Genomic DNA, 72,089 nt, shown 5'->3' with positions numbered 1-72,089 from the left:
GGAAGATTGTGCATCTTATGTCATTCTCTAGAAATATGTTCATCTTTGGGCTTTTCGTTCAGATTTTTATTTTTTCATATTCATAAAAAATAAAATAAAATAGAAATCATAGCTGGCTGCATTTTGTTTCCGTTTAAATGTCTTATATTCTTGATCTGATCATTTTAGATGCTACAATCAACTCTACTCACTTTCACTTCGAAATTCCTCACAATAAATCAGAAGAAGCGCGCGGCTTGTAAAGCTTCATTACATTGCTAGAAATCCACACAGCAGACTTCCACTGACGTTCTATAAATCCCGCAGTCCTCAAGACGAAAGTAAAGAAGTTGAAGTGAAAGGGTCCAGGATCAGAAGTGACTTTCCATTTGCAGATGTTGGTACGCGTCTGGAGGGGGAGGGGTGCGTCTGTGGCACCAGGCGCTGCGCTCTGATCCGCACCGCTCCGGAGAGACTGTTAAGTGTCTCCGCTGGTTCCTCCATTGGCTGAGGATGCCGATGACAGAGGAGTCTACCGCCCATAGTATGACGCCAGCTGCACACCAGAAAGGGGGTGTTTAAGCCAGAGGTGGGGGGTGTTTCCCACTAACATGTCAGTATTATCCAGCTGAGATTTTTTTCATCATTAACCCCAGAACCTTCAACAGGTACAATGTTTTATTTATTTATTTTTTCTGTTATACATAGGCCTGTCCAGTAAAATATGTAGCCTGTTTTCTTAGTCTGCGTCATTTCTGCAGTACAAAAATTAGGTCCCTCTCAACAAACTCCAGGTTTGAAGTTTGATATCATCACTGGGCCATTTCTGTTTAATATTTTTTTTTTTTTTTGACAATTTTCTGACTGTTGCAACCACTACATCCACCAGGGATTTTTTTAGCATCCCAAATGAGAACATTTGAAAACACAGCCTCGTGAAGTGACGAAAAGGGGCATCCTACTTTCTTAAATGATCTCATGACCATATCTGTTGTGACTCTTGAATAAAAACTGAATGCATGTGATCTTCAGGCATCATTGTATTAACATTAAATTCTTTTGTTGTGGAAATCACTGTGGGGCAGAGCAACACTTCTGAAAACCACTCCCAATGAGCACAGTTGATTGCTCCTTCCAGAAATGTAAGTTAAAACCATGCAAAATATATGAACATGCCTCAAGATCCAGAACCTTCTCCAAGGCCATGCTCCTTTAAGATGGACTGAGTGGAAAACTGTTCTGTGATTTGATGGTTCAAAATATGAAATTCTTTTACAAAATGATTAGTGCTGTGTCCTCCAGGCGAAAGAGGAGAGAGACCACCTGGCTTGTTATTAGAACACAGATCAAAACCCAGCATCTGTGACGGTATGGGGGTGTAATAGTACATATGTCACAGGCAACTTGTACATCTGTGAGGGCACCATTAAAGATACATAACAACAAGTATTAACAGGCCTCACAGGTTTTTATTCAGACTGATGAAAACAGCATTTAGCATCTATCAGGAGATAAATGTATAATGTCTCAGATATAAATGATCATTTAGGTTGCTTGTGCTAGATTCATAGAAATGTCTCCATTTATGCTTTACTTATACAATTAAATATTTACATTTCTACTTAAACAACATGCACACCTTCAAATGAAAACTTGAGGATCTTTTTTGTTTTTCTGTTTTCTTTTGGGGAAACTAAAAATTCCTTTCCATCCTTTTACCCGCAGTATAGCCCTGCTCTGAGCTGTGAACGGTCAGATGTTGACTGGCAATCACTGCAGTAATGCCTGCAGCATTGTAGAATAAAGACCTGAGGGCTCCTTCTTAGCGCTGAAACTCACTCAGCTGATTTGATATGGTGTGTGTGTGGTTTCATGAGCAGTGGGGGTTGTGCTGTTGCCTGCACCAGGGACATTGCAGTGTGCAAAGTTGTGTGGTATTTGCACATTAAATGAGGCACTGTGTACACAGTGCAGGCCTTATGGGGTTGTTGTATGCTGGTTCCCTTAAAGATTCATAAACGTAAGAATTCATGATATGAACTATGGGCAAGCAGGCCCATGTGAATGTTAATGGTATGAATAAACATCTGCACATTATTTAAAAAAACAAATACATCAGCTGCCCACCACAGAACCAGTGAAACGTTTGGAAACACACATTAGATTTAGTGGGTTAGTGTGTCCAAATGTTTGACATTTAGTAGTGTATTTCTTTCATTTTCTGCTTTGATTTAAGCATCACAGCTGCTTGTTTGAGATTATGCAGCACACATTGGTTACTGCTCTCAGTAAAGTATGAGAAATAGCTTGAGCTCAATATTTTAAATAACATAAACAACTACACAAAAACTTTCAGAAACTTTAAGAGTTTTATCTACACATGAAGATCATGTGTAACAGTTTGTGAATGGTATATTACAACATATAATAATAGAAATAAAAATAAAAAACTCACATATTCAGGTTTTAGATTATATTGTTGGTATATTTATCAATTAAAGATATAAATATATAAATAAACAATGCTGTGTGGAAAGAGAATTGAACCAGATTAAAAAAGGGCATAGATTTTAAACTAATTTGCAGCTACAATCCTAAAATTTCTTTAAAACAAGGTGGATACCCATATCCACTATCCACTATCCACTCTCACTCCAGCAGTCACTCAGTCCAGCCAGACACCATCTCTACCTGCTTCTATTTTATATGTGGGGCTTTTTTCTTCTGATTCTCAGAAAAAAACCCTTTAATCTTCTGCTTTTCAGGAAGCCATAGAAACCCTCTGACTTGGTAGTGTCATCTGAGGAGAAGTAAACAGCACCTGATAGTTGCTGTGGGATCATTTCTCTGCAGCTTCACAGTCTTGCAGTGGACACAACATAATAAAGTGTAATCCCACGTTTTTTCTGTGTGTGATGAGTAATCCCTAATCCAGGAGTCATAGTGGGTGGCTTCAGATCAATGCTAAAATCACAATGATAGTTGCTTGTTTCAGTAGCTTCATTTAGCTGAACACCAGCATGGAACCTACTTTATTTTAATATAACTTTACTAGTCCCAAGTGGTGGTTTTCTTTTGTAGGAAGACACCATTTTAGACTATAATCACATCCTCATCCTCCCTCTATGCTGACTTTCCTCCTCTCTTCTACTGCTTTTTAATCATCAGGCTTAGGACCTGAGAACTGAAGGGCCACCATCATTAAGAACGTCCCAGTCCCTTGGAAACACATAAAACAAGTAGAAGTCTGATACAACACTCACACTTGTAGTATTTGTTATTCTTCATGTTCCTACATATGTTTCATCAACACACTTCATCATCCATGCAAATGTGACAGCTGTACAATATGCTGAGATGATTTGTTAAAACAAGTAAAAAGGATCAAAGCTGCATCATAGATGCAAATCAGTGACAACCCACACACTCAGGAGCTAAGAGGAGCAATACAGTCAAGATGCCCTTAAATTTATATCAGATGACACAATCTTATTCTTATTACTCCCCATTACTTAATACCCATATTTAATCAATCCTTATTTAATTTCTAACAGTATTATTGATAATGAATCCAACATTTAATAGACTTCAGCTTAATATCTGGTGATTATTGTCAGCTCTGAAACCTGCAAACAGAAACTGACAGAAGGGAATTGTGAGATAATTCAGCACTAAATAGCACTTCAAAATGTCATCAGAAAAAAGCATGCACACACCGGGGGTTAAATACACTGTGTGTGGCATTTTTCTCATGTGAAACACATTTGCTCAGTTCAGCTACAAACATTTAAGTATGTGTGTGTGGTACTGAGCAGATCTTTAGAGAGAAGAGCAACAGATGTATCTATAACTGAAGTTTCATTAGCTGGAAAGAAGAGCACTTACAACTGCAATGTGATTTACATTTATTCATGACATACATGTGTGTAAAATCTTTAAAAAGGAAATATACATTAAATATATCTTAGTTGCATCTTCGGTAATTGTATTCTTTAGTTCATAGTCAGGGAAGTTTGTCTGAAAAACAACTTTTTCCAAGTAATAAAACATATTACCATGAAGTAAAAGAGCAACTTAAAAGAATAATATAAAGTCCAAATTATGCAAATAATTAGCTTTAAATTCAGTCAATTAATAGTTTATTGTTTGTGTTGGTTAATAAATGCATGAGGAGAAATTGTATGTAAATTATTTAGTCTTTGAATTTTTTTTGTTTCTTTTTGCAACATTAAAATGTTTAATCTGTAAAGTCACACTCACACAACAGGGAGAATACATCAGATATCTTACTTTTAACTGTAATATTTCCACGTTTTGACAGCTGGAATGCTGTGTGTTATGTTATCATGATCTGTTGCTTCATTAAAATGATGCTGTTGTTAATAAGTACTGTTTGCTGATTTGGTAAATAAATTCCACCTTCCTGACGGACTTGAGGAGACAGTTAGTGAAATGGAAAGGATCCCACACTGTTCACCTCCTAGTGACCTATGACTCAGGGTCACATTTCCAAAACATCCAAACGGGATGCTGCCATCTGTCTTTTTTCAGAGGAAAATTAATAAATAATGGAATTCAAAGTAACTCACTGCCATGGTTTGACTTTTTAGTTATTTTAAAACTTTTCCATTCTTTTTCTTTTCTTTTCAGTCAGTTTTAAATGAGCTTCCTGTCCTGTTTTAAACTTACTCTGCACCTGTACCGTGTTTAGTTGGTTAGATTACTGGTCTGTTTCTGCCAACTTCGCAGCTTTTTTCTTTTGTGTCTTCTTATCCTATATCTTCCTATTCTGGTATTGTTCCTGGCAACATAAAATGTTTAATTAGTGGTGGATTTTGAAGAAAATCTTACTGTGTACCACAGGGCTGCATGAGCCTTTATGTGGTCCCCCACCTTGACCATCTCAGCACCACCAGCGCATACCCTTTACTTGACCTTTTCATAGCCTGTAAATGAAACACATACATTAATTTGCATTATTTCTGTGTGGCTTACATCCTATTGGTGCCACTTTGGTTGTGATTTTTAACCTTAATGGGATAGTACATTTTAAAAAATGGTCTAGTATTGATTTGAAAATTTTAATATGCAGTTTGGTGTATGTGTGGCATCCTGAATTTGTATTTGAGAGAAAAAGAAAACATCAGCACACAAGACACATTTAGAGCTGTCATAGTTGATGGGTTTTTGATTAAGTAGTTTTTGTTTGGTTTGGTTTTTTGTGATGTTAGTTTTATTTGTTATTAAAATCTTTTTTCCGCATCCATCTGCCGCCTGCCTCATCTGCCGGGATTTAGGGTCTCATCCCCGCCTCACAACCCTGACACAAACAAGTTAACCAGTTTAATGACTGGTTTTTAACATTTGGAAAAGAGGTGCAAAAGTGTGCAAAATTGCAATCTTTCTCTACAAAATAGCTTGAAACTGTAGCCAGTTTGTCCTTGGTTAGTTCTGTTAGTGAACCTCAAGGATTCTAGAGCACTCTGTTGCACATGAACCTGTTCATGCACCATACAACAGAGGCAGCAAGAGTTGATTAAACTAGTATTATTTGACTAAATAGTATAAACTCATATTTGTGTGTATCACCTTTTTTAAATTATTCAATTATAATTTATATATTTATGTTTTGTATTTATTTTTAATCAAGATATCTTGACATTTCAAGCACAAAGAACTGCTTAGTTCACTTTTGCCTTATGCAGACTCAGGTGTGGCAGCAAGTTTGAAAAACAAATGAGCTAGCATGCTCTTCATTTTTACATTAAAACTGATCACTGCCTTATTGACTGGTATGACAACAGGGTTATTAGGTAGCATATATTTCAAATTGATGGGTAACTACCGTATCTAGCTCTGTGACATCCAGTTTGTATTTGTAATAATTTGTATATTTATATCATGTGTTTCAGCAAACCAAAGACCTCCCTTATTTCTTGCAGTGCATTATTACTGCCACCGAGGCAGAGGTCATGTATTTGGCAGCATTGGTTTGTCTGCCTGTTAGCAACATAATTAAAAAAGTTATAGACAAATTTCAATGAAATTTTTAGGATATCCTATTAATGGAATAAGGAAAATGTAATTACATTTTGGGGGATCCGGATCACCACCTGGATTCAGGAATCTTTAAAAAATATACTTCACTATGGGGAGATAAGGATAATTTTGCCATTAGAGTGTTGTGGAAATTTCATACTTACTAAAAGATAATGCTCACAATCATTGGCATATAATATGTCTATATATATATATATATATATATATATATATATATATATATATATGTATATATATATACACTACCGTTCAAAAGTTTGGGGTCACTTTGCCATGGGATTCAATAGGGAAGTGACCCCAAACTTTTGAATGGTAGTGTATATATATATATATATATATATATATATATATATTATATATATATATATATATATATATATATATATACAGAGGTCTACAGTCTCTGCTTGAAGTTGGTCCTATTTTTGTTTTAAATTGCAGAATGGTTAACAGTAGAGACAAGTGCTACGATACTTAATGAAACAGCACCCCGTCATTTTAGTTTTATGAATAAATGTCGAAACGGGGGGAAAGGCGAGGAGAAGCTGCCTTATTTAAAGATTCATTCCAAGAGATTTCATTTGGTTATTTTACTTCTTTTGAATATCTTAATTTTATTTTAAGGGGCATTCCTAAAATCCTATTTCTAGTAGTATACAGACGTCCAGGACACTGTGTAAATTTTATTGATAAATTTTCTGAATTATTGTCGGTTATCTCTACTGATTTTAACCATTTCATCATGTCAAGGAATCTTCTTCCATGGACATGTTTGGTTTGTGGCAACATGTAAAAGAACCGACCCACATTCGAGGTCACATTCTAGACCTGGTTATTTCAAAGGGAGTTGATATTTCTTCTGTTGCGATCACTGACTTGGCCTTGTCTGACCATTTTTGTATTTTGTTTGATTTACTGATCACTCAGAATGTCCAACCAACCTGCTCCTCGGTTAGGAAGAAGTACATTAATGAAAGAACAAGTGCTAAGTTTGTGGAGGCCATAGCTATGTTACCAACAATCAGTGCAGAGTCAGTTGATGGACTCCTGGATCATTTCAATCTGAAAATCTTCAATGTAATGGATGCTGTTGCACAGATAAGAATCAAGAGCATCTTGAGCAAACAGAAAACACCATGGAGAAACACCACTGTGGTTACTAACCTAAAAAGAAAATGCAGAAAAACTGAGTGGAAATGGCGGAAAAATAAACTTCAAATTCACTATGAGCTGTACAAACAAAGCCTGCGTAACTATAACAATGAGCTGTGCAAGGCCAGAGAGCTGCATTTATCTGAAATGATTAACAGGAACGTCAACAATTTTCACACTTTTTGCTATGATTGAAAAACTTACAAATCCTCCTACACAGATAAGCCCAGAGCTCCTTTCCACTGAGAAATGCAACCAATTTACCAACTTTTTTAGCCAAAAAATTAAAACAATTAGGCAAAATATTAATTTCACACAGTTATACAAGAAAACTAGCCTGTGTCTTAAACCCGAAAATAATTCTGATGTTATGTCGCCATTTGTCGCCAATGATTGATTTAAAATCCTACAAGAAACAGTTCGGCATTTGAAATCAACAACATGCACTCCAGACATGATACCATCCGACTTTTTATAAACAGTAGAAAGTGATCTCTTGCTTATAGTTAACAGCTCACTGGCATCAGGCATTTTTTCCAAGTCACTAAAGATAGCTGCTATTAAGCCACTCCTAAAGAAAAGGACTCTAGACGCCTCTATAATGAACAACTATAGACCTGTCTCTAGCCTTTCTTTTATTTCCAAGATTATTGAGAAAGTTGTATTTTACCAGCTTAATGACTTTTTAAATGAAAGTGGAAATCTTGAAACAGCTCTGGTCAAAGTGTTAAATTACATTAGGTTGAATACTGATTCTGGTCAAGTATCAGTCCTGGTTCTGCTGGATCTCAGTGCTGCGTTTGATACTGTAGATCACAGAATCCTGTTGCACATGCTGGAAAACTGGGCTGGACTTTCTGGAGCAGTTCTTAACTGGTTCAGGTCCTAGTTAGAAGGCTGGAGTTATTTTGTTATGATTGGCAGCTATGAATCCGAACGAGTGGCCATGACTTGTGGAGTCCCCCAGGGGTCAGTCCTTGGACCTCTTCTGTTCAACTTGTATATGCTCCCTTTGAGTCAAATATTACAGAACTATAGCATTAATTATCAAAGTTATGCAGATGATACACAACTTTATGTGTCTCTGTCTCACAAACAGCATCAAATAGTTGTGAAACTTGAAATAAAAAATTTTAAGTGATGTTACTTTGAAATATCCATATTACTGTGATGCAAAAGTCATTTGGTAACCTTTTTCCAAAGCATTGTGACACCTTATTTCTCAGTTAATTTCATGCCCGGTTGTACGGAAATGCTGCCGGCTTATTGGCGCCACCTGTGTCACCTTCTGTATGCAAATACCTGCTTGCTGTCAACTGGCTAAGAATGGAGCTGGAGATGTTGCACCTTTGACTTCATCGTCCTCATTGGATAATTGCTGGTACAATCCCTGCTCCTGCTGTCACCCAGGAAAAAGACTTCTGCTACTGCTTAGTCAGCAGCAGTAGCAGTTTGTCTTCAAGCTTGCTGGGACTTGCAAGCCCAGTTCTCCTTTTTTTTGTTGTGGCTCCTTAGCCTAGCAGAGTCGGATCACAACAGGAAAAAAAGGAGATTCTTTCTGTGGATATAAAGCAATATTATGTTTTCAAAACTGTTTCACATTTTCCTTTGAGACTCTTTGACATGTAGTTGAAAAAGGGCAGGCACATTCAAAAATACTTAATATGAGATTTGATGTTGTATGTACGGAGGCAGCTGGTTGAGTCAAATTATTTGTGAAATCATCTTTCAAGAAATAAACATCTGATATGACTAAACATTCCTCTCATTGCCGTTTTTGGCTAATCTTACTCTGCTGTACAAACTTTAGTAAAAAATTTAAACTAAAGCCTTGAGAAATACAGTTTCTCTCTTTTAAGACAAGAAGATATTAACTTACAAGGATTTAAATTATAGCATTTCAATGAGTTTGTGTCAGTGTTTCACACAGTGTATATAATCTCATATAATGACACATCATTGCTCTACAATCTCAAACAATTGTACTTCCAGTCGACACTCATATTAAAAATACACAAAAATAATTCATAAAGTTCAGTTCTCTTGAAAGATTAAAAGATCCTGGCTTGACAAACAGTCAAATTGTTTTCCATTTACCGTTTCTGCTTGTGTGACATCAAAACTGACATGTGCTATGATTGTTTCCCCCCATAAAATGCTCAGGGCAAATAAATTCTCCCTCTTTGCTCCATCACTATACATAGATGGAGGAATCCTGCTGTCAGTTTCTTAGACAATTCATTTAAAAGTCAAATAGGCAATAAATGTCAATAAAATAACAGCAGCCCTATTAATACTGGTGTTAGGCTGAAATGTTAGTTTGAATTTCATTAATGCAACCTCATAATGAACTGGTTATTATGTTTAGGGCATCACAGTTTCAGTATTACCAAGCTGTCCTCTGGCCTTATGCCTAAAAATCATGTCAAAGGGGGAATGTATGAATGAATGAATAAATGTGACATAAAAGGATACTAATTTAAATAAAAAAGAAAAACTACTTGCTTTCAGCAAATTTATTCAAATTATCAAGTCATAGTATCTATCCTGCATACATATGTAGAGTTATGTAGAGTTTACACGCAAACATTTAAAAATGCCAGCTCAATACATACATTTAAATTTATATGTACTATGAAATGAGAGGAGGCAACTTGGCTGCGTGTGACGCTTTTCCAGTGGCATTGCTCTAAAGCTCAATACAGTTAAATAGTTTCTTTTGACATTTTTGTGTATTTTCATATGAAAATGTGACGTTGTAAGCAAAAAAACATAGAAGTTCTATTTTAAAGCGTCCATCCATTCATCTATCATGGGGGTATTTTTCTATCTTTAATCAAGAACATAATTGTTTGCTTTATCATCTTGCTCTCTCCCAGAACTCTGGTCTCACACTCAGAAAGTCCCCTCATGCTTTTAAATATATTGTTCTTCCTTTCAAAACTCTGCGCTCAGACTTGGTCTCTTTCTCTCACACTCACACACATTCTGTGCTCTCTCAAAACTTCTGCTCTTGGATATTTTTTCCTCTCTCTTGGGCTGCTGAAAGAGCTGTCTGTCAAACCTCCTCCAGCCAATAGAATAAAAGATAAATCGAGCCACTAGTACTCGCCTTCTTCAGGGTGTTTTGGTTCTGCCATTTCTAAAACATGTTTTATATAACAATAATCTTTATACTGTGTTTGACTCTGATAATAATAATGATAGAATTTTCAAATTAATGTCATTAAATGATTTTTAAGCAGAAAGTTTAGATATCGGCAATACTTGCCCTGGATTTATTTGGTAACAGATCAATACCAAAATTTGCAGTATCGCCCAGCCCTGTTTGTTTCCTACACACACTTCATCCAGTGTAGAGCCATGGGGGCTCTGCAGCCTGTCCCAGCTCTAAACATTGTTTTCACTCTGTAACATGTTCAGCACCACAGTTTAAAAATAAATTAATAAATAAATTAAATAAAGCTGGAGAATCCATGATTATAATACGTTTTTAGTGGCAAGAGTGCACTCAAAACAAATATATATATATATATAGTAAAATTAGGTGGCATATAGAAAAAGTCTGAGAAATGGCATTTATATATGATCTGGAAGAGAAATTGTGATTCAAATAATTATTTTTATTCTTTATTTACATTTATTTACACAGGTAATGTTATTACGATATGAGGTCTCATTCTGAGGAGAAACCTGTCAATATTACAACAAATTAGTCACAGGCAGACTATTAGTTTATTGTATACAACAAGTGAAAGCAGAATGAAGTGCTATTAAAAAGTTAAGAAGGGCAGGGAGAGCTGCTGGGTTTGGGAAGTGTTCTTCATGTAGAACTGCAAAGAATTAAAACAACAACAATAACAAAAAAAAAACAAAAGAAAAAAAAGAAAAACTAGTGATATGCACACATATACACTAAAAAAGGGAAAAAGTGTTGTGCTGAATACAAAGCAAAATACAAAGACACATATACCAGCCTTCTCATTTGCAAGGAGTATTGTTTGTGTCATGGTCTGTGAGTTTTCATATTCTGGCTCTGACTGTTTCTTATTGGTTTCTTTTGAAGTTAATTTACCATCAACTTTCCTGTACAGTTTATGTATTCAGTTGTGCTTACCTCCTGTTCTTGTGTCACACCAGATTTTTCGGTTACACTCTCCTTGTTTGTAATAAGTATAATTGCTCCAGGTTTTCCTTTGCTCAGTGGCAGGTCCTTGTTGTAGCTCCCTGTGTCAACCAGCAGTGTGTGTGCGTGTGTGTGTGTGTGTGTGTGTGTGTGTGTGTTTTGTTTTTTGCCTCAACTCTGTTTTTGTTTGTTTTGCTTTCAACTACCTTGGCATTTCTATCACACCAGCTCAATTCTGTTAATTTTAACAAAGTCTTGAGTTCCAACATCTGTTTGTCTCCTTCCTATTAGTTCTGCCTTTTGGTCTTCTACTTTTGTTGTGGATTGTGACAGTTTTATATTTTATTAACCTATAATCAATGTATGATTATACTGATTCTACGGACATCTTATTAACTAAATGGACCTTTTCACAACCTCATCACACCCCACAACCTATTATGTTGTTTTGTATGTTTGTTATTTATTCTTTGCGGAGGTGGGGTTGAGAAAAGCTGCTTCTTGCTACTTGTGCAAAAAGTTTAAATTTCTGACCCTTGTCTCTTTGGACAGAGCTGCCAGATGTCAGTATTTTAGAGCCTCTCTGGGCTGTTTTTTACTATTTTTATGGAACAACGTAACCTGCCAGGAGCTGCCAAAGGCATCCCAATACCAACTGTTTATACAAATGCAATGAACTGTTTCAGAGGCAATGAACATTTGCATTTTAATTGTGTAACAATGCCATTTAATTTTTTAAATCTAGAACCATAGATGCAGTTATGGTAAAAAGTAAGAATTTTTCTTTAATGTTTCAAGATATTTCTGAATTCAAACAAAGCTTTAGATAAAAATCACAAGATTCAACTATTATCTAATGCTGAGGAAAAATTTCCATCCTAGTTTAACAGTACATTATAAAGTAGCTTGGCACTGTTTAGTGCTGTATACTGTAGTTAGGGGATGTTCATGAGGCAGACAAGAAGTTAGAAGTGATGTAGCAAAACTGAACATATCCTATTAATCCCTGAAAACGTGGTCTCCTACATGCAACTCTGACATTTTTCATTTACAGCCTCTATGCAAAGACAACTCCATTCAAAAGCTACACCTCTGCCCAGGTTTTTGACTACAAGGCTTTAGTTTTTAAGTTCACGACCAAGATAAAAGGCTGGGTCATAAACTTTATTCTTTCAACAATGCTATTCTGTTGAAGAAAACATTTACTTTCTCTGACTATATGTGAAATTTATGGGGTTTTTTTCTATTATTTGGGTGAAAGAAAATCTGAGAAAATCTGAAGACATTTATTGCTGAAATAAGGCGTAGATATTATAACACATTCTTCAAAGTGTATTACAGTGTTTCTCAAAATGATTCATATGCATGAAATCAATGTTGAGATGATGTCCTAAATTTCTATAAAAACAATGGTTTAAGAGGTATAAGTCAAAACAGCTCTCCGTGACTCACCTGCAACTTCATATCTATGTAATTCTTACAATGTTAAAAATATACTGGAATATTTTCTAAACATTGTATAGTGCATGAATGTATTCGACATTTCATCCAGGGATCTGGGGTATGTGGGTGATGATGGTGGTGGGTGGGGAGGGATGACTGTGCCCTGGTCCCTGTGGTTCCTGACAGGGGCATTGGAGTGGTTGCTGAGCCACGTTGGGTGGCCATCCAGGGGGGCCTTGAGTGTTTCTCAATCCTGGTCCTCGGGGAACCACTGCCCTGCATGTTTTAGAGGTCTCCATCTTTAACACACCTGACTCAAATGAATGGTGCGTTAGCAGGCTTGCAAAGAACTTGCCAAGCAGTTCAATTAATCTGAATCAGGTTTACTGGAGTTGAAAAGAACTAAAACATGCAGGGTAGTGGTCCTTGAGGACCAGGATTGAGAAACTCTGCTCTTAAACAATGGGCAGGACCTCTCCCTTGTCGGTAGTGGGGTCACTCTGGGGCTCCTATCCTATCCACATCTGGAGGCCCAGCGACTGGTGGGGCTGACACTTGGTGAGGCTGGCTGATGTCCCCTGGCCTTCTGGGGCCTGGGCACTCTGGCTGAGGTCTTCTTCCGCCATCTTCTAGGCAGATGTATGGTCGTCATGTAGTGGGCTGGCTGGGAGTTGTACTCTGGGATGACTACTGGTCTCCCTGGGTCCTGGGGTTCCCCTGGTCTGCCTGGTCTTTGCAGGGACCCAGTTGCATTTGCACACTATTCATGCCTGATATTTTGCCCTCACATTTATGAACCTGCATGCTGATACAGTCACTGTGTTATCCTGTGGGTTTAACCACCAGTTACTAGTGATGTTTGTTCTTTGTGCTGCTGATGTTTTTGTTGTTGTGATTCATGATTTCTTTCCAATTTGTCTGTCCTTTTATAGGTGCTCCTGATAATTGTCAGCTTTGTTTTTCTTGAAGACATTGCAGATGTTTTTCTCTTTCCTTACAGCTGTAGCAGCTGGTGGTTTTTCCTGTTTAGATTGAACAGGTGATGCTGTTACTTTCTATCTAGTGTATTTCCTTTTTTATCTGTTCGCTCTATTTTTCTTTTCTGTTTACTCTCTCCTTTCTTTTGCCAGATCTTTCTTGTCAGATCCACCATTAATTTGTAAATTCATCAACAGACAAATTTAAAAATAAATAATAATACTTAACAATCCATAAAGCAAATTTGTTTGGCACAACACAGCAGGCAGACATTCATTCTGCTTGCTGTGATGCTGGACAAGGCAAGTTAAAAATAAATTACATTACAAACTAATGAAAATAGTAATACGTTGCTATCTTCTTCTTACGACATAGCTGCTTGGAAAAGCTTGACTGTTGAATGTTGGAACAGGATTTGAGGAATAATTATATTTATAAAGCTTTGAAATTTGGATTTTGAACAATTAATAACCAGTTTACATATCTATCTATTATGTTCTGCTTATCTGCTTAGGCTTAGTTGCAGTGCAAACAGGCTAAGCAGGGTATTCCAGTATTCCCATCTGGCATTCCCTGGCCAGATGGGACAAGTAATCCCACTGGCAAATTCTAGATCTAACTTGAGGCATCCTTCTGGAAGGGCATACCCAGAAAACTTAGAAGAACCACACCTAGGAGGTTTCTTAATCAGAGGTTTCAGTGGACTCAGCAACTCTACGCTTAGCTCCCTCTAGATGTCTGAGCTCCTTATCTTGTCTCAAAGACCAATTTTAATCAACCTAAGGGAACAAGGACCAAGGGAAGCGGTACCTCCGATAAACTAAGTATGGGACCTTGACAAATGTTATGTAAAAGCTTAAATCTCTTGGTTCTCTGTGAAATATGAACTACTAAGTAAAAACAGACTGCCCTTATCTTTAACTTAAGTTCATATCAGCTTTTAAAAAGTCCAGTGTTCAAAGTAAATTTCCCGTTCATTTCATCCACTTCAAGACATGATGGTCAGCTGTGTGTAGGAGGCAACCAGAGACTGCTACTGTCCATCTAACTCTCTTTCTTTCTCTTAATCATTTACTATTATACGGAACCATTTATACTCTTAATATTTCACTGGAGGGTTTTTAAATGCCTTGTCTCATCTCACACTGTCACCTTTGACTTTTCTTTCTGCCCATGAAGGATAGCAAAGCAAAAACATAACCATAACATAGCATTATTTAAACTGTACACCACTTCACATTAGAGAGAAATATATGAACAGGATTTTCTTGTGAATCAACCACAAGTTATCCAACAACAGCAGAATTTTTGTGTTGTGACAAAATGGTTGCTTGCAGTGGTGCTGCATTCTTTGTAACAGAAACAGAAATACATATTTTTATTTACAACAAAAGCTCTTTTTAAACTTATTTTTGACTTTTAAAAGCTGCATGTCCTCCAATGGTGTTTTTATTGTGGCCTTCTCAGTGAACTGCATGTATCACATTCTCAGAGAAATACTTTATATAAATTAATTAAAGGAAAAACTAAGGCAACAAATGTATAATTAACCTCTTCTCACAAGTTAAGGCTGAAATTCTGAAAATTAATTATTGAATTCTAAGCTGAGGCTGTTTATGCTTTTCAAAGAAATAAAATGAGGGAGAAGATGTCTATGTAAACATGAAAAGCAGTTGTAAAGTAAACAAAACAAGCTATTAAGTTTGTACTAATATAATAAGCAACACCTAAAATAATTCCTTTGGGCATTAAAAGAGACATATGCACTTTTTTTCACAAGCGACACAGTAAGGGCTTACCCTTATATAAAGATAGCACATAAATTCTGCATTTGAAAGTCAAGCAGGCAGACTGAAATAACAGCAGCCTTGTTAATTCTGGTGTTGGGCTGAAACGTCTGTTTGAATTTCATTACTTCAGCCTCTAAATGAAGTGGTTATCAGGTTTAATTGGAGGGCATCACTGTTCCAGCATCATTCCAGCAAGTTGCCATCTGGCCTAAAGAATCGTGTCATGGAAGGAAAAATGCGACATGTGAGCATACCACTCTAGAGTTCCTATTCAAACCCTGGCTGGGGTCTTTTTGTGTGGACTGTAAAAACAGTAACCTAGGAGTGTGTGTGAGGGTGAATGGCTATTTGTCCCGTTTTTTCTGGTATGGACTAGTGACTTGTCCAGGGTCTACCCCACCTCTCATGGCAGCTTTGATTGGCTCCAACTCCACTGTGACCTTGGATGATATCATACTTAATGTATAAGGTATGGAAAATAGATAAATGGGTGGAAAGAAGTAGCTTTAGAGATAAATTTTCATACAGATTTTTGTGTCACTAAGTTGAGAGTTCTAAAAGCAATTTCATTCCATACAGTTATGATTTGGCCTATTTTATTTATTTTTGCTCAAAAGGAAATCTTTCTCTTTCTGTAATTGAGTGAAGAGAGATTTTTTGGCATATTGATGGATACTAACTTTCTTGGCTAATTCATTGTTTGGTTTAATACAAAGTGCTCAAAAAACAATACTCAGTAGTAATTAATCCTATCCAACAAACATGACTGAATATGATGAAAGGCTTTGGATCATTATATTTATTAATGTTGCTCGTGCCTTTGTTTGGCTTTGATAAGAAAAAAATGTGCAAACTAAATAAAGAGATGCTTTACTGCTGAACTTTTCCAGATATCAACTTTACGAGAAAAAAAAATCCATCTCCAGACTCTGAAAGTCTGTTTACAACCAGGTTGCTTTCTGCACAACTTCCATTCCACTGAGACAAGATGAGTTCAAGGTGCAGAAATGCAGTCCGACAAAGAAGGTATTTTTTTTTATTGTTGCCTAATTAATTCTGCACCTGTTTGTGACATTTTGTAGGATTCAGACGAAGTGAAACAGGTGGTTCCTTTGAATACCATACATTTGGTAGTATCTCGACTTGAGAGCTCAGGGTCTTTAGGGGTGATGGCTGAAGATTGAGCAGCTAGAATTGAGCACTGGAAGTTGCTATTGGTTTGGTCAAAATTAGATTTGCATTGATTCTCACTGGATGCATGACAACAGGAGTGGGGCCCAGCGGAGAAAGCTAAGTGGAACCAGGCTGGTTAAATTGTTTGTTCTGCAGAGGAGTAAATAAGACATAGTTGTAAAGACTGTTCTGCTTTCCATGCTGATGCTTGGCATAGTAAAAAAAAACAAAAACAAAAAAAAAAAAAACTTGTATCTCTACAATAATTATTTTACAGTAGTTTGCACACACATTTTTTCCAGTAAAAGGTCACGGAGAAGCTGGAGCCCAACCCAGCATTTTAGCAGGTGAGAGGCAGGGTACACCCTGGACAAGTCACCAGGGCGAACTAAATGATGTCAGCAATGAGAGTGTCTCAAATGCAAGTGTCATTAGTTACTGTAAAGCTTCACAGATTGAAGCCAGATAAGTGCTTTGTCTCAGTCAGGCCTCTCTCTTGGAAGTTATCCTACATTTACAGCTCAGCCAGACAATTGGCTTTTTTCCCCTTTTTCCCCTTACAAGCAGAAGGAGAGCAGATGCCATCCCCGTTTGCCCTGGTCGAGCTCTACATGTGTACATCAGGTCAACACATGCTCACACAGAAGGAAACTAACTTTTTGTGAGCATTTAAAGCGTCTGTGCTGACCTCTCTAAGACCAACACATCTCTTTGAATCATAGCTGTGATCCAGGAGGCATCTATGATTCAAAGAGTAGCAAAGCGTATCAGAGCTAAGTGAACTGCAGGTACGCCTCTTTGGCTTTGTATAATATCTGGTAAAGATCTACACAGCAGCAGTGGTTAACTTTTTGCACAGACTGAATGTAGCTTTGTCACTAACAGGCCAGCTGACTTCACTCCCAGTCTTGCACCTGGTCTGAGTTGCACTGTGTTTCCATTTGGTCTGCCCTGCCAACACAAGATTTGTATATAAATATTTGAAATATTAATTTTAAAATGATCTCCACTAGAATATTCTACAAATAGATAGTTAATTTGTGGAGCAGATGGTTCATTCTGGAGCAGTGTCACTTCTTTAGGAAGTGTCTCACGTAGTCCCTGTATCAGTGTCTCATTACTCTGAGAACCATAGTCATAATGTATTCTTCAGATTTTAATTGAGTTTTTTATTATTTTAATTGTGTTTTTTATTTTGTATATGGATTTAGGTATTGGCATCTTTTGCTTAGTTTTTCAGAAAGTCTGACTACAGTTCATAGTTTGACAATAAATGCATTTATTGAACTTATCAGCTTGCCCAGGGTGAGGGTTTTCTCAGTTACTGTATGACATTTAAACAAACAACGCTCTTACATCAATGTTGTTTTATAACATCATACAGATTAAATTGACCTTTAATATTAAAAATTTAGCTTTGAGATATTACCTTATATTTTTATATTAGAAAGTATATTTAGAATGCAGCTAATTTGATTCTGTTGGATAAAAGCTGGATTGAAAAGGACTGTCGAACTTTAGTACTGAACTTGTATGAAACTTTAGTTTCTCTTTAAAATCCCCCAAAGTTACCTTTTTTGTAAATCAGTGCTACATTAATAAAAATCATTTGAACTTTTTAAGGTAGCACTACATAACTTTCTGACCTTAAAAATATGTCTTTCAGGCTTGATTTTGTCACTGTGCACGTTGACATTAAGGTTGCCCAGCAGAGGCTGAGAGATCATGTCTCAGCTTTTGCTGTGACTAGTAACTAGTTACAGTTTCTTGTTACTTCATTAAAAAAATAATTCAGTTACTTTTTTGATTACTTACACCAATAAATAATGTGTTGCTGTTAAAAGTAACTTTTTAGTTACTTTTGTAAAAGAACATTTTTAAAAATTCTCCTATTAATTTCCTTATTACAGTTTTGTACAAAATATTAAACTCAAATACAAAGTAATTTTTCAACACAAATTTATTTAATGTAATCGATCTGATCGGAGATTCCTACTGACATATTTACATAACGCTTTTGACATGCGCAGTGCCTATTAGTTGGGAAGAGTTTTTGAGAATTTTGTTTTTGTTTGTTTGTTTGTTTTTTCCCCCTGAAACTCATTACGTTACATAACTCCACTCATGGTGAGCTGAAACAAAAGCACCATGCACTTACAGTAGAAGTCTTCAATTTCATTGTGTTAAAAACAGATACTAATGAATTTCTTAAAGCTTGAAAACTTTTCCAGTCTTGATCACTGGTTTTGACAAGTTAGTCCTACTCTGCATAGTCATAAGATTGCATCTAAGGAGATGCTAAAGCTGGGTGAAGAACTGCTTAATACATACATCATAGGAAGAAATGTTGCTGGGGAAATATCTTCAATATTTGTGAAATCAAATTGTTAAAAAAAATCAACAGTAGCACTCGGTGCTATGTTTCATAGTGAAAGTAAGAGTATTTCCACACACACAATGTAAAGGGAACTCAAAGGATTGGGACTGAACAGCTGTTAAAAAAACACTAATCTGTGAGGCTAACTGGAAAAAAGGCTTCAATGTGCTAGAAAATTTGGACTCTTGAGCAATTAAAGAAATTCATGTGATCTTATGAGTCCAGATTAACCTTGTTCCAGAACGATGAGATGGGTGGATCAGGGTAAGTAAAAAAAAAACTTTCTAGTTTGAAAATAAATAAATAAATAAAGCAGGTAGTACAGTTTTACATTTTTTTTTCTCTTTCTTTTTATATGAATTGAAAAGAACTGACAATCGATTATGTTGGCTTATTGCTAAAAAATGACTGCTAGTTTTGTGTTTTTCAATAGACAAACCATGCTGAATGATGGGAGGGCAAGAAGTCAACTGCCTGTACAGATAGAAGATAGAAATGTTATTTCATTCTTGTTTAGCCAGGATGAGTAAGAACACACTCTTATTCACAGTTAAACCCTGAAGGTGCAGAGTTACTCAAGAGTCCATACACACATCTGTGAGTTACTCTATTTGAAGCAAGGCCTCAATAAAAAGAATCAAGGCTTCCTGACAGTCTTTTATTTTTGCGCAACTTCCCCTCAAGCTCCAGCTCTGAAGCAAAAGATAGCAATTTAGGCTTTTTGGCAAAAATAAACACCAGTTCTCCCTCTGTGTGTCCACAGAATCAATAGGAAACCTATATAATCAGTTATATAACTGCTTCATGTGGCCTCCCATTCAGTGACAAATACATAGTTGAGTTCTCAATCAGAAAATATCTGTATGTATACTGTATCCATCCATCCATCCATCCATCCATCCATCCATCCATCCATCCATCCATCCATCCATCCCATTTCATCATAGAAAGCATTTTTCCCACTGTGAAAAAGCTGGAGAAGAAAACCTGTTAAATACCCAAATGACCCAGCTTTCAACCAGCACTTAAACACACCATCTATGCACAGTTGTGAGGCTCACAAAAGTATGAAAACCATGTCAAAACCCTCTGAGCACCTGATCTGTTGTGCATAAATGCAGTTTTGTCTGTTCATACTAGGTGATGCACACATATTTAATGATCTGTATGTATAGAAGCCTTTTTGAACACAAAGCTATTAAATTTATGAGGCGAAGGTAACATAATATGTGTGTAAAATCTTTATGTTTGGGTATTTTTATAATTTCTAAATGTGTACATTTTTTGAGTGTGTAATTTCTAGGTATCTGTGTGTGCATTTGAACATACATTTGCAAGAACCTAAAGGTACACACAATTACTTTACATAGTTTACAGATCATGTATTACACACACAATGAAATTGGATCAATATTCTTTCACAGTAACGGACTTTGCATAAGATTTATGAAGAATCATCAATAAAATGTGTGAGGACTTTATGGTTTAAGAGCAGACTCATACTTGCCTTATTTTTGTCTTTCTACAATACTTTGTCATGTAAGGTCATGCTCGTTTCCCTGCTCCAACACACCTGACTGAAATTAACGGGTCATTTTAAAGAACTTGACACTGTTGAATCCAGATGCTTTCAATCAGGTGTGTTGGAGTAGGGAAACAACAAAATCTTCAGGGAAGCAGCCCTCGAGGACCAGAGTTTGACACCCCTGCTCTAAACAAAGCAGTGATTCTGTCTGTGAACCCTCCTCTCTTGTGGTCCCTCGTTATTCCTGACAAAAACTTAACTTGTGCTGAAAGTTGTTTGGAGAATTCTGGTTGCGATTGATGCATGTTGACTTGATATTTAAAATCGCAGACGAGTATTGAACAAAAAAGGATTTTGACACCCTGCTCAAGCAAAGTTTTTTAATTTGGCATCATCTTTTGTGAAGTGAATACACTATTGGAAATCATGTTAAGATAATCCTATGACCAAGCTCAATTACAGCTCAAACAATAGTTTTATAATTGCGTCTCTAGCTTACTGCATGGGAGAGTGTGTCTCAGGTGCAATATGCTGTGTAGTAAAATGTCAGACCGTCTTAAGACTTAATACCTTTGTTTTCTTTTTTTTTTATTTGGCATAGGAACATTCATTATTAGACAAAGGACAGGATAAATAGACACAATGCATCCATGCATTTTGACACAGCATTAAAGAGTTTTATTTATTTATTCATTGTATCTAAGACAGCATATTATGGAGTCAACGGTAATCATGTCAGAAAATGCACCAACAAATAAAGAAAAAAATAAAATAAATAAATAAAAATAAGAAATCAATATACAAAAAGAAAATAAGTCTGCAGCCTTTTTCTAAACTGTTTTTTTTTTTTTTACTTTGTTGGTAAATGTCTTGAGGTTCTGAGATTAAAGGAAATATTTAAAGGTCCCATATTATACATTTCAACAATTTCATATGCGTGTCAGAGATCCACTAACATTGTTTTCAAAGAAGAACCTGACTATTGCAGCTACAAGGAATTATGGGATGCAATTGCTGCATTTCCTTCAAAATAGAAAAAAGTGCTGCTCAGCAAAGCAACAACAAAAATCTAAAAAAACATACTAAATTCACTAAAAGACATGAATGGGCCAGTGCTTTCTATGATCAAGGATAACAAATTAAGCACAGAAACATTTAGAGAATATTACCACATCTAATCACGGCTGTCACTTCTTCTGGGCCACTTTATCTAGTACAAAGGTAAGAGGGTAAGAGGGTAAGAAGCTGTAATGAGGAGATGGGAATGAGTTCATCATCTTCACCCACACAACTGAGAGGATCATGGGCATAATTTAAATCAGAAGAGAATAACACCTTTATTTATGCTTTATGTAACCTTTGAACAGCACTTGTTGCTAGTTTTTCTCATTGAACCTGAACCTCTTTACTCCTGCTCTGCACTTACTGCAATGATTTGAGTAAAAGATAAACATGTTTCCTTTTTCTTTTTGTGATGTTGGCAACATATTTGTTGTTTTACAGACATTTTAGTGACAGAAGAAGTCTGAAGAGTTCTCCAGAGTTAGACACAGGCCACAACAGCATGATGAGGTGGCTCCTGTTGCAATATATTTATCACACTGTGGTGGGAATTCTGAAAATATTTCATATAGTTTTCTCTTAGTAAAGTGGATTGTGCTTTACCTTAACTTTTATCAAAGTGTACATTCTCACAATGTGACACCACCACCCTCAGCAGTCAGAAACAATGCAAGCAGGCTGGATCGAGGCTTTCTATGTGACCCTACCACCTGAATGTCACAGCTGAAATCAGGGCACATCACACCAGGCAATGTTTTTTCCATCTTCTATTGTCCAATTTTGGTGAGTCTGTGTGAATTGCAGCCTCAGTTTCCTGTTCTTAGCTGACAGGAGGGGCACCTGCTGTTGTCTTGCTCTGCTGTAACTCAACTGCTTTAAGATTCGATTTGTGTTTTCAGAGACGGTGTTCTGTATACTTCGGTTGTAACCAGTCATTATTTGACTTCCTGTTGCCTTTCTATCATCTCCAAACAGTCTGCTCATTCTCTCCTGATCTCTGATATCAACAAGACATTTTCATCCCAACAGCTGTTGCTCACTGGATATTTTCTGTTTTTAGTTTTTTGCTTTTTTTTTTGTTTTTTTTGTTTTTTTTTGTGAATCATTCTCTGCAAACCCCCAAGATGGTTGTCTGTGAAAATCTCAGTAGATCAGTAGTTTCTAAAATAAAAAAGTGTACTGATGACTGTATAAGTAATCCTTTCGCACAAGTAATCCTCTGAAAACTATTCAACCAGATTTGCTTCATATTTGATGTTAATACATGTCCAAATCACAAGGCAACTGAGAGGATGCTCAAGTTTACTGATGTGTAAAACAAAATGTTCTTTGTATTTCATGATCATGCACATATGAATTCCCGACCAATTTGAAGATAATAATATTTTTCCATTATCATTTACATACACTGACAGACAGCACAACATGAATGTTTTTCTTCTATGAGACATATTATAACTTGAGGCTGACTGAGAATAATCTTTAACAAATTCTGAGGAATCTATACTCTGCATTTGGTTATTCAGTTAAATTCAGTTCATCTTTATTTGTATAGCAAGCATAACAAAGTCATCCCGAGGCACTTTTAAACATATAGTTCCATTAAATCCAATTCACCCAATGCATCACTTAAGTGTGAGTTCGTTTTGCAGGTGCTGAGAGCTAATCAGTGGGATAAGTTACACCTGGACCAGGTGTGCTCTGCTACCTAAGACCTGCACCTGCCTGCAGGGGTGTGTCTCCTAGCCTGGGCTCGGAGATCATCCCTGTATTGGCAGGCTCAGCATGTTTTCTTGTTTTGTGCACTACGAATACTCGCCCACTCACTGCTTACGTTACTGATAGTAACTTGTTCATGTCTTACGTTTTTGATCGTAAATTCCATTTTTGCTAGAACACTTCCTCATGCCTGCCTCCCTCTTTAGTTGCAGCTGTTGCACCAGGTAACAGCTGTAGTCCAATTAAGACAAATCCATTATTTGATCGACATGGGCCCATTTCACAATAACTGTGTTCATGTAAGCTAATTTAAAAAAAAAAAAAACAAGGAAACCATCAGACTGGATACAATCTTCTCTTCTTGTGTGCATGAGTTAGCACACAGCACTAAAAACAGGATTTAGTTTTTAATAAAAAGAGGAAGAGAAAGCTAACACCAAACTGTTTTGGTCAACGTGAGCTAACAGAGGTCTGTGAAACATTTTACACTTTACCTGCTTAAAGCTCTACAAGCAAGACACTATTTCATTTACAGGCATTTCTTTGTCACTGTGTCTAATAACAAAAAAAATTCAAATTAAGTAAAATGACTGGGATTTCTAGGCTCATGCAGTTCAATGTTTGTCATCTTATAGCGCTAAACTTGCTGAAACACAACTGAAAGTTTCTTTTTGTGAAAATGATTAATGCATTTTGTGATTACAGCATATTTCTATTTCACAGTGTTTCATATAATTAAAAATGGATGTAAAACTTTGCAAACAAATAAGTTTAATACTCGACTCATGAAAAAAAATCAGGTCAATCTAAAAATAGTTACTCATGTTACCAGAAAAACAACCAGCATATCATCCCTGAAGGCATCTAGACAATTTTTTCTTCTTTTTTTTCTCCTTCTTCTCCATCTTCTTTTTTTTCTCAACAAGGATCAGAGCTTTCAGTGGTCCTGGGACAAAAAAGGAATAATAAAAGAAAAGATAAAAGATAATATTCAGGTCCTGTGGCCTCCAGATGTGCAGAAAGTCCCCCTATGAACTTTAAGCAATGTATTTTCCTTTTTTTAAGCTCAACTCAAATGTTCATTCCTGAGAGACAATTACTTTATTGAGCATTTTCTGTCTATTCCTTGAAAGAAAAATTTTTTCTAATGAAAGCGAAGTGGTCATTTTTCTTTGACAAGTGAGTGCTTACAATTATATTAGGCCAGGTTACAACTCTGAACTAACTTTCCTTGTACAAATGGTAGCCTTAATCCAGTTTTCATAGAGATGGTTCAAAGAATAGAATAGAATAGAATAGAATAGAATAGAATAGCCTTTATTGTCATCATACATGGTACAATGAAATTTAAAGAGCAGCTCCATAATGTGCATGCACAATACTATAATAAAAAAACCTCAGTAATATATGTAAAAAATATATAGAAAATACAACAATTACAATAATAAAAACAACTGAGGTAGCTAAAAGGTGGTGCAATGGTCAGAGCAAATAATTTATGTACTACTGGCAGTACACTTTGATTTAGTGCAAGTTTGCGTTCAGTGTGACGACAGTCTTGGGAAAGAAACTGTCCCTGAGTCTGTTTTTTCTGGCCTTGATAGACGTAAAACGCCTGCCAGAAGCAACAGGTTGAAGAAATGAAAGCCAGGATGGATGGTGTCCTTTATGATGTTTCTGGCTCTGCTGAGACAGCGGGAATCGTATATGGTAATCTGCATGCTCCATATTTGTACTGCTTTCCATTCCTATTTTTCTGTTTACCTTTACAAAAATGGTAACCCCATGACTTCCTCTTAGTAATTGGGTCCAGAGAGCTGGCAGCTTGGTAGGTGTAAACTACCTCATTCCACATAAATATAGCTCACATCACCCACACACATAACTGGTCTTTTAACCAGGAAATGGATTTAACATACAAAGAAAAACAATAATTACACAATACCATTTTATGATAATTAATTTTCTATGTGCCACATATAATTCACAGAGCTCCAGAAAGCAGCAAAGCAAACAGTCAGGCAATTAATGAAACATGTTGTTATTTGTGCTTAAAACCACAAAGCTCACAATAAAGTGTGAAACCTTAATGTCTCTTTTCTGAATTTTAAAATAAGAACAAGAAGCTCAGCTGCTTCAAGAGGTGTAAATGGAACGTTTTTAGACGAGCTAACAGCATAGCTCGAGGGGTGTCTATCAGTCTGTTGTTTAGCTTGGACGCCACCTGGGTATGGATAAATATGTCAAGCTATTTAACGGATTGTCCATGAATATTGTTTTCATAGTTTCCAGATGGTGTACTTTATCAACCTATCCAACCCTCTGAATCTTTACAGCAACAGCATTTCTTTTAAACAAAACTAACTTACTTAAATTAATGAGAAATAAATAAAGGTTACAAAAAAAAAACTACTGCGCAGCAAGTCCTGGGCTACGAAACAGTTATGTGCATCTGTTTTTAAACTTTAGGGTTTGCATTATGCAAATCTACAACTTTAGATTTAAAGCAAAATTTTACATATTTACTTGAATTTATGTGGGCTCCTAAGTGAGGTATCAGTGGTTTTGAGACGTCACCTGGAGTATCTGTACTAAAACATCTCTCCTTTTGTTCTGCTTCACTTTGCCAGAATTGGCCTGTAGATAATGTTTACATATTGTACTATGATTTGATAGAGGTTCAGAGCTACAGCTGCATCATTCCAAAGAGATATTCAAAGGATATTCATCCTGAAAGTATTTGTGTTTTTCAAGCAAGCCTGAAACCTTTTTCATTTGTGCTTTTTCTTTTATTCTTCACCAGTAACACATACACTGATATCTTATCAAATCTCACGTGTTCTCTTTACTATGTATCTGAAATTATTCAAATAGACCTTGAACAGACATATACTCATTTCATTGTTGACATGCATTTTTCAAGCGGAGGATTAATGGGCACAGAGCTCAAAGGGTTGAACTCCATAGAGTACAGGGTCACAGTAATTTGTGAAATAGTCCCATTTTGAACTTAATTTTCAATATGCAAACAAGTTTGCATTTGGAAGCTTTGTCACTGTCACTGTTGAGCATTCACTTGCTGTTTTATCATATTTTACATTTTGTAAGCTATGTGGTTAAGATAATTTTAAAATATGATTGTTTTGGTTTGGAAAACATTTCAATTAATTCTGCCCTTCAATCAAATCAAATAGTCTTTTTAGGTATCAGGCTTCAGAGTTCTGCATGAAAGGTGCTGTGCAGGCAAATCATGCAACATATCAAAATAACTGGGATGGAAATGATAATGTAAACTAAAGACTAAAACTGAACCATTACATTTTTTTCAAGAACATAACATACCTACAGTCTCATTTGTAAAGTGACAATCACTTACGTTTTGTAGTATGTGAACTATGCAAACTACTACATGTTTAAAGATGCATATCAGGAAAAAGTAGGGGGCGTATTACGCTGTTGCAGCGTTACAAACATTTTCTAAAAAACCCCTGCAGACAACAAATGCTGCTTAAGATGTGATACTAACATGCTTCACTAGAGAAGGGAGGAGACGTGCAATTGAGCACTTTCTTCCTGTTTTTAAATTTGTGTTAAGGTCAAAGTCTCATCCTCAAAGGAGATCAAGATCAAAACCAATCCATTTCAAACGAGATATGAGATTGGTGTTTGTAGTTTGGAGATCTGCATTTCTCTGTCATCACAGGACTTCAAATAACTGTACAGAGGCAGAGCAGAAGAACAACTACAGAGGAGAGGAAACCACAGAGGGAAATTACAGAGTACAGAGAGATGGAGATCATTTCTGTGGAGTTGAGGAGGAGCAGTGGGGGAGGATGACAAAGCAGCCCGTGAGGCAAGGGCAGCCAATCTCTTGGTTGCATCCAGCACGCCACTGTAAGTTGGATTAATTCACTATGACTGTCATGTGCTCGCTTGTCTGTAGGGAAAGATAAGCACTATAACCCCATTCTACCCTCCTCCTCTCTACTTTATACCCTGACACCCCTCCTCATAGCTGACTCCCAGCACACCCTGAACTCCAAACCCCTGCTGTGTCAATCTCTGGAGTGCTGATGAAGCTCTGTTGGGGGTTGATGCTGTGGATTTCAGGCGACAGATGGGAGAGTTTGCAGGCAGCTGAGCTTCACAGCCCGCTGGGTCTGAGTCACGTTTGAGTGTGCAGTGATGTCATCTTTGTTTAGACTTGCATGTTCTAGTAAGCGGGTGTAGTCAAGAAGTAGGTTGCCTCAACTGCTGCTACAAGATTATTATAAAAGGGCACAGCTGGGCTTCAACAGATGTGTGCATGCTCCTCTTCAAAAGTTATGTAATAGTATTGGATTTAATGACAGACAATATATTTTACAGAAGGGGATCTAGTGATAGCTTGTCGGATTACATCATGAAAATATACAGCACAGCCAAAAGAATTGTTACTTGAGAAAAACTGACTTATTTTAGATACTTTTTCCAACACAGCTGAGATATATATATATATGTACAAGCTATACTTTTTAATCTGTGACATGTGAAAAATATTATTATCAGAATTATCAGATTTTCATATAAGTCCTGAAATGTAAATAAGAACTCAATTAAACGAATGAAGATAAAAATCTTGTATTTAGCAATTATATGTTGAGGAAAATCATCCAATATTAAAATTCTGTGGGTGGGAAAAGAATGCAAACCTTGAGGATAAGCTGTTATTTGAATGTAAAATTAGACTCAGATGCTTTTTGGTTGGATCGGATTAGACTGAGCCTCATGTCTTCTTTAGAGAGCAGGGATCTGGAGTGTAGACTTTGTACGTTACAGAGTATTAAGGTACAGACAAAAGACATTTCTGATGAATTGATACTGGTCATTATGGAAAATTTTAGGAAATTAGGATTTTACAAATCTACAGTCAGGCTTTTTGTACACAAATGGGTAATACTGAAAAGTATTCTTCCAAAGGTGTTACACCTTTCATTCAGTATGTCCAAGGTCCAGCAGGGTCCATTTTACATACATGTTGTCATTGGAGACTGTGTGCAAGGCTCTCTTTGGACTATTGTGCACCAGCCAATTTTACGTTACTGCTTGGATTAGTCAGCTGATTGGATCTAAAACACACCAATGCCTTTTATTCTGTAGATGCCACACTGTTGCAAAGCAGCTCAGGCAGACTGAGGCCAGTCACAGAGAAAAGACTTATTCTTATTTCATGATAATATTACAGAGTCTCTAATAATGCTTAAAGAGGAATAAAGTTCATGTTTTCAAAAGGCCAAGCCAAGCCCAGATGCTAATCTAATGGAAATGTTACGAATGGACTTGATAATGTGAGAAAATCCACTAACACTCCCGAGGGAAGCTGGAGGGAGGAACGCTGACATGCAAGGCTTATCAAGTGTAACTGACAACATTTAGGAATAGTTTTTGCTGCACTGGGTGTCCACACCAGGGTTAATTGATAAACTTTCCCACGAACAGTTACTTCACATTTGATCTTTTTCCATTTGATTCAGTTAAGTTTTTTTTTCTTAACTGACTGTTGGGACTTTTTGATAAACTGACAATGTGATCTGCATTAAAATTCATGTGTTAGTGGGAACAAGCTTCAAAAAAACAATAGTTTCTGCTTAAACTTGCTGAGACGCAATAAACAACACTGAAACACATCTCAGAGGAAACTTATCATCTAAAAAAAAAAAAAAAAGAAAAAGAAAGAAAGAAAAAAAGTCATAATTGAGAATGCAAGGTCTCTCACAGGATGTTATTTGGTACATTCACACAGGTGTTTGCTGCTGCGGAGCTGATTAGACCTGCTGAGATTCATGTAGAGCTGCACATGTGTAATTTCATCAATCAGAAAATTAAAGTTTAAGTTTGATCCTTAACAAAATTAGGTGAATTTGTGAAAATAGTGTTTTACTTTATACTTTTATTTATGTACTTTAGTAAAAGTAACAAAACTTTCCACTGCTGGGAAATATTAAAAATGTGGTTGAGATACTATGAGCTTTACTGTGCTGCTATGACAAATATCATACTTCTTGTTTCAAGCCTTTTCATGGGATTTAATCACAAATTCAGAATTATATCAGAATTAAATTTCTGCACACCTAAAATTGTGGCTGATTCAAGTGACAGCTAGTAATTTAAAATGTTATGTCCTCTGGTTCTGACACTAACTCATCCCTGCACATCACCTCTGGCTCCAAAAACCCATGACAGCCAAATGACAAACTCAAGGTTTCACAACAGTAGCACAAAAAAACAGTGGGTGATGCTGCAAAATAAATTATTCATATTGTGAATTCAGTATTTATCTGCAAAGATCATGTGGACAGCTTTGTGCACGCATGTGGCCATGCAGGGTAATGCAGCTTGTTTCATCTCAAAACTGAATCTGCAGCTGTGGCAATAGCAGGCATGTTCTTGATTAGAGGATATTGGTTATTTCTTAATAAACAATAATTATCCATCCATCTGGTGTTCCTGTGTTGCACAGAAAGCAAAACAAAACAGTAAAGCATCACGAAGAAACAGCTCCTGTAGTTCCCATTCTTTTTCTTTCTTTCTTTCTTTCTTTCTTTCTTTCTTTCTTTCTTTCTTTCTTTCTTTCTTTCTTTCTTTCTTTCTTTCTTTCTTTCTTTCTTTCTTTTACACCTTTCTCTTACACCTGAGGATTTTCCTCCGAATTATTACATGGAAACTTGAGCCATGAGTTCTGATTCAGACGGTGACGAAACAGTCCCAAACCAACATCAAGCAAAGGTATGCAGAGAAGACAGGAGGTTCACATCCTTTCTTACATATTCTGTAAAATAGATTTTCTAGCAAACTAAAAGATCTGCAGCTGAATCTTCTTTCCTTTCTCTGTTGACAGACTAAGGACAATGTTTGTTATGGTGTTATCACATTCTTTTCCACATTTTGGTCCAGAGTGACCAAGATTTACCAATACAAGCATCAGAAGTAACTTTCATTTCCAGCATCTTCCTGAAAAACTCATTGGACAGGAGTAGCTGGAGAGCAAAGAAGTCAGTCACAGCTCTACAACTTTAATTGGATTTTGTAGCTGCAGAGTATCAACTTGTAAAAAATGTGTTTCACATTTGCGCTGTTAATTCTGTCACAATAATTTGTGTTAAGGTCATACTTTAGAAAATTGCACTGAAACAAATTCATCCCAGCTTTTCATTAAGCTACTTTCTTTCTTTCTTTCCCTTTTTAATCAACCGACAGTTTAAACTTCTACAGTATGGATGTAAGAGGAAGGTCAAGCCCAAGAAGCTTTCCTTCAAATGTCCCATTCAGTAATGACGGGTAGTGACATGTTTTTCTCTGCGTAATTCAACCGTCACATAAGTAAACAGCAGTGGATGCATGTTTCCTCCGTCAAAGGCACACTTGGTCTTCCATCCGTCAGTCAAACAAATGACAGGTGCACTGATGCATCATGGGTCTGCAGAATCTGAGTCAGCTCAGATCTCTGATCTGACAACTACATTGACAGATAAAAGAAAGGAAACTGGAGCAGTTTTGTCCACCAACAATATATTCTTAGAGAAGCAAGGTCATAGGTTCTTTAGAGTCCCTTGGAAAACTTAAGTCTCAAAGTTTTTCAGAAGTGCTAATATAAGATAAAACTCATCTGAAAATACATGAAATAATATATACAATACATAAATAAACATTTGACATATTTTTATTACATCTGCCTTTAATGTAGCTTTAAATTTACGTAAAGGCTCATACACTCAATCCTGCTTTTTGAGAATCCCAAAGAATGCTCAAAATCCTTGTTCGCCCTGAATCTGGTTTTCCTTGGAGGTCCCTTCCATTTAAAAATGAGCTTTCCTTTTTATCACCTACCGATCCATGCATGCTCAGTGGAGGGGAGGATTGAATTAAAGAGAAACTTTGGTGGATCCCTCAGTTTCTTTAGCTCAGTGCCTTGTTTTATGAATTGGCTTTACATGAAAATGAGAACTTTGATTTAATAGAAGCTATAATTGGATTGAAGTGGATTGCATCTTTAAAAGATTAAGGCCTTGAGATTACTTTTGTAGTAAGTTGGCACTATATAAAAAACACAAAACAAAATCATTACATTTGCCCATCTGTGATTTTGATGTTCAGTGTGTATTTTTTGTGTTTCCATGGGCAAAAACTGGGAAGGGTGTCAGAACATCCAATCCGTCTTACTTGTTCAACCCTAGAGGATGAAGCTTGACTCACTGCAATCCATTCGTTGGCCAAAAGAATCTTCACTTCCATTGCAATTCAGCAAAAAAAATGAAATGGGAATAGCAACACGCTTAAATATACCATGGTTTTTTTTTAAGCTTCTTGCCAAGAAAAAGAACACAAACTGCTGGATGTCTGCTGTTCTTCTCCTTCATTTTTGTTACATTATTATAATTCAAGGAAGGTGTCACGTTATGCTATTACACGGCTGACGCATCTACCATTACCAGACTGGCTGCAACATCACAGAGATCATGAACCGCCACTGTCACCCTCCTCATGCTCAAGATGGGGCATTGAATCAAAGATAAGACTTGATGCAATCTGTTGGCTTTCCTTAGCTAGGCAGTCATATTTTATCAATTGGCTTGTATGAACACAGTTATAGCACTAATGTGGATTTGTTTTAATTGATCGCAATAAATTGGATTGAATTGGACTGAATTAAATTATGAGACACAAAGAAGAAGAAATGCAACAGAACAACAAAAAGATCAGACATCGATTAACAGACAACTGTGCTGGCAAAAAAATGCAAATAAATGAGCCAAATGTGTCTCTTTTCTTACAGAGGATGCTTTAGTTCTCATGAAAGTATGCCAGGTACATGAAAGACAGTATCAGCTACAGATCACTCTGAGTGTCACTGTAATCACACAGTGGTTGCTTCTAGTAATGATAGAGGAAGTAAAGAGCTGAGCTGCATCCAGACAGACACCTCCTGCTAGGAGCTGACACATCAACTGTAAGTATCCTCAGCGGGAGTTTATTTTCTGTAACTACGTGTTTGAATGTGACTTCAAAACCAGCTTTACGTCTAAAATCCCTCTCAAGTTTACAACCATACACACGGGAATATTCTACAAAGCTGAGTTACATCGAATTAATTTTTAAAATGTATTTATTTCGTGCTGCCATACCTCTAACTCTAGGTTTAACTTGCAGGATGTAAATAATTTCAAAATAATTTCAAATATAATGGAGAAATTATTAAAAAAGAAAAGTGATCCAAAATACTGAAAGGCTCAAAGTGTGTGTGTGTGTGTGTGTGTGTGTGTGTGTGTGTGTGTGTGTGTGTGTGTGTGTGTGTGTGTGTGTGTGTGTGTGTTTTGTTTTTTTTGTTTTTTTTTGTTTTCTTTTCTGTTTTTTTTGTTTTTTAGAAAAGTATTGAAATTGTCGTGGTCTGTGTGTTTTTGGTTTTGTCTTACTTAATGTGAATTTGTTGTCTTGTCTGGTTTCTTGTGTTATTTTGTAGTCCCTTCCCCGGTGTTTTGCATTCTTGTTTATGTTCTTGTTCATTAGTACACCTGGTTTGATTTGATCATTTGTTTCACCTGCTCCCTGTTAGTTCACCGCTATATTTATACCCCTTGGTTTCAGTTGTCCTTTGTCAGATCATCTGTCGTGTTTCCTCCATCCTGCAGTTTGAGTCCTCACATCCACTCTTCAGCCATGACAGAAATATTATTAAATCTCTTGTTGTTTTCAAGAACTCTAAACATGGACATAAGCAGGTTTCCAAGTATAGTAACAAGATTACAATATGTTACCAACCATTTCAACTCTTCATGAAGCTGTATAATGAACAAAACTAACACAAATAACTAATCAGCCAATCATTCGGTAACTCAACACATTTAGTCATGTAGACATGGTCAAGAAGATCAATAAAGTTCAAACGTAGCATCATAATGAAGAAGAAAGGAGATTTAAAAAACTTTGAACATTTCATGGATTTTTGTGCCATATGTAATTGTCTGTGTATTTCAGAAACTGTGAATCCACTGGGATTTTCACACACAACCATCTCTACGGTTTACAGAGAAAAGTCTGAAAATGAGAAGATCCAGCAAGTAGGAGTTGTCTGAATGTAAACCGCTTACTGATGCCAGAAAAAAATAGAATGGGCAGAAGTGTTGGAGATGATTTAAAAGACACAACAACTCAAATAGCAATTGGTTACAGTATGCAGAATATCAGATCAAATTTAACTCAAATGTAATTTATAGAATTCTTTTTATACATAAATGCAGGATAAAGTGCTTTACATGATAAAACACCAATGTTTACATATTAAAAACCCAACCTTCACACACATAAATAAAATATCAATTTAGAAACACACCCAACCACACACACACTACACACAAATACACCCTGACCCCATACTGCACAAACTCACACCCACTTACTATCTAACAGAATATAAATATTCATATATGGACAGAAATAAACATATAATGTCATACATGTCCAACCATGAAGCAGATGGGCTACACCGGGAGCTCTGTCTGTCAGGTAAGAACAGGATACTGAGGCTATAATTCACATAGCTCCTCCAAAACTCTGTAGCACGTATCATTACACGGACCCCTACCACTCACCCCATCACTCCCATTCAGCCGCTCTGCTCCCCACCTCTGGAACTCTCTTCCCCCTGATATTCGTACCATAGACTCTCTTTAACTCTTCAAATCACAACTCAAAGCACATTTGTTCAGACAGTCCTACGTCGTCTAATCACACACACACCATCTTAATGTTGTCCTCTGTTCTGTTTTGTTTGTTTTGTTTTGTATCTATTGTTTGTTCTTCTGTACAGTGTCCTTGGGTGTTTTGAAAGGCGATTTTTAAATAAAATGTATTATTATTTTTATTATTATTACAGACCCACCAAAACTGTACAACAAAAGACAGGAAGAGTCTAGTTAACCAATCGTTGCCTGGTCTGATGAGTCTTAAGTTTAGCTGTGACATTCAGAATTAAAAAAAATAAATAAATAAACAAAAGCATGAATACATCCTGTCTTGTATAAATGGTTTAGGTTGTTGGTGGTGTAATAGTGTGGGGGATATTTTTATGGCACACTTTGGGCCCCCAAGTATCAACTGAGCACCATTTAAATTCCACCGCCTAACTGGGTATTGTTGTTGACCATGTCCATTCCTTTTTTTCTGATGGCAACTTCCAGCAATATAATACACCATGTCACAAAGCTCAAATCAGCTCCAACTGGTTTCCTGAACATGACCGTGAGTTCAATGTACATTCATGGCCTCCACAGTCACCAGATCTCAATCCAACAGAACACCTTTGGGATGTGGTGGAAGAGCACATTCTCATCATGGATGCAGCTGACAAATCTACAGCAACTGTGTGATGATATAGGAATGTTTCCAACACTTAAATCTATGTCACAAAGAATTAAGGAAGTTCTGAAGGCAAAAGGGGTCCAACCTGGTACTAGCAAGTTGCACCTAATAAAAAGACCAGTGAGTGTAACTCAGTTTACTTTTCATCAGATTATCCTAATCTTGAAATAAAATACAAATAACAGAAAAAGCATCTAAATTGTTTTCAGGGTTTGTGACAAATTGTGAGCTATTTGAGAAGTAAACCCAAAAAGTTTCCATCTCAGTAACATCAGCGTAAACATGACTTCATCTGGCATCACCACAGATTTCAAAGACATGTGATGATAAATTAGAGCAATTTTCTCTGCACCCCACAGAGCCACTGTGGTGACCCAGTTATTTAAATTAAAGAACATCCTGCTCTTCGTTCCTACTTCACTGGAATTTAATTGGTATTTAGATGACATGACATTTGCAGGGGGATGAGTAGGACGGGAGTCTGTGCCCTGCTCAGGGACACATAACTGCTTGTGGACACTTGAACTGCTGTTGAGACTGAACTGTGACCTTTCTTTTACAACAAACACTTTTCAGCTCACCGGGCCATCCTGTCCCCAATTAAATCTGCCTACACAGAAGGCCACTATACTCATACTGTAGATCTTAACCAAGCATCTATGCAGTTTTCACTTCTGTGAAAATGTGTTTTTTGTCATACTTTTGCTGTCAAAAACAGCAAAAAATAAAAGGGGGGGTGGCAAGCGACACTTCACGGTGTTGGAGTGCAAAGAGGAAAGCTAGAGTTCCTTTGTAATGGTGGAATAGTTGAGCTGTTGTTGGTTAAACTTACAGGAAAAGCATTTCATGCAATGAACAGCTCCATCATTTCCTTCTTGTGGCAGGGCAGCATGAGCTCCCTCAGCACTTGCATCAACCTCCAGCTAGTAAGGTAGGGAGCCATCCATATGATGTCAAATGCATGTCAGAACTCAGGAGTCCAAACGAAATCTGCTTTTGGACTGAGTAGGCTGGTTAGTTGGAAAATAACAATGGATATGTGGTGGCAAAATTTTCTATAAAATAGCTAGCCATCCCAAGAAAGCAGCACAGAACCTTTCCAGTTGAAGCAAAAGTTGCCAACATCTCTGCATTACTTGTCCCTTCACCTAGAAATGCCCTGCACCACTTTGTTGGGAGCACATCCAGATAATCCTGCTGGATGTAGACTAATTCCTGCATGTACATGCACATGCATACTTAAATAGATGAGCAAAAAAAAAAAATGTCATTTAAAGCAACTGATTTCCAATAAAACTGCTCTCATTTGCATATTTTTCTTTTTCATTTGTTAGATGGTCAGAAACATCAGAAACTGTGTTTAAATCATATCCTACTAAGAATCTGTGTCAACACATGCTCACATAAAGAATTTCCAGACTCTTACTCTGCTCTAATTACATCTTGATTTATATAACATAAAGATAATGTATATACATGAATTTGACTATAATTGCATGTGGGTAAATCTCCCACAGAGAATGTTCGAGGCATTAGACATACTTCAGTCGATAAGTCAATTATACTGGTACAAAAATGGTGTTACGTTTCAGTCTCCAGCCTGAGCTTAAACTGTTGTTCAGTTCAGTTGTTTATGTGACTGCACTGAGAATTAACCCTGGCATCTAAAAATTACATTAATAAAACAGTGTGCTTTAATGTGATGCAAAGGAGTCCTGACAATGTGGTGGTACATGCTTTGGGATAACAGCATCCTTCAAACAAGAGGAATAATGGCATGGCTAAATGCTAAATTTAACTGCACAACAGCTAAATAAAAGAGACTATTAGATCACCAGTGTCTACTATCATCAAAATTAACCACAATGCAGATTTTTCTCCAGTAGCAGTCCTGTAAGTTAAAGTGCACACAGTGACTGTTAGATGCAGACCCAAACTTGACCAGCAGTATTCTCAAAGGTTACTCTGAAATTCAAGAACAGTATGGACACAGTATGCATAAACTTTCTAAAAAAATGTGTTACAAACAAAAATGCATTAAATGCAGCCCATAGTTGTAAGTGCAGCTTTTCAAAGGTAAGTCAGAATTAACTAGATCCAAAAAAGACAACACTGTGCTCATGACCCATACCTAGATCACAGCTTGTTCAAAAACAAATAAGGCCAAGAATATACTTGCTTTTTAAAACTTTTTTTGTGTGTAGAAACCTGGCTCCATTGTGAGCCTAATGGTTTACATACTTGCTTGAGTATTATGTTTGTTACCAGATGATTCTTCTGGGGGACACGTTAAAGAACTCGGATAAAGTAGAGTTGCCGAATTTGTAGGATAAGTGTAATTGCCGTCAATCCTCAGACCTTACATCTGCTCCAATATGTCTTCACACTGCCCCTAGCGGTTACTTGCATATTGCAGCTTGCAAAAGCATTGCATTCGTTTCTAAGAACATGAAGAACAATGCTTCAAATAAACTAAATACACATAACAGCCACAATAATCCCAAAATAACCACATGCAAATAAATGTAAATATATTTTTGACTTAAGACAAAAAATTTCTTGCAGTCCTACCACCCAGCTGTAATTTTATTTCAGGAAAATCTGATTTAAATCAACTTTTTTCCCAAGCATTTGTTACTGATGTCAGTATTCTTTTGCTGTTTTCCCTTTTTGCAGTCTCACTGCAATATCATTGCATCATTTCTGCCTTCCTTGACAGGACCTTCTGACAATTTGCCTTATTTTTCCCTAAATCAAGAGGGACAATTTCAATATAGAAACTTACTAACGAGTGAAGAAAGGGAGAAAAAATAATCCAACCCTGCCTTGTTATTTAGTAGAACACAGCAAGTTTGTTTGAAATGCACTTTGACTTTGATAGAAATTGTTGGAAAGTTGTGGTGATAGATTAGTTGGTGTGAAATTGTTTGAATTATGGAAATGATTAAAAGGGTGGTTTAGGGTTATGATGGATAAAGGTGAAATCCCTGTGGTGCGAAAAAAATCTTCTCTGTCTTTCTAATTTTATTAGAAACATTGATTTTCCCTGACTCTGAGTGGATTGAAAGCAGCTGTAGCTACAGTTCATCACCCCAGAAAACCAAATCAATTATGTTAGATAGTGTTAGCTTGCAGTCACTCACTCCCAGCACCAAGTTGAGGACAAATAAACGGCAATAGTTTGAGCTTGCATTGTAGCATGTCACCAGTAAAACAGGACATTGCTTTAAATAGTGCTCAAAATCTGTTTTAAGAGTGGATGGAATTCGCCTTTTGTGTTAATATTTAGTGCTGCTAAAGCTATGTTAGCAACCATTAGTCTAGAGGATCTGACCCTGGTTCAGACTGTTTCAAGCATGCTAAAAGCCATCATTTGCTTCCTCACAAATTATGCAAGACTGTATAATTTATTAAGGATATTTCCAGTCCCTGGAGATGAACCTTTAGGAACAGGCGGTTATAGGTGATCCAAATCTTTTTAAAATAGCTTATTAACAGCTTGGTGTAGCAGAGAGAGGAGTTGGGGTTGGATGCAACAGCTACTTTAGAGTAACTCAAACAACATGTGGCACTTAATTAGATGCAGGAAATAGTATTTGCAGGAAGGTGATAACAGTTTTGCAGGTGGTTGTTTTGAACAATTAATCTAAAGAGAAAAAAAGAAATCAACTCCTGACACTGTACTGTAACATTGATGGGTAGAAATATGTATCACTTTACTTTGTTTTTAACAGCTTTGTAAAATTTCAGTGTAGATTAGATGGAAAAAAAGAAACTGCATGAATGTTAAATGGGAAAAAGAAAGGCTGATTAAAAGACCTAAATAAAAGCTTTCACTGTCTTCTGGCCAAATAGAGCAGGAAAACAGCTAAGCAGATTTAATTTTTATTTCAGCTGAATTAATTAACTCTTTGTTCTCAAAGTAAATATATATATATATATATATATATATATATACATATATATATGAATAAAATCCCTTAAACTCTTGTGACCACCACTGTGAGGTTTCTGAGATGTGATTAGTGTTGCTATAAGATATGTGGCCTAATCTGTTCTCTTCCGCTGACTTGGTGCAGTTTTAAGAGTTATTATTAGAGTCAATAGTTCTTCTGACTCTCTGTAGTTGAGCCAGAGCACATTATAGGACAGGAGTGTGATCAATGATCCTCTTGTCCTTGTAAACTTATCTGGAAAAAGTTTGTTCTGACTACATTCAAAGAATAACAGTCTCTAACACTGTAAAACTGTTAATAGCATGAAATTTAACACAGAGAAATACATTTCAGATTATCTTTTTTGTTCCTTTTCCTTAAAATGACTCACTTTTTTTTCAAATCTGTGAAGTTAATGGTGAATATCTTACTATCTTGCACCTTTTTATTACTTTCTTTTTGCCTTCTCTTAGTGTTAAAGAAAAGGCAACTTGATTAAAAATTTAAGAAAGAAAAACTTAAAATCATGTTTCTGCTGACTGCTTCAGTTCTCGGCTTCTTCCTTCCTTCCATATGTTGTCTGTTTACAAGGAAAAATGTTCTCTCAGGGTCCACGAGTGTGTGTATATGCCACTGGGCAAAACAAACTGTACACACTTTGATACTGAATGTACTTTTCAACCTCTAAAATATTTATGAAATTAAGAATATTTTTGCCTCTAAGACGAGAAGATGAAATATGCTTGTCTGTTTGACTAATGTTTATTTGCCAGCATTTTGTTTGCAGTATTTGCTCCACAGAAATCCCTGCTCTGTTCATTTCAGTCAACTGCTGCACTCCATATTGCAAACATGAATAAATACACTGTCAGAGAAGGATATTAGTTGTGATAATTAATTCACATTCCATGTACAGAAGAATGCCAACTGATACGGGTGCATTTTGTTCAATAACCCAAAGCTGATGTGGCATAGCTTTTCTATTACTCCTAGCTGAATGATGATGAAACTGTCAGTACTAAAAAATTGCTTTTTTAAATCTCAATCTTCAAAGTCAGTTAATTTTTTTATTACATTTTTAAACAATCAAAGTTTTGTACAAGCTACACTAACATTCACTAAATCAGCAATAAATATTACGTAAAACAAACAATAAAGCATAATCAAGTATTACAGAAGTGTTTGTAAAGTAAAAGCTGAGATAAGCAGGGCTAAAAGCCAGTGAGAAAAAAATAAGTATTTGGCTTTGAAATGTTAAAGGGTCTGAGCAGCGCTTATGTGAGTAGGTAGGCTGTTCAACTAGTGATGGAACCAGTAATGTTACTTAAGCCATTAAGAGTACCTAGTGATATAAAGAAGTATCAAAAAGCCTGTAAGTTAAAGTATGAGTAAAAATGTATCGGAAATTAAGTAAATATATAATTTTTAGAACTACTTAAGGAAGGTGTAGTTCATGTTCCTGCTGCACATTTAGTTATGTGTTTACCGGCTGTCCGGTGGGTCATGAACGCAGCGCGGCGCTGCCATGTTGTGGTTTTATCTTCGGGACTGAGTTTCCAGCAGCTGTAGCTGTTTGCGGACACAGCGGTCTGTTTGTGTGAGAGTAACTCTGCTTTCTGACATTATCTGGAATACAACTGAGCTTCAAGTCACTGCAAAAGTTACCGCACAACGAGAGCTGCTGTCGGGTATGTAGTTTTCCTAGTTTAAAAGTTGTCCATGTTGACACTGTTGGCTGGCTAAAGGTGGCTCCGTGGATTGGTGCTACTTTTACCCCCATATTCAAGCTAACGGACTATTAGCAGTAAGAGAGCTCCTTCGATTTTTTTTTTTAAATAAAATATTTAACATGTGATATAAACAGAAGACTACTTGTTATGGTCAAACTAAATGAAAGGAATAGGATTAGCTTGGAAGCTACCTTTGTTGCTAACTGGCTAATGCTGCGGACTGACACCACTCTTTCTATTTGGGCGATGACTTGAAAAGCGATTTAAACTTTGAATCGTCTTTTGGGAATGCTTGATAGTTACGCACCTCTCTTGTGCTGGCTGTAAGATAAAGTAATTAGTTTTTTTTTGTTAATCAAGAGTCAAGAAAGCCCAAAAAAGAAAGAAAAAAAAGAAAGGAAAGAACTTCATTTAACCAGGGTCTTTGGCTGACATGGCGATAACTTGAGTGATTATTAAGTACTCTTCTAGGCAGTACAAAGTTTAGGTGTCTGGGTTTCTCCACCCACCTGTAACTTCTGCACGGGTAACATATAATCAGAGGTTCGGGTTATGCCACTGTGGAAGTGAATGTGTAGTCCTGATTACAAGTGAAACTTTTTTAACCACACAAAAAAAGGAAGTTAAAAGTGTCTTGAGTTTGTCTAGGCCAGTTTGTGTTGTAGATATGTTACATTGGTCAAAATACTCCTATTTTATCAGTAACTTTTCTAACAGCCTGGTGTTTGTGGATTTGAGGTCAAGGGTTGTTCACATGTAATCTGCCCTGCTGGTATTAATCTCATTATTCATTTGCAACAACATACCTTTTTAGTTGAAGACAAGACCTTGCAACACCTCAGTCTATATTTACATGTACTACCGGCTGTGTGAGATATTTCCAAACAACAGTTTGTTACTTGGACACAGTTTTCATAATCTTATCATCAGCAGATTACCATTTAGTTGGTTAAAAGTAAAACAATTAGTGGATAAAGCTTTTCACAGTTTAACAGTCCAAATTCACATCTACAATGTTTTTATTTTATTCTAAAAACTGAGCAAATGTAAGATCTTTTCTATGATTCAGTGTAGATATTTCTATATCACACTTGCAGCTCAGAGAAGGAATATCCAACCCACTTTCAAGTTCCTGTTGTGCTGCATTTACTGTACCTTTTAAGTGGAAAGTTGAAACTCTGGCTTTTTGTTTGCTGTCAACTGCAAAGTCTCAGCAGCAGTTACATAGTTCACATAATGAAAGAAAGAAAGAAAGAAAAAACGTATAATGGTTTATTAGTACCTAAATGTTTATATTCCAGCTGGGATTTAAAACTTGAGGGTTTGAAGTTGTGAATTCAATTTTCCCATTTGTCACTGAATGCAACATTAGTAGCTCCAATTTTACCTAAATATACCTGTTAACTTTGGTGAAAGGTAGCCCATTTGAGCAATAGTTCTTAACATTTTCCACTTTAAAATGTAAGAAAAGAGGAATGTATAGAGGGAGCGAGCAATGGTGAAGCCCAGGGTTTATTAGCCTGGTATATGATTGAGGAATCACTACATTAGTATTGATTGGACTCAAAATTTTTCAAAAGGCTGTTATTTTCTGTGGTGCAGTTTTTGAACAAGTTAAAAAAATTTAATTGTGACAAGACTGTGCAAAATTTTGGTGGTCAAACTGCAGATAAAGGAGATGTATATGAGCAGAAAATTGTTAAGTATTTCTGTAATGGTTTGGTAGGTGTTTAACCTGGGTTTGTTGTGTGTGTTTGCTGTCTGGTTAATACTGGATTCTCTTTCATATGGTAATAATGTCCTTCAAGGATTATTGAGTGCTACCTATCTTAAAAGAGGTGGACCCTGAGAAAGAAAGGGGCAGAGTTGAAGGAGTGATTTTATTCCCTTAAACAGGCTCATGGGAATGGAGGTGTAAGCTAGCTCTGAATGATTTTGGGGGGAAAAAATCAAATTGCAATTTCTGGTTATTTGGTTCAAGGTTTTTAATCTTTTAAGTTCAAGCTTCCGTTTAGTGTTCACGCAGAAATATATATATATATTTTTCCATGAAATAAATGGAGGGTTACCACATGACATAGCATAAGAATATGAACTGCTCTATATTCTAATGCAAAAGGCACAAAGCTGAGCCATGAATGACTTCACTTACCAATTGCAAGATACAACCTGTGGCCAAAACACTGAAGCCTGAAGGTTACATTTCCTCTAGTACTGGTTAATACGTTAGATAAAATCTTATTTACAGCACGTCATTTCCCTCTCGACATGCTTTCTGTCTGATGTGTGTGTGCCCCGATTCACACACACACATCAGCAGACAGAAAACACATGTTGGAAAATATGTTGCTTTAGCCACCTGAAAATCTGACTGAAATATGTGTTTAACTCTCCCAACGTGGTAAAGATGGAAACGCTCGTCTTATGAGGAAATGGACCCAATATTATTTATAGGTTTTATTAAAGTCAACACGTTGTCTTGAGATCTGAACTTTAAGAATTTTTAGAGCGACTCCACTCAGTAAAATTGTGTTTATTAACTTCATCAGGACATTTCAGAACTCTGTTTTCTGTCCTTGGAGTTTTTTGCCACATCATTTTAGTTGTTTTTGGAAAATTAGTCTGCAAAGAGCTTAGAAATGCAAGGTGACTTCACAGCTGAGTGCAGCTGTCGTGTGATGTTTGAATGACCGTAGCTCAAGAAAGACGTCAGGAAGTATTTAACTTTTTATACTTTGTACTAGTGTTGTTAAAAAAATAGATTTTCAGATGCGAATCGATTCTAAAATTTAGTATCTTTTTAGATAATACTTAGCATGGGTATTGATACTTAAAGGCCACTTTGGAGTCTGCTGTAGACCAGCTTCCCTGTTGAGGACCCGTTGTTTACATTGCTGCCAACTTAGCAACTTGTCGCTATTCTTAGTGAGTTTTTAGACCTCTCTAGTGACTCTTTTTAGTTTTTTTAAAGCATCAAATTTAGCGACTTTTTCTGGTGTTATTGGAGACTTTGAGACTGACGTGAAAACACTTATTGTTTTCTCTTCTTAATGAGTCGTTAATGCTACAGACTACGTCCAGAAGTGCTCACAAGAGGCTCGTCCACGAGCTGCAGGAGATGTTCTTCTGCTTCATAACCAGCCTGGAAATGCACGAAGCCGCTACTGGCTGATCACGCCCTGCCTATTAATGCCTTTAAATATAGACTGTAGACAGACGCATTTAAAAAGTTTATCTTTTAAAATGTTTTTTAATTAATCTAGTTTAAGAAATTATCTTAACTAGTTCTATTACTTAATCTCTTCTCAAGTATTGTGAAGAAAAGGATGCTTATGTGAATAAGTGCACAAACTAGTGGTTAATTGTTTTTTTCTTTCTATTTTTGCATCACAGTGAGCAGACAGTTTGAGAACGCTGCTCAGACTCTGCACAAAATAATAGAGCTTTAAAATAATTTACTTTGTTATTGGTGTCGTTTCTTATATTTATTAATATATTTTTGTTCTTTTGTTTAGATTATGTTGTTATAAAATAAAAATAAATAATTCCCCAACCCCCCCTCCCTATAGGAACGAAAATAGTATCAAGCATCATCCTTAGTATCGGCATCGAGTCTGAAACTTTAGTATTGTGACTGCCCTACTTTGTACAGTGATAATTGTAAGACATGAGGAGAAGTAAAAGATAACAGATATTTATGATTGACTTTACAGTGACAGGAGTGTACTTTGATGAATATCTATTAACACCCTTTGACAGATGTGAACAACAGTCTTTTATGTTGAATGTGAGATGAAATTTGCTATTAAGTTAATTAAAAGTCTGCTGCAGTTTTATAGTGAACATCTCAGCTGGAGGAAAAGGTTACAGGAAATCATGCTTGAGATAAAATCTTGGTGTATGCTGATTAAAATGGTTTCTCTCAGTGTTACATGAAGTGATAAAGGTTTAGGTTAATCTCTTTCAGGTTTATATTTAACACCACATATTTTGTCACACAACTGCCAACTATAGTCACAGTCTTCATTTCTATTTATTCCATTAATGTTGCGCTCACACTCTTCAGCGGCATGGTTGGCACATCATTTGCATTATCTTGTGACCTTTCTGGATAATGAGACGGAAATGCCACCCAGTTTTATGTAGGGATGCACCGATCTGCTTTTTTGGGGTTCCGATCCGATACCGATATCTGAATTTTGGATATCTGCCAATACCGATATTTGCCGATACCAAATATGTTTATGTGGACATTACTGTCACTATGGTCATTATTGCCGTTATAAATGTGTAAGGTTTCATTAGGTTGTAGTAAACGACATCCTTTTTTATTAAGTTAACTTGCCAATGCTGAGTACTGGCAAGTTACTAATAAGTGACATTACAGATCTAAGAATGAAACATTTTTTATTTTCTTTTGGTACATTTTACCCAAATACAACTGTGTGCATTATATAACAAAGATCTAGCTTTCAGTGTAACAAAACTGGCACATTTTAAAATTCAAGGTTTTAAAACAGCGTTGCCAAACCTTTCACTCAACTCAACCATACTGAAGCTCTTAAATGTAACGATACCAACATAAAACTGTGGCAGAACAACTGAAATGACATTTTCTGTAACTATTGCCTGTGAGGACTAAGCCACTTTTTAAAAAGTGAGAGGCAGATTTTTTTTAATGAAAAGTAGCTTTTCTGTATTGTCAGCTGTTAACCTATTCCGGTTTTCATCTACAATGTGAGACACTGAGCTAAAAAGCCTCTCACTTTCCACACTGCTGCATGGTGCTGAGAGGTATCTCTGTGATACTTGAGCCAAAGCGGGGAACCGCACTTTATTAACCCCCCAGTACTGTAGCGGATTTTCTTCACGTGCAGTTGTGGTTTCTCCAAGGTAGGTCTCCAACTGAATAGCAGCACCCACCGGTGCACAGCACACTGATGTTGACTCTTGCTCATCTGCTATTTCTTCAAACACACTGTCCAGACTGCTGCTGGGTTGTGCCTTGCGAGGCTTCCTGGGAGGTGGCTCGCCATGTTCTTCCTCTGCCTCTCTTTTCGACATCCTCTGCAGCTCCAGCTTCAGCATTTCCTTGGCCCCTGCAGCACCACTGATGTCTGAGAAAAAACGATCTTTGTATCTGAAACAGTGAAAACAAAATATTTAACCATTTAAAGTTTTTCAAGTTGTTGGTAAATATCAATTACATTTCAGTAAGAACACTCAAGCTTCAACTAATTAAATTAATGGAGTGTGTTAATTGTAAATCCCAATGCATCAATTTAATTATATTCTTCGACTTAGATTTTAAAATATTTTAACTTGTTTAAACTGTAAAAGTTTCCTTTTGATGAGACTCTCACACAATAACAGATAAACACACATTCTACCTTGGATCAAGTAGAGTAGAGATGCAGTAGAGTGGGTTTTTCTCTGTGTCAATGAAGCGCCTCTTGACAGCTGCAGCTAAGGTGGCCTTCATTGTTTTGATGCCATGATCCTCGTCCGTTTCTCTGTTTAAGAGTCTGAGAAGCACAGTCACAGCAGGAATGGTATCCGATGCCAATGAATCTGAGGAACTCACTTTTCGCGTCAACTCCTCAAATGGAGCCAGGACAGAAACAGTCTTTTCCAAAAGCGCCCACTGGTGAGCGGTGAGATTGTCGGGAAGCTGGTGTTCAGACCCGTATATTCCCAGAGCCCTCTTCTGCTCCATGAGAGACTGCAACATATAGAACGTGCTATTCCAGCGGGTTTGCACATCCTGTTGGAGTCGTTTAATTGGTTGGTTGAGCTGCCCCTGAATGTCTTCCAAGTGGGAGCAGGCTAAAGCAGAGTGTTTAAAATGTCCAACTATTTTCCGTCCGACTGAGACAGCATCCAAAACACTCCTCTGTGCCAACAGGCCTTCGTGAACCGCCAACTGGAGAGTGTGTGCGACGCATGGCAAGCTTGGGAGTCCAGCGTCATTCATGGCTTTTATCATATTTTTGGCGTTATCACGCAGCACAACATGAACAGAAGTTTTAGGGATCCTCCATATCTGAAGCATATCATCAAACACACCTGCGATGGCTTGACTAGTGTGCGAACCCCTAAATTGTTTTGCATGCAAGACGACTCTCTGTGATGTAAAATCTCCGTCAATCCACTGTGCAGTTAAGCTGATGAGGGACATGGGGCTAACACTGCTGGTCCAGATATCAGTTGTGAAGCTAACGGCTGCAACGTCTTGTAACAGGTTGTGGATGTGCCTCTTCACAAAGTCATGTAGTTTTGGCAACACGGTGTCAGTGATATGGTGACGGCTAGGTATCTCATACCTCGGCTCCAGAACGGCAAGAAGGCGTCGAAATCCCATGTTGTCAACAACAGACAGCGGCTGATCATCGAGAGCAATGTACTGGGTAAGAGCCTCGGTTATTTTCACTGCACGCACGTTGTCCCTCGACATCTTCTCCCGCTTTTCCACGGTTTGCTGCAGAGTTGGTTGGTGCTGTTTCCCGCTGCTAGAAAACTCTCTGTACTCGGCACAGTGATGATTTTTTAGATGTTTTATTAAATTGCTTGTGTTAAAGGTCCTTGAATTCGTTCCTCCTCGTGACAGCTTTGCTGAACATAATTTGCAGTTAGCTTTAGTTTTGTCACCATCGGTCACTTCAAAATACTTCCATACAGCGGACATAGCGCCTCCTTTTCCAGTGTTGCAGGAAATGTGCTCTGCCCTCCATAAAGTGCTATCGGTATGTCTTTTTTTACCTGGTTTATGTCTGTTTCATGGCGTGTTGCTGCCCCTCACTGGACTGGAGTGTGTTAGCGCAACCATATACACCTATTCCTATGCTACTGGTATCGGGTCTAGTATCGGAACACTTTTCTGAATGATGAGTACAAGTACACGCACGTGATATCGGGCCGATACCGATACTAATATCGGTATCGGTACATCCCTAGTTTTATGTAGCTGAGTGTCAAACCTGTGTAATTTTTCAGTAGATTATTTAATTTACAATAATTAGCTAAAGATGAAAATGTAAGATGTCTTGTTTTATCTTATAAACAGTCACTGATATTAACATGGCAACCAAATCTGCTTTTAAATGAAAAGTAGTGATTTAGAAATGCCACGTTTCTGTTACTTCATGGGCCTCCGGGGTATTCTTGCTTTGCATTTCCTTATATGACAAGCAGGCAGTTTGTGGGTAAATTATTTTTAGCTTTGTTAGATGCAAAGAAAATTGTGATGACACAAAAAAAAAAACCTTTGCATTTTAACCAAAGCACCTGGCAAATTATCATACAATACCTGTAGAAGGTAATCAGCAGCTTATTGTGTTTAATCAGGTACTTTACCTTCTGAATAAGACATCAAGTTTCGTTCTGGAAAGCGTATCAGTTAATGGCTCATTTTTCTCTTTGTGCTTTAACCTAGTAAAACTAGTTCTGCCAGACCTTATAGGGATGAAGTCAAGTAAGTTACCTAACAGGTCAACAACCCTTCTACTCCACTTCTCTGTTGGCCCTACTAGGAAATCCTGTCTGGGTTTCAGTGTAATCCAATATCCAGAACATAATCCAGCGCGTCTCTATTTATAAATGGATGCTGATTACATACATAAGAGGAGCATGTTGCTTCCTCTCTGATACATCAGCCACTCCACAGGTAAACAGATTACCTGTGGTGCTGCTCCTGTGTGCTAATTTTTCAAGGCTTCTGCGTGGACATTAGTGTTGAGTGAATGTTGTATTGCACATCGTATTTCAAATAAATCACATTTTAGTGATAAAATACTGATACTCACAATTCTGGAGAAAGTGAAAAATAGCTTAGATAAGTCCATTTGGGCTGCATTATGTGTAAAATATCAATTTAATAGATGTAGAAAGTAGGGCTGGGCGATATGGCCTAAAAATAAAATCTCCGATTTTTTATAACCAAATCCGATTTCCGATTTTAATCGATTTTTTTTCCTTTTCTTTTACAAAACATAAATAAACTTATTAAAAACATTCATTTGTTTATATAGATGAATGCTAGCAAAAATAAAGCATATAATGTCATAGCTCTTCCACCATATAAACGACTTCATATCTTACATTGAAATATGCGACACAATGCATCCGTGATCTCTTTCCATCTGGATCCTTATCATACAGGATCCACTGCAGAAATAATTCCCCTGATGAAGGTTGTCTCTTAACTAGTGTTTGTGGGTTAAGTTGATTTCTGCATCTCGTAGAGAGCAGCATTTCTCACTGCAGTTATACGCACAGCTAAATCCCAGACGTGAGTGACGGTCACTTTACTGAAAATCTGTCAAACACCGTTCTGGTGTGGAGGGAGGGCTAAGTCTGCTGCTAACTAACTATGGAAAAAAATCCAGATTTTCAAAAAAATTAATCTCCAGAAATGGAAAATTCGATTTATCGATTTTATCGATTAATCGCCCAGCCCTAGTAGAAAGTTTTAACATTCATGCATAAGTAAATCTGTCAGTGTTGACTTTGCAATGTGATTAGTTCAGGATTTATTTGTTAACGATTCAGTGCTTTTAAAGATGCATCCCAATGTATTTGGAGATAAGATTCCTTTAGGATTAAATAAATAACTATATAACTGTACTTGGCTACATTTTTTAATAAATACTAATGGATTAGTCTGAATTCTCTTTTAAATTAGTACAAAGAGTAAGACAAGTTGTAATGAAAATTTCATTTCAGTACTGTATGACCCCTGTCAGTACTGCACCAAACCCCTAGCAGCACACTCACATGTGCACACACTTAAAGAACGATTTCTATTGCCACCCCTTTCCAGATCAGTCACCCTGTTACCTTCATCAGAAACCTAAAGGTCCTTACATGTCAAGTGTGCCCTTTGTGACAGGCTGTTACATCTTTTTGTTTTTGTTCTTTAAAGCCTTTGAACGTCATCTCTGATATGGAGGTAGAATAACCTGAAACTTTGTTTGACCATGTTTGTCTTTGTTTCGTCTTCCTTTGAAGTTGTTCTAGCTCTCTAAAATTTATTGTTTTCGTACTGTCTACTGCTGTTTGGGCATGAATAGCGAATTTTTTTTTGTATTGTGGGACTTTTTGATTCAGTACTTGGCATCCACTTGTCAGTCTGTATGTAGATCTGAATTGAGGACTATTGGTACAGAGCTGTGAACCTGTTTCTGTGTGTGTGACAGCAGCGTTTAATGGGCATCGTTCTGACAAAGACCTTTGATAATATCATAAATGTGTAAGGATTTTGTATGTAAATTAAATTTTTACTACCTCTGATATAATATTGAAAAATAAAAAGAATTAAACAAAACTGGTTCCTAGACTTTCCATTGACACATTTTCAAAATGTGTCTCCACTTCCAGCAAGACATAAATCCAGTATTTTCACTTTGACATTTCTTTGATTTTTTGGTTTGCTTTCAAGCCCCCAAAGACAAAAAATGTTAATAGACTTTCTGGCTAATGCTGGTGTGTTTCTTTCTATACACAGCAGGTTTCACCCATGTACATTTAATGTTTGTGTGTGTTTTAGAGATAATACAGGCTCATTAATACAGATGGAATACATGTAGAGATCTCACAATTTTGACTCCTAATTGTCTCAATGATAAAACCTTTGACGTATAAATTAGTCATAAATACTCTCAGATATAAGTTGCTTTAGAGAAAGTGTCTGCCAAATTACTGTAGAGTAGAATTGAATTTTATTTTTTAATACTGGGAATAATGACACTGAGGTAAAAATAATAAAGTTACAGCTTTATCAATAAAGCATCATCTCACCTCTTTTTAAAAATTGTTAAAATGATTAAGCTCAGTTTACTTGGCATGTACATTTAATTAGTCACATTTCTGTTATATATATATATATATATATATATATATATATATATATATATATATATATATATATATATATATATATATATATATATATGAATGATCTACTCTTCAATTTTATCACCGTTGCACCGTTTGATGAATTGGCTTCATATTTGATAACCTGCATTAAATGAACTCTTTGAACACTTCTTTTCCATTCAACCAGAATAAGAGCTGTCAAACAGAAATAATCAGACGTTTAGTTGAATAATGCCAGTGATCACAGAGCTGCATGTGTCAAGACCAAAGCAGATGAAGAGCATTTCTGTGACGCTTGTCAGTAAGGTTTAACGGCAAGTTGTCTGAGATCTGAGAATGAGAAGTTTAGATGTCAAAAATAGATAAGACGGTACAAACTACTTTCCATATTAGGTCACAAGCAGTTGGTTTACTGCCTGATTTGTCTGGTAGTGAGTGAAAGGGCATGTGGTTATGCAAAGAAAGAACAAACTTAAAAATGTAAATAATATTCAAAGCATTAACTTGCAAACTACTGGAGGTTTTAAAGAAACTATTAAAGGAAGTATGAATTGATATCCTACCAGGGTTCAGTGGGGGGGAGACCGTGGATGTGGGACTTCATGAAGGACCTTTTGAAATAAACCCCCTTTTTCTGATCTGTTTCCAGCTCACTGAGCTGTAAAGTAGATAAATAGGAGAAAAGATCATGAATAGTTGTTACAGTTATTAGCAAAGCTGCAAATAACTTAATAAAATTCTCTCTAAATTCTATCCTAAATGAAGTCATCCATGAAGTGTGACATTTCAGTCTGAAGCCCTGATTTTCACAAAGACTGTAGAACGAGAGGTAACAGAAACCAGCGCTCAAGACTACATTTTTCTAGATAACACAGAGCATTTTGAACACAGTTAAAAAAACATTCTTATTTGTGCAACTGATAGATGTAACTGATAGACTTTACATACCAACTTCATTGGTAGTCACATCAGCAGGTGTCTTGCATCAAACCGTCAATCACATGTAACCCATCAGACCTGATGCTACAAACACAGTCCAAGCCAGATGAAACATGAATTTTGAAACTACAGCTTTTTCAAAAGCACATAAAATATCTGAAAAATCTCAAAGAAACACAAGGTGAAGTTAATAATTTACAATAAAAAGGTGAAATCTTAACCTCGAATGGTGTTTTGTTCATGTTTATAAGCAGAGAAATAAAAGTAGTATAGATCAGTTTCAAGCTTCCCAGAAGACCCTGAATTTTTTGATGGTTCTTTTAAACGAAATATGGGTTTTAATGATTGAATGTTGGATCATATTAAAATGTGCATGAACCCCACTTTCCATTACATGGTTTAGAGTTAAGAAACATTAGACAGGCCTGGTTTACGAAGCTTCGTTTATTGTTGTAATAAGCAGTCATTTTTGCAAAATGAACTGAAGTGAGCTTGTGGTAGAAATAATAGTTTTCTAATGTTTGGCAACACTGACAACAGTACATACAATACATGGTTCCTTTTTATGCGGTATCTTTTATGTGTAAACCATTTCTGTCATAGAGAAAGTGTTTTATAAAACATTCCTGCTGATTCTTCTTCTTGGTGTCAGATTTTGGGACTGTAGCGCTACAGCACAGTCTGAAGCGACAGAGGTGGAAAGCATAAATTTTACTGACCAGACAGTCCAGCCAGAGCTGTCTGTACCCTACTTACTATTTACTGGTACATATGATCCTTCTCTTGCACTTTACAGCTGTAGCAATTTTAAAAACATACATATGTGGGCCATATTTATTTATAAGTTACATAGGTGCTCCTAGGTAAAGTATTGTAACATTGTCTTTAAAATGAGTCACATGATGTGAATAAATGGTCCCAGCGCCTGTAGCCCTGACATGAATAATCTCTGTAAAGTTTCAGTATTTGATGGATTTCACTCCTTGATCCCCTGCGCTTTTGCACAAGTACTCGACACAGTTCACAAACTTGCATGTTTGTGCACTAAATCTGTTTGAACCTGTATGAGTGACTGATAAAACCAGCCCTGCTGCTTATTACGTAGCTGCACATGAGGAGGTAGAACTGAATGGTTTCTTTCTCAGGCTGCAGCTTCCCAGGGAAAATGAAAATGTCAGCAAAGCAAATTTCTCATACTGCTGCTTGATGACTGTATCTTCGAGCTGTTGTCAAAACACTTGAATGGATGTTTTGCTCAACCAGAATGAAGTTTTCCTTCTGATAAATGATCCAAAGGGGCCATCCGTTTTAGCACATCCTGAGCTTAAATAGCTGCAGCTAATTCTGATGTCTGAATTTCCCTGTCAGCCACAGAGAAGATTTTCTAACCTGTTTTGAATCTTGTGTGGTTTGAAAACAGTTTAGCTGCTTCAATTGGAATTTCCCAGTTTTCAGATGGTATTTATAGTAAATCACTTGAGGAAGTTCACTTTGCTTTCGTCATAAGGATTTAGTTAGTTAATTTGGTTTTGCTTTGCTCATCTCTTGGTGACATTAACACTAACCTGCAAACACATCTTGAAAGTAAATGAGTAAGGCTGTCTTTCACTTGTCAGATCAGTAGCCAGGAGGAGCATTAACCTAATTCTATTTAAGATAGAGGTAAGAGGATTAGTTAATAAAGATCTCTGTTAAAGTAAGAGTTGTGGCAAAATATTGAACTTTTATCACCAAAGACATGATATTGAACATTTAATCTTAAACAGCCATAAATGATATGTTCTTAAAAGGTCATTTAATCAGTTATACCAGAGTTTTTAAACCATGTCTTCAGCCAAAAGCTCATGTCAGTATTTCAACATGTATAACGTTTACTTGGCAGGTTTTGTCATGTCTACTGGAAGTAATTTTTCTGGTGATGTCAGAGTGTGTCCTTAAAAAGGAAAGAGTTTCAGTTGGGAGGGCGTTTAATCACTGTGCTGGTCAGTGTCTGAAATCAGCTGAGGTCAAGGGTGGAGCGACTGCTGGAAATAACTGTGATGAGCAGTTTCTTTTTTAAGCTCCAATGAACAACAACTGAAGATCGACTGTCGTTATGAACTTTGTAATGTGTTAATTTCTTTACGTATTTATGTAATAGTCTGACATTTCATAACAGTAGGGAACGATGACTGTTTAGCAGAAACTGATGTCTCAGTGTAGCTGAACTGTCAATTATCTGATTTAATATGTTTGTAACCTTCAACCTGCTCAGTCAAATCACTGCAGCTTTTTATTCTGCTCTTCTAGTCTTTTATTTTTATTTTTTCTATTTATTTTTTATGTGTAATCTCTGATGAATTAAGAGTAAATCAGATTGGAGGCGGTTGTACTGATGAAAGCAAGCCAGTGGACCAAAACAGAATGGTGACAGTTCTTAAAAGGTTTAAGTAAAATTAAGTATTTAATTTTTAGTTTATGGATCTGTATAGAAAGCTTTTGCTGTTAGATATGACTTGTACTCATCAAGCAACTAAACATCAAACTTGCAAAATTGAGCTAATCCTCATTTTGTAATGGCTGTCCTGGGTAATTTTCCTGTTAAGCTACGTTTCTTTCAGAAATAGTGGGCCATCAATCACACACCCCAAAAGCTGAAATGATGGCTATAAAAAGTTTGTAGTTAATTTTACAGAGACCCATTTTTAAAAGTTTTATTCTATAGAATCTTCTGCAGAATAAAAACATTTTCTGCCAGTGTGCCAAGATCTTGAAGTTCTTTGCCTGCTGAATCAAAAAGTCATTCCTCTGGAGAGATTTTTCCCCAAAAGATAGCTTAACAATAGCTTTTCCTGTCTTTTCAAAGTAAAAAACATACAGATGCTATCTTCCTGTTTCATTCTGAATGTGTCTGAAACGGGACGATTGCATCACTTATTACTAATGTGTGATGGGTTCCTTAAAGCCACATTACTGTCTAAAGCTAATTTTATCCAAGTAGTCCAGTTTAAATAATAACATGGAGGCCTTTTCAAGCAGAGTCAATCAATATTTTAGTGGACTGAACAAAAATTATCCTTCAAACACTTTGTATAATTCATTCATTCTCTGTACCGCTTTGTCCATTGCGGGCAAACTGGAGCCTATCCCAGCATTTTAGCAGGTGAGAGCCGGGGTACACCCTGGACATGTCATCAGTCCACCACAGAAAGACACAAACAACCACTCACACACACTCACTCCTTGGGAGAATTTAGTCTACAATTAATGGTGAGAGATACACTCAGAGATACTCTGACATACAGATAACATACAGCAAATGTACAGAGAACATGCACAGAAAGGCCACCCCCCAGGTTTGAACCTCCCCCCAGCTGAGGATTGAACCAGCGACCTTCTTGCTGTGAGGCAGCAGTGCAAACCACCACACCACTGTGTATTTTGTATAATATTGTTTAAATTGTTTTTTCTTTGGTACGATTGAAAATGAAGAATTTACTGCTTTTCTTACACATGATTTCAAATCAAGTATCCTTGATGCTCAGTGAATCAGTAATGTCAGAGTAAACGATTACAGCCGTTCTACAAGCATTTTAATTGTTAGCTGATGCAGAATGTGGATGTATCCACGGCCATGTATAAGGGGTGCCTCAGGTCTTATGCTTTCTATTATATTATACATTATGGTATGGCTCCTTTCTGATGTTCTTTGTACACTGTGACTGATAAAAACTGTTGCTTTTTTTTGTTACTATTTAAGTAAAAGTTTCAGGTGAGCTTCATTTACTTCGGGGTGGCAGTGATACTGCTGCAGTTATATTATGGGGGTGCCCTGCCCACCCCAGAAGGTCAAGATCACTTTATTTCATCTCCTTTTCTAAATAGCACCAGATGACAACAGAAGTCATATAAGGTTCCCTTTCCTCTAGAACAGGTTTATACTTTATTCTTTCTTTCAAAAGTACTAAACAGTCTGACTCTGACATATTTCAGTAAATCATATTTACACATGTCACAGCTGCTGTCTGTATTGTGCACAATTAAGTTCCAACCCAACCCAAGCACATTTCCACTAGTGGACAGACGATGTGTGTTGGAAAGCGCATCAACCACCTTAAAAGGCAGACACTGTCTTTTGTTTGTTTGTTTTTTTGTTTTTTTAATGCACTTCCAGTATGGTGAAAATGGAAACACTCATATTACACTGAGAACTTCCTGTCCATAGGAGGAATGCCCATAGCTAAACAAGCATAATCTCTGTTTTTGTAGACATATTACAGCTTAAGGCCCATTTATGCTTGATGCAGAAAACAAATGCACAGACAGACGGACAGTTTTATCTGTTTGCTGCTTCTGTTACTGGTGTAATTTGGTCCGTTTTCACAGAGCTTAGTTTTCCATCGTTTGATGCAGAAGATGGAGCAAAACCACCGTAAATCTCAGGGGCAGTGCTGAGCAGAATAGCTGACATGTGACCAGCGAAAGAAACAAACCAGAGAAGAAGAGGAGTAACAGGAAGAATTAAAATAGCAGAGACGAACGAAGACAAGGTCAACAACTGTATAAATTATGAACTTTTGGGGGGGAAAAAAAAGGCTATGTGAGTGCTTAGGGTGTGTTATGCAACCTAACAATACAATAACATATATATTAATAAATAGAAGAAAAAACATTAATATTGTGAAATAAATGCTTTATTTTAAAGCTGTATTAGCCCGTGCAAAGATGGTCTTCTCAGTCTGTTTTCTTATTGTAGTACAAAAAATGCACAAGTAGAAAAATTTCAACCACTAGTTAGTCTTTATACAAGTGCACTTTCCTTCACTGTACTTGAGATTGGATCAAGTAAACAATAAATAGAACAAACATTAAGATTATCTTGTTTTTTAAACTTGATTAATTAATTAAAAGACTAACACTTTAAAGATTAAGTCTGAACATTTTTGTCCACAGTCTACATTAATAGGCATTGATATCTGAGAGTAAGCCAGGGTAGGAGTCTGAGCATGGAGCAGAGGTGAACGTCACTTGCTCTGACTGCAGCTGTGACTGCGTGAGACTCTTCTGAGTACTTTTTGACGGGGGAGAAGCCTTCAGCAACACCTGCTGCTCACTGAGAAGAGTAAACGAAACATGTTCCAATAACACCAGAAAAGGTTGCTAGATTTGTCGCTTTTTAAAAAGTCGCTAGAGAGGTCTAAAACGTGCTAAATGTAGCAACAAAGTTGCTAAGTTTGCAATACTGTAAACAATGGGTCTACCAGGTAGCTGCGAAGGGGGATGAGGTGCCTGCTGCAGTGCCTGTTGAAAATGGGTAGAGGCAGTTGGTCTTTTCTGTGATCCAGCAGAGTGGCATTTAACTATCAATACCGTGTTAATTAATATCTAACTTCATACAAAATTTTTATATCGATTAGTATCTCAGAATCTTTCTTTTTTAAACAGCACTAGTAGCACTACATAACTATCTGGCGTTTTAATGACACAGTGACATTCACTATGTAAAGTCGGCGTGATTTTTACTCGTTGGAGAGTGCTCAGAGATGCTGTATAAGTAGTTGTTAGGGGCATCTCTGAGAAAATCTGAGTCAAATCAAACTAATTATGATGTAGAAAACTATTTTTCTGTGTCTGATGTTATGTCCCCATTAGTCTCCAAATGTCTACACCCAGGACTCTGATGTGCCATTATGTGCTGTACCATGTAATTGCAAAAATGTCATTAATGTCTTCATCTCTGATTTCTTCTGCATGTCTGCATTATTTTGATTACAAGTTTTAACTAGATGTCAGAGGTCCTTTAACCCTTGTGCATCTTAAGATCCTCTGATTTAATATTTTCCAATTGAAAATATTATACTTTGTTTTCTAGGGTCACTTGTTTAAAAAAGCACCATCTGGTTTATTCTTTTTATTTTTATCTATTCCAGGTTAGATAACAAGCAGCAACATTGGCTCAGTTTTCATTTGGTCACTTCTCATAATAGATTAGAGCCCAATCTCTTTATCTGTGGTAATTTTCCACACTACTGCTCTGTAATCCTTCGTGTAGACATGACAGGATGATGTTTACATTTAGCAGCAGGGCTCTTAAGTAGGTCAGCCTCAAGCTGATAATGGCATCTTAAAGGATGGACTTAGAAGTCAAAGATCATCCACTACACAGTTAGGCTGGTTGTTCGTATCCAAAAGCACTACAGGTGCTAGGTGTTTCATCAGAAACCAGAAAATGGTAATCCTCTCCCACAGTGGAATAGTTCTCCCTTCCTATGTTTCGTACCAAAGCGACAATCTAGAAACCAAATGTTATTATGGATTGCAGTGACGGTTCTTCTGTTCTCCAGTCTCACACTGAAAGACCAAAATATATAGACTGCAGTGATTCAGGACCAATTTTTTTTGTCCTCAGAATAGTTGATGAGATAATCAGGGCCAGAGAATGTATTTCATCATATTTTATTAGGGGTTGTTGTTGTAAATATCTTGTTGCTGTATAAAGGCAGAAGCTCAAACATATGAAATGTACAATGGGCAAGGCTGTAACGATGTCACTGCCTCATCCTCTATGGTATCTGCCCTCAAATCACCCCTGCAGGATAAATGAATGTCCTTGTTTCAGTGGTTGCTGTTCACAGCTTACAGAATCGCTCATTCTCTCTTCACTCCCGGTCCTCATCATCATCACTCTTTCTCCTTTAGCTTATGACTCATTGCTTTTCGGCCTTCTCAGGCCTCCCTGTTGGGTACTCCTGGAGGTTTCACTGCTGGTCGTCAACACAAATTAACAGCCTCACATTGTGCTTTTATATCTTCTGAAATTTGCTGGTTTTCACCACTTTTTTCATAATTATCCCACATATATTATTAAATGAAATTCCCTCATGGTGTGGTTGATTGAAAATCCTTAGTCCATGGAATAATCCTTAATCCATTAACTTGAGTGGTTTTTTGTTTTGTTTTTTTTAAATTAAGATGTTTTATTTAACTTTATTTCACTTTGTTTTTTTAAATGGGTCAGGTCCTGTCAGGTCAAGGAAATTTTACAACCAGCTAGCCATATTTGTGTTGTATTATTTCAACGTGTCTGTTAGGATTTTTCCTCCTTGTCAATTCCAGGGTTGGTTTGAAACTGGAATCTAACTTAGTCCTCATTGGATTTTTAACGCTGCAAATCCCCCCCAATTTTTTATTATTATTATTATTTTATATCCGTCCCAGGCCACTTTCATATGTGATCCTAGATCGTATACATATCAGATCTGTGTGGAAGCGACCTCAGTATGAGCGGTCATGTCACATTTTATCCGACTTTGACATCACAGAAGTCAAACATTACAATTCTGCTGTTATACAATATTTACTGTGTTGTTGTCTTTTCCTTTTTTTTATTGTAAATAAAAACGATGACAGAACACCATCACTTTAAATTTATGAACAAATTAAGCAAAGTAATTCAATGAAGAGAAGGACAAGGGTTTATTTACAATTAAAATGTGTTATGCGCGGGTCGGGTCGTGTATCCTACATCATCTGGGTCGAGTCCACATTTCCCTAGAAGACAGCCACAGTCAGATTTGGTAATCATCGCTATGGGTTCGGGTGGGTGTGGGTTGGTAAAATTTGACCCGCGCAGGACTGCACAAACAAACGCTGCTGCATTGTCTGTACAGAAGTAGGAGCCACTGCCATACAAAGGCCATTGTTAACATTTGTGCTCTCCTTCTTTATCAGTCTCCTTCTTTCATTTGTCAACTGAGCATAATTTTATTGGTCCAGAGTGGGCAAGTACTTCCAAACTGATAAAGAGACATGAATCATCCATTACATCCGTAAATACTACGTGATGTCGTGTTATCATCTGCGCATGTGTGTCACTTCAGGGCCACATACCGTTCACACTTCAGCGTGATGAAGGTCGCATTGAAACGATAATGTGAATGACCATTAAAAAAAAAAGAATTTGAGAATTAACACATGCAGTGTGAACGTAGCCTCATAAACCAGTTCTAAAAAACCAGTAAAGCCTTAGTGAGGTGAAAATAAGTCAGACCAGTTTTCAGCTACAACCAACTAAAATCTGGCTCTACCACCAACCCTTTAGGTTTTAGGGCTGGTGTTGGGGTGTGGGAGTTTGAAGCCATGTCTAGCTATAAAATGACAGATTTAGAAGTCTTGTTCAATGAAAAAGACCTTGAAATACCTTAGATGTAACTCTCCACCTTTGCTTCATTTAATAGGTGCATATTTATTATATGAAAATCTTCCCTGCCAGCCTGTTTTACTGCTCTTAATCAACTCTTATATATATTATCACCTCTTAAGCTTGATTGTGTTTTCAAACAGCTGACAATGTCTATGTCCATAAAGAAAAACAAGTGAGCTGTGCCCATTCTTGTTTTCTTGACTACAGCATCGTCCATTAAAATGGAGTCTCCTGGGTCCTCCTGGGGGATATTTCCATCTGAGCATGCTGAGCTGGAGCTGGAAATAACCCCATGTCTACTGCAGTCATTTATTGTGGGAATAAATTCCATTGTCACATTGTCCTCAAAACCCAGATGATGGCATAAAAAAACAATCTTTTATTTTTCATTTTAATTTTTTTTTATTATGTCTATCCCAAGAAGAAACTACAAGTAAGGTAATATTATAGTGTCCTTTCCTTTTGAAGGACGGTGCTCGAGACCAGCAAAAAGCTCATGCCCTCACCCATTGTCATGACGTTTTACCCTTTCTGTTATGGAGAATTCAATACTGAATAATCAGTTGTTTTTTTTATATATAAAAAATTGGAGATTTAATATGGTCCTACACTAGCAGTAAATGACCACATCTTGTAAACTGAGAGAGAGTGACAGGACTCCTAATGAATTAATAATCGGTCTTATCCAAAGCTGCTGCTGTCCCTGTAGCTCATGGTAACACAATCAGGCCCAGTTAACAATTAAAACAACAAATTCTTGCTGACTTGTACCAGAACTACTTGTATCCAAAAGAGAGGCTTTAGATTTCTGCCATTTTTGTGTGTTTTCTATATTTCTATAGAACCTCATCAATATAGGCACATAAATGAGTCAGGGTGGTACTTGGTAACAGTTGTTGCTAGGTCCAAGCCTTTGAATACCAGCAGCTGAATGGTTTGTTTGAGTTTTAAATCTTCAAAAGTCACTCCTAAAGAAGACTTACAACCAAGGCCTAACATCAGAACAAGCAGAGCTACTTGAAAATATGCTGAAGGGACATGTCCTCCGTTTCTTAATAAAACTTAAACTCATTCAAGCTGAATGAGTTTTGTATTTGATCATTTTTTTAAGAAATATTGGAAAGCTGTGTTTGGAAACTTTTTCTTTTAATTACAGTCAAACTGCAAACTTCTTCTCAAGAGATTATAATTGAATATAAATTAACTTTTTTGGAGTTGCAGTGTTAACCTTTCCTGGCTTAGCTAAGTTTAAGCTGCATTTATGTGTCTGAGAAGCCACAGATGGGTAATTGATGTGTTTATATTCTCAGATGATGCAGCAGCTGGTAATGTTTACTTCTACAAAGGGCTTAAAGGTACAAAAAGTGAAGCTCACTTCTCTCCAGCTGTCTTGAGTCCCAAAGATGAGAAACTGACACCAAGTACAGAAGTAATGCAAAAAAATAAATGCTTCTGGCTGTGGAGTTTATCTCCTCTTCCAGCCTCTTTGACAGGTAACCACTCTGAGTGTATCCTTATCACATTGTTAAATGATTCAAGCTAGCTGTCTGCACATAGTTTAGTGGGAAGTCTGGAGAGCGTATGTAGCAATGGTAAATAACTGTGTTCTTATTGTGTTTATAACCCATATAATCACAGTAATGGTTTTTCTTTTTGCACATACTAAAATATTGTGTACTATGATTTATCCATTTAAACAATTTTGTTTAATTATTCAAAAAAATCTTTGAATAGGCCATCCTACCTCATTGAACCATGTCTCTTTAAAACACTCAAGAGTTGCGATAGCATACTGCTATCCTGCTGAAAGGTCAACCTCCATCCCTATTCCAAATTTTTAAAAGACTAAAATAGGTTTTCCACAAGAATTTTCCTGTACTTAGGAACATACATCATTCCTCCAATTTCTGACAACTTTCCTATTCCCTGCCAATGAAAAACATCCCCACAGCATGATGCTGCTAGCATCATATTCAGCTGTGTGAAAGGTGTTCTTGGAGTAATCAGGGGTGTTGGGTTTGCACCAGGCATAGCATTTCCCTTGATGACCTTCTTCCACTATGTTTGGGGAATCTCCCACATGCATGTTGATGAACCTTTCTGTAAGCAGTAGCTTTTCTTAGGCTGCTCATTTCTAAAGCTTAGCTCTTTGGAGTGTATAGTAGTGCTGCACAATGACCTGCAATAAATAATATAAATAATAATAAATTTATGTTTTCTCATGCACAGTTCCACTGGCAAAACTCTCATGCACAAACATCTGCTGAACTCTACTTGTTCTGTAATAATGCTTTTATTTTAGTAACTCTTCTTCTTAATAAAAACAATTTGGGCAGCTACACAAACAGATAATGTACTGTGGTGTCCTTCAGCCTAAAGACTGCAGATAAAATAGAAAATCATCAGCCTTTGCAAAAGTTTCAAGCTGTTTCTTTACCAGCTTTTGATAAATTAAACGTTTTATAATCCAGTGTGGATTGGTATAAGCAGTTTCTGTCAGATGATGCAGAGTTATAGACATTGACATGGACCGATGACTGATATGAACAACAGAATAACTTTAATAACACCAGATAAGATGCTTTGTCAGTAATGGTGGACCACTGTCTAACATCATCAGTCCAGATATCCACAGCGCGGTCTTTGTCGGCAGATATGAAGTAATTAGGACTCGCAATAAAGGCGGTGCCACAACACACAAAACATCAACTGGATTCGTCTTTTGCCCCTTGCACTTGTACTGAAGGTGGCAGCGGAGATTAAACATGTCTCCTGGTGTTTAGCACAAGTATTTGACATGTCTTGTCTTGCAGAGTACCTGTGTGTTGAACCTACTTCAAAGTAGCCTATGTGCTGTTATGCAGCCCTAGTGTATAGCCTATTAATAAATACAACAGACTCTGCTGTGGAGCTTTCCTTCTCCTTCAGTGTTACCTTTGTTTTCTTTTATAAAAAAAACTATTTTTATACCTCATATTAAGTAGAAAGTTTAGACAGTGTGGTCCTGTTTGTTTTCTGTAGCTAGCATTCAGCTATGGAGTATATTTAGTATATTCAGCATTCACAGTACATTTACAGGAGGCTTATTATGCAATGACATTTCTGTTTGTTAAATTAATAGAAAGTAATGGCTGTGTTGCTTGGTTATTTTTGTCTGAGTGCTTCTTTAAATGTTTATGAAGCTGGTAAATCAGGCCATTTGCACAACCTCATGTTGGCAGACTCAGCCGTCGTTCTTCTGAAAATTCTTCATACCTTTCTCTTAGTGTAGCTTTACAACTTAAATACAAAAAGAAGGGGAAAAAGAAAAGAAGGCAAGAATCATTGCTTATTGTTTACAAACCTAAGTGAAGCCCAGGAACTACAGGCGGTTGTAAAAAGCGTAAGCTACAAGCAGCAGTAAATTATAAGTCAGCTGATATTTCAAAGTGAATTTGTGTAATTAAAAATTTGAATATTTTAATTTGTCTTCATGTTCTACCCACTTTCAAGGTTTAGGAGTGTGCCTGCTGTTAAGTCTGAGCTTAGTATCTTGGTTTTATCAAATATTATATATAGGAAATGATAAAGAAAAAGAAAAAAACTAAATATAAATTCTGCGAATTACCTCATGAAAACTTCCGGTCATTATTGTCATTTGTGATGGCAAGGCATAGATGACCTTTTTTTTTAAAAAAAATCTGAGGTCTTTTTTTTTATTTGTAATTTTTATCCTACTCTGTTTTGCTTTGGTTAACTTGTAGGAGACTCCAGCCTGTATTTATGCTGCTCTTTCTGTGATGAGCCACATGCTCCTCATGCCCTCAGCTCTCTGATGATGGGAGCTGGTTGCCCAGCAGTGGGCTACAAGACAACTAACAGAGTTGACATGTCAGCATCCCCTGTGTCCTCTCCAGAGCTTTCGAGGCAGCTCACTCCCCCACTCTGGACTATTAGTGTTCACATCACTAGGGAGCCGACCCAGGCAGTGCTGGCATTTGCTGGCTAATTAACATAGTTTCTAGACCTGTGGTTTTGTTACATGTTTTGTTTTATTACAAAAAAGCAATCACGTTGATTATTTTACATACTGGTTATCTGAGACATTAGCCCAGTTTTTATCTTATATTTTTTTAGGTTTCTGAGCAAATCTTGGCTTATCTTTGAGATGTCAAACAAAAAGGAGCCCTATTATACAATTGAAGAGCTTTATTTGTTGACAAGTTCAAGTCTGCCCACTCCTGAGGGGAACATCTTCATCTGTAAGTGCTAAATGCTTCTCTGTGTTCACCAGCTGCTGTCACACTGTTGTTTGATGCTGAGCAAGTGCTACACAAAGTGCTTTTAGGCTTTTTTTCCATCCTGTTGAATAGTTGTACAATAAATGGTACCTCTGAAAATCCCAAAGTGTTCAACAAATGTTGACACCTTGTTGCTTCAAGGAATTTGACTTTGATTTATGTTTTGTTTGCAGTAATGTTTACAGGTTATTATCTATATTTAATCTCTTGTCCATGTTTGAAAATACATGCAGGAGATTAGGAGAAAGGTTCATTGAGCCTGACTGGAAAACACAGCATAAAATTCAGAAAAAATAATAAAAATGGATAGGTACTTAGTATTCAAAGCAGCAGCACTTGTTTGTTGTTTGCACTTGAGTCCATACTTAACCTTGCACATCATGGATCATGTGTGTCTGAGATCAACACTTTACACTCATCCTGAGGGCTTGCCAGAGAGAGCCAGCAGTCTTTTAACTCTGTCATCACCGACCTTTGACCTCCATCCCCACAAGCTCCAGTGTGCTACTCTCTGGGTTACAACAGAAAAGAGAAACCTGGTGGTTTTTTATGTTTTGTTTTTCTTTCTGGAAAGCTGCAAAGTTGATGTCATTTAACGGCAAACCTTTTATTTACAGAGGACAGGTACACAATGTCCCCATTAATATCCTTAATGTAGTTTATGTAAAGCTTGGTAAATGTTCAAGAATTTGTCCTTGTGGCTTTAGTCCAGAGATAACTTGACCTCCTGAAGAAACACACAAAGAAAGTATTTTATTATTTGTATTCGAGTCCAATTTCTGTGCTGATTTACATTTGTAAAGGTCGGACCTGACATTTTTTAGTTTTGGGCTCATTTAGTCTGTAAACTATAATCAGCCATTGCAGGAGGGGATTTGACATTACAGCAAAGGTCAAAATGTCATCTGCCATGAAGGTCAGTGTGAGTTATCATCACAATATCTTTATCTTATGGTTAGAAAGTGCCAAACGGAAATATAATTTGTTGGCAGTGGTTCTATATGAACTTTTTCCTGAAATTAAAACTTGCTGTGGGTAAAAACGTTCTTTCTGTTTCCCAACAGGTGAGGAGAAGATGGTGGACCGGCTTGCTAACAGCGAGGCCAACTCCAAGCGGATCGCAATGGTGGAGAGCTGCTTTGGAGCTGCTGGCCAGCCACTAGCTATCCCGGGCCGTGTGCTGATTGGAGAGGGTGTCCTCACTAAACTCTGCCGCAAGAAGCCCAAAGCGCGGCAGTTTTTCCTCTTCAATGACATCCTGGTCTACGGTAATATTGTCATCCAGAAGAAGAAGTACAACAAGCAACACATCATCCCCCTGGAGAGCGTCACCATTGATACAGTGCCTGATGAGGGCGACCTGCGCAACGGCTGGCTCATCAAGACGCCCACCAAGTCGTTTGCCGTTTATGCTGCTACCGCCACAGAAAAGTCAGAGTGGATGAACCACATCGGGAAGTGTGTTGGAGATTTGCTGCAGAAGAGCGGCAAGTCCCCGACGGGCGAGCACGCTGCTGTGTGGGTGCCTGACTCTGAGGCGTCCGTGTGCATGCGCTGCCAGAAGGTGAAGTTCACACCGGTCAGCCGCCGCCATCACTGTAGGAAGTGCGGCTACGTGGTTTGTGGGCCGTGCTCGGAAAAGAAGTACCTCCTGCCCAGCCAGTCATCCAAGCCCGTCCGTGTCTGCGAGTACTGCTACATGCAGCTGACGTCAGGAAGCCTTGCGCCGCGCTCAGACTCCATCAGCCGGCCAGGGTCCAAGTTCACCAGCCACAACCTGTCGGACGATGAGGACGAAGATGACAGCAGTGACTGAGACCTAACCGATCCTGACCCGATCCATCTCTGCGTTCAGGAGAAAATACTTTCCTGTATTATTACTGAACTATTTTCTCCTTTTCTTCCCTGATTGAACCATAATTCATTATGAGAAAAATTCCACCTCTGAGGATGAATTCATTGGCTTGCTGTGGAATTCAAGTCTTTTTATGAACCTGAATGTTTATTTTTCTTTCCACTAATTCCAGCAGGGATTAATTACTTTCCTGAACACAATGATTATTAGTCAAATGTGGAATTAACTGGGTGACCGGCAGAACTCTGGAATTACATCTGACGGTTCGTCTTAGCCTCTCTTCTCGGTCCGCCCTTTTCTCACGCCTCTTAATTAGGCTCCACTTAGTCACTACAGAAAACAAAGGTGCTAATGAGGCTTTCTCTCTACGCTGCCCTCTTAAGTTAATCACTCCTTAATGTGTTCTCTCTCTTTTTTTTCTGTCCATGAACTAAAAGAAGGTGATTGTTTATAATGTCTGCAGGGAAACAAAAATGTCGGAGCTATCTTGTTTGTTCTTATATAACACCAAACGGGACTCAGTAACAGATTCAGGCATTTTTTCTGCCCTATTTTTGTAAAATTTCTCAGTATAATTTGTTTTTTATTAATAACATTGTAGATATTATGCTAAAATCCCAGATTTTGTAGCTTGCCTAATATAGATGCTTCTGACAAATCAACCTAAGAGTGTTTGTGTTCTCAGTCGCTATCTGGAAAACTAACTCAACCGTCTGCCTTTAGAGTCACGTAGTGCCGTTTAGAAGACTGATCTCGGTCTTCAGAAAGGAAGAGATTATTACTAAATTAAACCAGGCTGTAAAACAACCAAAAAAAAACAGGAACTTTGTGATAGGTCGACTCTTAAACACATTACCCTGGATGTGTGGCTTTGTGTCAGCAGCAAGTAGAAGAGCAGGATGATTATCAACCAGCTGACGTAAAGGAAAGGTGAAGCTTGGTCTTTGAAATGCTTGAAAGATGCTTTAAGATTTTACTGCTAATTTTGAGAATCTGTGAAGATTTGTTTCAGTATTGTGCTTAAAGTTTCCACTATGTTTTCCACTTTACAACATGAATAGAAGGGAGTTTAATTCACAGGAGAGCTGATGCAAAGAGGCAATTTGAACATCTTATTTCACATCAAGCAGTTAAGGTGAATTTTAATTCAGCTTTAGAGGAAAAGAAATACAAAAATGGCTTACAACTATCACTATGAGAAATATCCTTCAACTAGTATCTTTCACTCCAGTGTTGTTTAGAAGGTCTTAAGTTTACCCCTAAAAATAAATGAGGTAGCAAAGCATTAAAAGAATAAATAAAATAAAAAAAATCTGCATCATTCGAACGTGATACTGCTCCCTTTCCATGCTCGTTTGAGCACATCTCCAGTGTTGCTAATTGCCGCATTTCTGTTGCAAACAAGCTTCTGCATTACACCCACCTGCAGATTCCTGGAACCTGGATTTAGTATCGCCTCATGGGTGGAGTACTCTGAAAACAGAAGGGGGGCTGGTAACAGGTACAAGTTGAATCGTAAGGACATTGTCCAAGTAGAGAATGTGGAAGAGAGACAAAGATTAAGCTTTTTATCAGTTTATTTTCTCATTGGTGTTAAAGATAGCTAAAAACATGAGATAAATCTGATGTAGTGCTGCACAGAGACCAGAGAGATGTTTGTTTCGTTTAACCTGTGAATGAATGGAATGAAATGCAATAACCTCGAGGTGCTGCACATATGTCAGCACATGTTCAGCGACAGAAGCAGTTTTTCTGGAATGAAAGCCAGGAAGTCAGTATGTCTTCTTCCTCCAGTAAATCCCTCCCTCTGCTGCTCTGAGGTCAGATGGCTGCTCTGAGTCATAAAACAAACGCACCTCCCATGAACTCTGCTCCTCAGCAAGTTGACATTACCGTCCTTCCTTCCTTTCTTTTGCAACGCCAGAACTTTCCTGTGACTGAAAAGCACAGCCTGATCACATGACACCGTGTGTGACACAAGTCATGTGACCGAACCAAGAACTGAAAAAGGCCGCTGAGGGGAATTGGGACAAACTACCTGCAGCAGCCTGCAGAGAATTCAGGTTCAGTAACTCCCAGATGTTCACATCCTCAGTTTCGGCCAGAGCTTCCGTTTCCTGAGCGCCCTCTGGTTTCGTTCTTTTACACAGAAATAAGAAAAAAAAAATGCATAGATAGATAAACTGAAAGTAAAAAAATAACTTTAAGAAAGCTAGCACAATAAAATTTTATTGCAAGTCAGAAGTTTTTATTGCAAAGTTTTAGCTGGTTTTAACAAAAAGTTCAGTCCTTAGATAATCAGCTACAGTTTACTGTAAACAGCATCATGGAGTATTGTTGTTCTGTTATCCTTATTTGCTTTGTTTTGTCATAACGCTGGCATTAAGCAGTGCTTTGAATTGCAACTCAAAGCAACACAACAGGTGGAAGAAAGGGATTTTTTCAGAGTTTATGTTAATATTGCTACAATAAAAACAACTTCTGTGATTAGAGTATTGAACATATTGATGATCACTAACTAGCTCTCCTTTATACTCGCTGTGGCTGAGGTGCTGACAGAGAAGGCGACTTAAATGTCAAACCTAGAAGCACATAGTCGGGCCTCAGGTTTACTGTCGATTGCACTTAAAGTCGGCACATGGACTCTGATCCTGGTTGTTACCACATACTGTCAGATCCACGGTCGCTCTGGATGGTTTATGTTGAGTCTTTGTGTTTTAATCCTGATTATTTTTGTAGATTTGTACAGATTTGTTTTCAGTTATGTTTTGGTTGTACGGCTCTGATCAGTTCATGAAATGACGCTGTCTCGGGTTCCTGTTCGTACCTCTTTATTTTATTATTTTTTTCTTCTTCTTCGTGTGTTACATCTCAGCAAGATCTGCAGCTTTTTTTTTTTTTTTTTTAACGCAAACACAATCCCGACTACAAAACAAAGTGTCTTTATATACTGGTCAGTACATCTCTCAGCCAGTCACATCTGCAGTCTCAGACAGGTCAGAGGTCAGCAGCTGGCCGAGGGTTTGATGCCCGATCAAACACCTCTAGACGTTTGAGTTTGTGTTTTTTTTTTATGGGCACTTTTGTTACTTGGCCACCGTCTTTCTACAGTAAACTGATGTATCGAGCATTAGTCTTGACTTCAAGCAGGACGGAGCTTTAGAAAAACACACTTGGCTGCTGAAATAATTACATCCAAAGTCCAAATAGAGTCAAAAAAGGCCAATATGTTTGTTGAGAAATAAATTGTGCCTCAATAGATACAGATACACATAAATGAATTTGGCAGTCAACTCAGAAATGCTTTTAAAAGAAGCTCACAAGCTGGAGAGGATTTTATGTCCTGCCATATGCACCATAGTGCACAGAAATGAACTATGAAATGACCCAGTTAATTAAGTGCAAAAAAAAAAAAATTTAAATGTCCTGCTAAGGAACTCTGATGCATTCTGAAATCCAGCAGATCTTCTAAATGTTGGTTGGTGTTTATTCTTCCTCTGAAAAACGCTGTTCAGTGTACACAATGTGAGCAACATGGCTAACCACGACCCTGCGCTGGCTGACTGTTTATTAAAGGCGTTTGATTTAATCTGATTCTTTTTATTTTGAACTAAAATGTTTTGATTACAAAAACTAACACATGAACAAATCATATATGTAAATACTTTAATTTTTCATATTATTTGAATGGTTCATTTTAACAAGTGCAGCGAACATCACAATAAATAGAATGAAATCTCTTTGAGTCAAACTCCATGTAATGTTTTTCTCTCATTAAACGGTTGAATCCATTCTGTTCGTCTGATCCCTCCGTTTCTACAACCAGGAGATCTTTGTCTGATTAATGTCCAAGGGCATTGCCTGAGGCATTGCTTGGTATATGTACATGAACTGGTGAAGCGATGAAAAACCCACCTCCACGTTTTGCTCCGTTTTGTCCTGTAGACGTAAATCTTAGTGTTATACATGCAGACTCCTGTTACAGCCCTTTTTTCACTAGTTGGAAAGAACGGCAGAGCCAATCAGGATCTTTAGATTTTCTGTTTCATGTTTAAAATATGTCAAATTCACAAACTTTTTGTTGAGTTTTGAATTAATTTTCTTAACTTTCTTGTAAAAATTCCTTAATATTAGATGATCACCTGTCCTCTATAACTTCATCGGTGTAGCACCATAAACTTTGATCACCATGGTGACCCTTTTCAATGCTACCCAACCAAAAACAGTCCTGCTTTAAAAAAAAAAAAAAAACCTAATAAAGCAAATCTATCAGCACTTATCAACCTGATACCCTTTAAATGTGTGAGTAGCAAACAGAAAAATCCTGCGGTGTTTAAACACTGCGTAGCTCACGTTGCTCACAGTGTGAATGCTCATCAGGGTAAGTTTGGATGTCTGAAGGTGAATCAAAGAAGAGCTGCAGATCCTGGAGAGGCATCTTGCAACAGCTGAGAGAGATGCTTGTGTTTGGTCTGCTTGCAGAAAACGCTGACCCATGTGTCATGGATGTTAAATGTTTTCTCTTTGTAGTAACAGTGGTTTGGCTTTTTTTTTTTTTTTTTTTTTTTTTTTTTTTTTTGCTTTTTCTGTTCAAAATCTTTTCAAGTGTTTCTTCAAAGGGCTTCAACCAGAATGTAACCATGCATATCTTTAATACAAATGTTTGCAGAAATCTTTAAGGGGTATACAGTATACTATATATAAAGAATGCATTTCTGAAGGTTTGTCTCCTGTTGTCTTTGTTTTGCTCTTCTTAATTATTTCAGGGGATTAATAGAAAAAACAAAAGAAGAAAATAGACTATTTGTTTCTCTAAAACCATTCAGTCCCTGTTTTCTCTCCCTCTCAGGGCCCAGAAATCCAGGGAAACCAATACATGCACCATCATTTTCTATGGCATTAACCAAAAGGTCTTGCAGAAAAGATTTGACAATGTCGGGGTTATCATCCAAGATGGTTTCTAAAATATTGAATTTTTTTATTTGTTGTACAGCTATTTGCAATTCTAGGTCCTCAGAAGCATAATCTGCATGTTAATGGCTGTTGGATATAAGAATGGGAAGTTGTTAAAAGTATGGTGCATCAATGAACTGCATGAAAGCAATGAAAAGCAATGAAAGCATGATGAAAGCATGATGAAAGCATGATGCAGATAGTACAACTCACAATGTTTCTTCCTCAGAGTGATATAACTGTTAAATTGTGTGTTTGAACTTTTTATTGTAAAACCATCAACTAGGATGTCATGTACACGTTTAGCTTTCAATGTTTAAGAACTTCAGGTCTGGCCTGAAATGTTGAGAGTTACAGGGTTTGTAGTCAGCTGGTGCCAGATTCCATGCTGCACTGCTCCTTACAACCGTAGTAAAAAGAAAAAGTCTTTACAATCATTTAAAAAAACAGGCTGTTCATTTTGCTTTTTTTTTTTTATTTATTTTTTAAATCAAATCCCAAATATAGCAAAACGAGGTTTAGTTATTAAATATTATTTGTATTTTGATCATCTACAGTCAGTCTGAACGCTTTGGTAACTCCCACATTTCAATCCAAGCTGCTGCAGCACTTAAGAACCCCCTTGAAAACTAGATGTTGCATCTCAAGGGGCTATGCATTAAATAAATTTCAAATTTCACTGACAGAGAATACAAAGAGACTAATGATGAGGGTGGAAAGAAAATGATTTATATATATATATATATATATATATATATAAGTAAAAGAATGTAAGTAAAAGAACGCATGCGCCCTCTGCAGGGACATAAATAATAAATAATAAAAGGCCAAGCCATGGTAACCAAAAAGGAACTGTCTCTCTCTCTAGATATATCTTTCTCCGTCCATCTCATTAGATTAGCTTTCTCTATGTCGCTCTTTAAATAGGCCTGTATGGACAAGGCTCAGCTGATCCCAGTTTCACTGTTAGCCAACCAGGGGCAGTGTAGGTCGAGTGTTCCTGAAGTTGTGGAGGAGGTTTAATAAGGTATTAATTTTAAATAATACCATGTTCTTTTTCATTTAATTTCATGTTCAGTACATGTATAGTTGCGTTTCTTTAGTTACATTGGCACTGTAAGATTTATTGATTATTCAAGACAGAGTAGTCATATGATGTTTTTTTTTTTTTTTTTAACTTTTATACAAGAATGAGTGGCGGGAGCGCAGCATTCAACCAGGTGGAACCTTCTGGTACATAAATTACCATGGTTACTCAGCAGGCATTCAAATAAGCCACATTGATGGAACGATACTCTGGCTTAAATAGGCCAGATTTATCAAGATAAGCCCGGCTTTCCCTTAATCCAGCTTCGTGAAATACCCCCCAGGACTGCTGAGCAGAAGAATCCTGCATCAGGCAGGAATGGACAATATCCAGGAACTGGTCTGCTCACTTCCCAGACATACAGTTAAAAGAAAAGGAGATGCAACACAAGGTAAACATTACCTTGTTCCAACTTTTTAGAGATCTGTTGCTGCCATCAAATTCAGAGTGGGCTAATATTTTTTCTGCTTCTGATCA

The 72,089-nt window shown here is 37.1% G+C and overlaps 3 protein-coding genes across 4 annotated transcripts in view; 1 reads left to right on the top strand and 2 right to left on the bottom strand.

The window, feature by feature from the left end:
* LOC121641918 (5-hydroxytryptamine receptor 1B) overlaps positions 1-405 on the bottom strand; it is a 5,672-nt gene extending 5,267 nt beyond the window's left edge. For both annotated transcript variants that reach the window (XR_006010816.1, XM_041988305.1), the window contains exon 1: positions 192-405. The gene's annotated coding sequence lies outside the window, so the exon portion shown is untranslated. The remainder of the gene's footprint in view (positions 1-191) is intronic.
* Positions 406-40,221: 39,816 nt separating this feature from the next.
* Positions 40,222-70,292, top strand: plekhf2 (pleckstrin homology domain containing, family F (with FYVE domain) member 2). Its single transcript, XM_041988087.1, has 2 exons — positions 40,222-40,401; positions 64,782-70,292. The coding sequence occupies exon 2, from the start codon at positions 64,793-64,795 to the stop codon at positions 65,531-65,533; it is 741 nt and encodes a 246-aa protein (XP_041844021.1). The 5' UTR covers positions 40,222-40,401; positions 64,782-64,792; the 3' UTR covers positions 65,534-70,292.
* Positions 44,708-47,155, bottom strand: LOC121641793 (zinc finger BED domain-containing protein 4-like). The gene is made up of 2 exons (XM_041988086.1): positions 45,834-47,155; positions 44,708-45,583 (listed from the first exon to the last, which is right to left on the bottom strand). Exons 1-2 carry the CDS (start codon positions 47,126-47,128, stop codon positions 45,094-45,096), a joined length of 1,785 nt encoding a protein of 594 aa, XP_041844020.1. The 5' UTR covers positions 47,129-47,155; the 3' UTR covers positions 44,708-45,093.
* Positions 70,293-72,089: the final 1,797 nt, after the last annotated feature.

Source organism: Melanotaenia boesemani, chromosome 6 (assembly GCF_017639745.1).
Source record: "Melanotaenia boesemani isolate fMelBoe1 chromosome 6, fMelBoe1.pri, whole genome shotgun sequence".
NCBI classification, from domain to species: Eukaryota; Metazoa; Chordata; class Actinopteri; order Atheriniformes; family Melanotaeniidae; genus Melanotaenia; species Melanotaenia boesemani.
The sequence above is the reverse complement of the archived record's forward strand: the minus strand, read 5'-3'. Positions and strand labels throughout refer to the sequence as shown.

Excerpts from the sequence above, each read along its gene's own strand:
- LOC121641793 (XM_041988086.1), bottom strand. The coding sequence starts at position 47,128 with ATGTCCGCTGTATGGAAGTATTTTGAAGTGACCGATGGTGACAAAACT. Across the intron at positions 45,584-45,833 it reads TCTACTCTACTTGATCCAAG|ATACAAAGATCGTTTTTTCT; the intron begins GTAGAATGTGTG and ends TCACTGTTTCAG.
- plekhf2 (XM_041988087.1), top strand. The coding sequence starts at position 64,793 with ATGGTGGACCGGCTTGCTAACAGCGAGGCCAACTCCAAGCGGATCGCA.